The sequence below is a fragment of the Lynx canadensis genome, chromosome B1 (assembly GCF_007474595.2).
Source record: "Lynx canadensis isolate LIC74 chromosome B1, mLynCan4.pri.v2, whole genome shotgun sequence".
Lineage (NCBI taxonomy): Eukaryota > Metazoa > Chordata > Mammalia > Carnivora > Felidae > Lynx > Lynx canadensis.
Window position 1 is genome coordinate 70,247,567 of NC_044306.2, and position 72,089 is coordinate 70,319,655.

Sequence of the window (72,089 nt, forward strand, 5' to 3'; positions counted from 1 at the left end):
AAAAGTGCTAACTTTAATGCTCACAGCTTGGGGGCCAACGACTAGATTGAACTCCCTGGATATACACACACATAAAGAAACATAAATTACTGCATTGCGCTAACAAAGTTATACAAAGAATGTGCTTACCTTTCAAAGAATTTAGAATCATCGTTTGGCCTCCTAATAATTCCAGACAATAATTAAGATTAACATAGAACAAAATAAAGAACACAATCTCATTCTTCCCATGCCAGACCACTCAAAATTAGGACCCAAATCTGCAAAGCCAGGCCAGTTTTCTTTCTTTTTTCTTCAGTGTAATAATGTATATTTGACCTCTGTATGCAATTACCACTTCGAAATTCAGATTTTACATTAGTTCACATCACCTAAAACCATGTATCTAGTTCCTGCTCTATCCACAAGTTTTTATACCCAAATTAAAGACAATTGAAGGGGAATTAGGGAAATGCAGGACAAAAGAAAGTTGTTTGGCTTGAGGTAATATGAAAAGATGTGATCTAGATGTAAATGTCCCTATAAACGTGTAGAAATTTCCCTTTCTAACACAGAAATAAGAGTCAGAGGAAAAAGGCATTTTCTAGAAAATAATCTGGCTCAAAAATAACAACTGACCCAGAAGGCTGTTTTCTGAGAATGAAAAGCCTGTCTGTGAAGGAGTATGCGTTATTCAGTGAACCAGAACTATGCAAAGTCCTAGCAATAGCCACATTTCCAGAAATCGGGATTTGATATAGTTGCCTCCAAAAGCAGACACATTCTTCTTGTGTGACTTTGTATTTAGAAATACAAGATGACTTGTTATAAGAGATAATAACTAGTTAGAATGTGGGGGAAGACAGTCCTATCTTATTCTGCTACCTCAATTTCCAGCTTTATGAGGTCTAGATAGGAATACTTACTAATTGACCAATCCTGGAGTTCATATGGCTATATACCTAAGAAATATTTTAAAAATGCCAAGAAAGAAAATAACAATACAGAGAAAAACTATATAATAAATGGCTGAAATTTAGTGTTCACTTTCCCAATTACTTTGGTCAAAAAAATGGGTCACTAAAGCCTTAACGTGCACCTGGAAATGTGGCTTTCTGTGTCCACGCCCCAATATACTTGTGAGGCTCTTACTTCTCACATACAGGTTAGCCTCTTCTCCAGAGGCTAACTTTATTCCAGAACATCACTGAGAAATAAATGAAATCTAGAAAGGATGATTTATTCTATTCCCCTATGAGGAAATCTGAGTTCTACATAGGGTACGTAACCGATACAAAGTTACACAGCTAGTTAATGGTCAGACTCACACCAGAATACTGAATTTGTGTAAATATATTGCTTTTAATATACTTTTGGTTTTAAAATGTGTATATGTGGCTCTCAGCTCCTTTTTGTTATGATCTTATTTATTCGGTCTCTCAATTTTAGCAATTCTTATGTATTTATTCATGACAAACACTTGCTTGGGGCTCTCTGCATGGTTGGAAAGTAATGAGAAATCAGGTCGATAATTAATCAGATTTTCTCTTTACTCATTGGAAAACAAAAATTTAATTGCATGTAGTTATCTTATGAGCAGTAAGTTTTAGTTTGCTTAAGATTGTGCACATATATGTACAGCATTTGAAATTGAAACAGTAAGGTTTATAAAAGTCAAATTGTAGTTTGTAAAAGCACTTCAATTTTCTTTATGTATATTTTCATACATTTGCGTATTTATGCTAATTGGTTCCTGAAATATTTTATTTATGTAAGAAACCATGACCTGGATATATGCAATGGCACAATATTTATATTGAATTATGAAATGTCATTAAGAATATGGATTCTAGAGATTTTAACAGCTCTTAATGGCTGTGACATCATGAATGGGCTGACTTTACCTCTTAGTTTTCTCATTTTTCAAATGAGAAATAGTATCTCCATTGTCAGATTGCTATATATATTAAATATATATATATATATATATATATATGTAGGGCACTTAGAATAGTGACAGGAACAATAAACTCTACAAAGTTGTTGGCTATTATTATCACCATTAATAAGATTTTAGACTTTAAGACTGATATTCTAGGCCTATTATTCATTATGTATTTTATTTTTATATTTATTTTACATTTCTCTCTCACTATTAACATAGTATTTTGCTATACCAATTTCATATTATGTAATTTTATACCCCATTTAGAATATTACAGATTATACATAAAAACAAAATAAATCCTCTAACATCAAAAATACAGAAAATAGTGGTCCAGAGAACAGTGTAGCACCTGGCACATGCAAAAGTATCAACAGTCAACTGGCAGGATGGACTTTGGCCTAAACATATCAAGAGATATCACATAAACTCTACAATAATCTTATTTGAACTAATGGAAGTAGGCTCTGAAAAACAAAATCTTGGGGGTTTTTTTTGTTTCGTTTTTTGTTTGCTTTCTTTTCTTTTCTTTTCTTTTCTTTTCTTTTTTTTTTTTTTTTTGAAATCTTAGCTCTTACCTGGAAATTTGGGAATTTATACCAAGGGCAAACAAAATTTCTTATACTATTAAACTTACACAATACAAATATCCATATTGAAAGGAGCAATTTCCTTTAGGCTGAGAGATATAAAATAAAAACACGACTCACAAATTTTACTATTGTCTCTCTTTTTTTGTTATTATATATATATGTTAGTTAACTTTAATTATTGGCTTTACTGTGCACTTAAAAATCATGAAAACCGATGGGCTTAATTTCTATTCACCTTACAAATAGATTTAAGCATGAGCAAATAAGTGTTACCACTACAAGGATAACTTGGCACATTTTCCATTATGGAGAAGATTCAAACACAAGTAAACAAGTCAAGCAGATAAAAACTAAAAGGCTAAGGGGCGCCTGGGTGGCTCAGTCGGTTAAGCGACCGACTTTGGCTCAGTTCATGATCTCCCGTTCTGTGAGTTCCAGCCCCGCGTGGGGCTCTGTGCTGACAGCTCAGAGCCTGGAGCTTGCTTCAGATCCTGTGTCTCCCTCTCTCTCTGGCCCTCCCCTGTTCATGCTCTGTCTCTGTCTCAAAAATAAATAAACTTTAAAAAATTTTTTTTTAAAACTAAAAGGCTTGGAGCACCAACGTGGCTCAATAGGTTAAGCATCCAACTCTTGATTTCAGCTCAGGTCATGATCTGGTCATTCATGAGTTCAAGCCTCAGGTTGGCTTTGCACTGACAGCACTGAGACTGCTTGGGGTTCTCTCTCTTCCTCTCTCTCTGACCTTCCCCAGATCTCTCTCTCTCTCTCTCTCTCTCTGTCTCTCTCAAAATAAATAAATAAATAAATAAATAAATAAATAAACAAATAAATAAAAGATATAAATAATCTTAAAAGGAAACTAAGAGACTAAAAATTATATGTAAATTGGTAAATATAATTAATAAGTTTTATTACTACACATAGGTAGAAACATGCATAGCAATTATGTAACATATTTTTTCTTCAGCACTGACGAATAATTTCTTCAAAGTTATAGGAACCAAGATATGGAGTAATTTCTAAACAATTAGCATAACAAAGACCACAGACTAGGATCACAAAGCAATGAAGTTCCACATCAATAATAATAACAGCAAAATTAATAATCCAATATATTTAAAACTATAAAACACAATTACCTATGGGTCAAATAAGTAATAGGAAAATTAAAAAGTGATTTGGAATTACCCAAAATGGTGAATACACAGCAAATCAAATCTTTTATGATGCAGATAAATTAGCAATTAAAGGAAAACATAGGGCCTTAAATGTCAGAAGAAAATACATGCTGAAGTTAAATTCAGCCAAATGTTCAGCTGAAGGGACATCCAAGAAAAGTAGAACCGAGATAATGATTATAATAGCAGGAATTAATGAAATGGAAAGCAAAGAACAAGCAAAAATCAACCAGAATGAAAAATATGTTATTTTAAGTCTAGTAAAATTTTAAACTAACAAGAATAATCAAGCAAAGACACAGAATGCACGTATAAACAATAGTATGAATTAAAGTGGTATACGACTATATAAAAAAAAATACAAAAAATAATATGGGAATGCTATAAAATACTTTGTCTTAACATATTTAAAAATCTAGACAAATATAATTTTAAAATGACTACACACACATACACACACACATACACACACACACAAACTAGAAAACATAAACATCCCATAATCATGAAAAGATAAACAACTTAAAATCTTTACAAAAGGAAACACTGTCCTCAGTCATACTTTAAAGGAGGCAACTATTCCAATTTTATAGAAACCTTTGCAGAAACCAGAAAATTTCAATTTAGTAGGCTTATCTTGATCCTCAACAGAAAAAGATAATACAAAAAAGCTTAAGATAGAGGACAATTTTACTTAAGAACAAAGATAAAAACACCACCCAGAAAATTGCACACTGTATCCAGGTTTATTAAAATATACCCTAAATGAAATGAATTTATTAGAACACTGCAAGGTTGGTTCAATGGTAGAAAATGTGAGGTTCTTCTGTTTTGTTTGTTTATTTCAGTAGGTTTCACGCCCAGTGCAGAGCTTGACCTCTCAACCCTGAGATCAAGACCTGAGCAGAGATCAAGAGTCTGACACTTAACTAAGCCACCCAGGTGCCTCAACAATACAAAATGTCTTAAAATATTGTGCCAGACAGTATTATTTTTCCTGCATATTTATTGCCATCACTTGGAAAAGAATCATACTTTCCCATATCATATATGTCAGCCCGAGACATGTAGTTTGCTTTAGATGATGAACTGTAAATGCAGTGTTAGGCAAAAACTTCAAGAGGCAGCCTGGCCTTACCCATGATTATGTTTCTTTTACCAAACCAACAGTGTTCCACATGGAAGCTGTTCCATCAGTAGATTTGGGTTGAAGACAACATGAGATACAACTGCAGTAAATCTGAGATAAACACTTAGCATGAGCAAGAAATAAACCTTTGTTAAGTTACTGAGTTCTGTGGTTATTTCTTTTTGCAGTTTAACCTATCCTGACTATTTTAGTAATTTACCACACTAACAAGTTAAAAGTGAAAATTTCAGTGAATACCCAATTATCCTGTAAAAGCTTGCAATAAAATTCAATACTCATTAATGATAGGAAAAAAAATGACAATAAAATAAAATAAAAAGAAGCATCCCCATCCTAACTAAAGGGAACCTACCAAAAAACAATAGAAAAAAATAATGGTAAAATGTTAGAAATGTTCTATTTAACACTGGGAACAAGACAAGTATGCTTATTATATAAAATATGCTTATATACAAATATATTACTTATTTTATTAGTGTTCTAGCTGTCACAAAAGTCAAATAAACAAAAATAAGATATCTAAGTATTGGGAAAAAAAGTATAACAATATTTTCAGGGATATGGTTGCTTACATAGAAAATCCTAAATACTCTACAAATAAGGTGTCAATTAATACGAGAGCTTACAAGAAGACAAGTGATATAAAAATTGACTGCATGCTATAGGCCAGCGAAAAGAGAATGTATTTAAATGAAATGTACAATGTAATAGCATAATCTTGTGAAATCATCCAGGAATGATGCTTAAGAAATGGTGTAAGACATTTTTAAAGATAGTTACAGAACTCTACCGAAAGCCATTTTTAAAGACCTGTGCAAAACAGAAACACGCCATGTTCATGGCTATAATAAATAGGCCAGTTTTTTAAACATTGACTTATAAGTAAAATGCAATTCCTATTAAAATTCTATTATCTGTGTGGGACTTGCTAAGACTGATCTAAAATTTATATGGCAAAGCAAAGGGCTCAGAATATACAAAATATTCATGAAAAATGGCACTTTGGAGAGACTTGCCTACAAAATGTGAAGGTTTATTATAATGCTGCAGTAATTCAGAGAATATGTTATTGATATAAGGATAAAAAAGAGATAAACTGAACATTGCAGTGAGCACAGAAATATTTCTGCATATGTATGAATACTTCATTTGTTACAGAGGCCACACTGCAGTTCAGTGAGAAAAGAATACCATTTTCTCCAACTAGTGCTCTCTAGTCATTGATTAGACTTTCCCAAAATCAACAAAGTCGCTCCATATTTCACACAATAAACAAAAATTCAACTTCAGGTAAGTTGAACACTTACATGAGGAAGAAGAAAATAAAACATTCAGAAATTTTATCTAGTGATGTACTTAAGGCTCTAGAAAATGTCTGGCACACAATTGGTACTCAATAAATTATTTGAACAAATATGGGACCATATGAAATCAGAGTAAGGAAAGATTTCAGGAAACACTTGTGTCTGTAATAAACAGTAAAGGAAATGATTGATAATTTTTGATAATTTAAGGTAAAAATTTCTCTTCATCAGAAGCTACTAATAAAAAGTTAAAAACATAAGCTACGAACTGGAAGAAGATATTTACATTAAATACACATTAAAATATTAGTATTTAGAATATATAAAGAACACTGACAAATTAACAAGAAAATGACAACTCAATTTAAAAAATAAACAAAAGATGAATAAGCATGCTGGTGAAGAGACACTATAAATCACCATTTAACATATGAACAGAAGCAAAGACAGTTCTATCAGTATTTTATTTTGTTAGCTAGGGGTAGAAACATGGATGTTTAACATTAATCATTATATTTCATTTACCTTACATATAAACATCTACATGTATATAGATATAATCTTTTGATGTCTGAGATATAATGAAAAAAGATAGTAACATTAATAATACAAAGCAATGTCTGAGTAAGAACTCTTAAAAGTTTACTTTCAACTAGTAATAATAGCATTAAAGTAAATGATAGTTACAATTCACTGAGTGCTTTTATTTATCCTACATTGACCTGATAACTTCACATATCTTTTCCACTTTTTACATAATTCTTGCATGTATGTTAAATAGGCCATTTTCCCTATCTAACCAAATGGAGATTTTAAGAGGTAGATTCTGTTAAACCATGAGCATAATATACGGATTAAGAAATACACCTTGCTCCAGTGTTTTGGGCTCAATGTAAATACAAATAAAAACGAATGGTGATAGACATTACTTTGGTGAATCTCAAAGACTTTTCTCCACACATGCTATTCAGTATGCATCAAATATCCAGGGATCCATGGGCACATTCATAAAGTAATGCTTCCACATATGGATCCTCATTACTTCTCTCTTTATGACTGGTGGTTTGTTATTCATTCATTAATAACCAAGTGAAATCTGAATTCTGTGGAGTGGATGAACTAACCACAACCATTCTTTCATCTATTCAATATTGAAAGTCTACTAAAAGATCAGAATCTGTTGAAAAACACAGCAAGCTCTCCTGAACTTTACATTTAATTACACTGAGCAAGTATGCATCTTTTTAATGTTACCAAGATATTCTTCTCCAGCTGATATTTCTTTCTATAATAAATTTTGTCAGGACCAATTTCAGACATTGTACAAACATTCCAAGAAGGTAAAGTGCAAGGAAAAAATAATTAGGTCAAAAGATCTGCTTTACTACACCTCATTTGCTCAACCAAAACTCATGATACCACAGTGCTTTTTTTTTTTTTTTTTCTTTTCTTCCAAGTCCCTGGATATTTATTCAGGATTCTTTCCTGGGCCCCCTCACAGCAAACAGTTCTTCAGTCAATCCCTTCCCGAGTCCTTCTGTAGAACTTTTTGCCTGTTTCACATAGCCATATTTGTTGGGGCTTTTGTTTTTGTTTTTGTTTTATTTGTCTAGATTACAATTCAGCCTAGATTATTGACCAGTTTCTGTTCTCACTTAACTTTTACATTGCTGAATACTGTAAAGTATATAATGACGGACAGTTAACATACTTCCAGGGAGGGAGCCCATCATCCAGCAGGGTGAATTGCAGCCACATGTGCCTGTAATATGGCAGGTGTCAAGGTCTGCTGCTAGGCAGGTTGAATGCATACTTTCTGCCTACACACAGCACTTGAATCTCATCTGAGCTAGTAGCACCATTTCTGGAACCCTGAAAACTAGATATACCAAACAGTTTATCTGCACTGTCTGTGTTTTGTACAGCAGATGGCTGGCTGGTTGTTTTTACATATAATAAGTGGAAGTAGCACATATCTATAAATAAATAGTACATTAAGCACTCTTTTGCCAAGTACTGTACAGAGTTTTGCTTTTTTTTAATTCAAATATGGAAGTAGATCCTGTCACAGGTTTTCTGTTATGAATGCAAATTTAAGGCATGATTATATTCAGGGTAAGATAGGATGATTAGGACAAGGACTCATGTCTGCTGTTTCATCTTCAGCACTAAGCTGCCTTTGTGTCCTTTGTTAGAGGACTGAGAGATTTGTTCAGCTAAAAGGAACGAACCTCACAAGGTCATTTTGTTAATTTCACCACATAAAATGATCAGATCTATAGGAATAAATAATGGGTGCTGTTCTCACATGTTGATAAATGTCCATGATAATCTGTTACAGTGACTAAGTAGCCTCAGGTCGATGTCTATACTTCCCAGACTGCTTGAAGACTTTCCTATGAAATGCTGTGGTAGGAGGGAGCTCAAAAGATCAGAAATGCAGACAATAAATTATAACCCAAATGCTTCTTCCTTCAGATAAGATTTTTGATCTGTCAAGAAATTACAACAGAAGCTAAAATATTCATTGAACTGATTTAAGACTTCCAACAAACTGTTTTTCTCACCGATAATTATTTATATTCCACAAATTCTGAAAAGGTGATACATACTGAGAAAACCTCTTACACACAGAAGTTACCCACCCACATTTTCCACACGCTTATAAGTTAGCACTTATATTTAGAATTGCTTCCTAAGCAGGCCTCCTATGCTCAAGCTACAGGCAATATTCAAATACTCAAATAAATATTAGCATCAGTGTGTGTGTTCTATGCATTCTCAATGGGTTGGTTAGAAAAAAAATTAAATGTAAAATAGCTAGCTAGTGAGTAAAATGTAAAAATGAGTAAGCTGATGGCAATCGTGATTAAATTTGTAGAGAAGGCAAATATTTTTGAAGTAATATAAAAAAAAGTAAGGTTTATTGGAGGAATAGTAAAAAGGTTTATTTTAAGGACAGTTAACTGTTCCATCGTTAATTGTGTCAGTCTGTGATTTGGCTGACCAGGAAATCTGCCAGTTACTCTTTTTTTTTATGTTTAATTTATTTATTTAGAAAGAAAGAACGTGCAGGGGAGAGGGGCAGAGGAAGAGAGAGACAGAATACCAAGCAGGCTCCACACTGGGCACCAACCCCGATGCAGGGCTTGGACCCACGAATCATGAGATGGTGACCTGGGCAGAAATCAAGAGTCCAGTGCTCAACCAACTGAGCCACCCAGGTGCTCCTGCCAGTTGTTCTTAATAGAGTAAATACTAAATTAATATTTTTGGAGGGTAAAAAAAAGAAGAAAAAACACAACAGACACAAGAAATACTGTGATTACTCCTCAGTGTTTTTTGTTGTTGTTTTTTTTTTCATTCCCAAAGGCAATGGCTCATACTTGGTGAGAACTAGGGATGCATACATAATAAAACTTTCCATAACACAAGTGAAAAAATTGAAAACTAGAGCTTTCCACTCGATGAAGGAAACTAAGCATTTGGAGGTAGGAGAACTATGCTGGACAGTGTTTCTATTTAATTTGCACAGCTGTATCGGTGCCAAATCTATTCCATGTATTTCTTCATTTTCCCCACCCACAGGATATTTGCACATGCTGTTACTTCTGGCCCCAATACTCTGCTGTTGCAGATCACTGTATTCTCACTATCAATTGCATTTTAAGTCTGTGTTCAGTTATTTTTAAATTAATAACTACACTCTAATTACTGGCCCCCAACAAATTCTCAAATAGAATCTCTGCCCCAAGAAGCTTGGAAAGTGAGATGCTTGAAGTGAACTTCCAAGAAGATTGCTTTTTTACACCGTTGAAACAATCTTAGCACTTACTCAGATTTTTGGTTTGTCACTCTGTTAAAAGCACTTAATAAGATTCTTCATGTGCAAGGCACCCTTCTGGGCATAAAAGAAAAAAGAGCTAGTCTATTTTCCCAGCCCATGCCATTACACTATCTCTAGTGGAATCGTTTCTGGAGGCAGGAAACAGAATCAAAGCAGACAGTGTCTTGTACAATCTCTCCATGAGTGGGAAGGATGGCAGCAAAAGATATAGTGCCTTTTCTGCTTTGCAGCAAAGCTCCACTATTGGATTTTCGGATCAGTTTAGAAGCAACTAAGAGACCTATCCTGTTAATTCCTTGTGTTTTATAAATGGAAATTAAATAGAATTCACCCATGACAAATATGAAGGGAGAAAAAAAACCCACAATTTTACAATCAAAGTCTACAGTCTATTTTTCCAGGGGTAAAAAAAGTAATGCTAACAGAATTCTGGATAGTAAAAACTACATTTCTTCCTGTTCACTGTGAAAAAAATGAATTAAGTGGTGATAATAAATAAATTTGAAATCAAGATTTCAAAGAAATGAGAATATCAAAACTAATTTAAGTGTTAAAATTCCGTTTCTTAATTTGTAAATCACAGGTAATAGTTAAAATAATAATATTAATATCTTTATATCAATAAATGAAATAATGAAAGTGCTATGGTAGAAAAAATCACAAAATGAGATTTTTAAAAATGTGAATCATTATTAGCATGGTGATTAAGTGCAGACTTTGGAGCCTGATTCCTGGTTTGAATTCTGCCACCTCTGTGACCTTTGGGGGTTGCTTAAAATCTCTATGCCTCTGTAAGAGGGGGAGAATATTAAAAGGGCTAACTCATGAAACTTGTTTTGAAGAACATTCACACTCACTAGAGGGAAACTATTAAAATTATGGAAATGGTCTTTAGTATTAACCACAGAGTAGTAAAAGAGTTGTCTGAATAACATTGTCTGATTCTTTATTGTGTCTCATTTCCTTCCTATTTAAATCATTTAAACTTACCCTGTGGCTTCCCAGATAAAGCTGATACTTCTGAGTATGCTGCCCTGTGAAGAATGTCATGAGCCTACTGCCACTTGCAGCTCTCAGATGACCCAGTCACAGTCTATCTTGCTCCAAGTCGTTGCTCACTCATTTTTATTTCTGTCCTTGATGTCCTTTGTTCACCATTCCCACTCCTCTTCACCTAACTCCATCATGGTCCCAGGTAGCACCTTCTTAATGTTTTCTGAGCACTATACTGAGATCATGTCTTTGGTAGGCTGGGTCTTCCACTGGAACAAAAGAAGCTTGAGGGCAGGGATTATGTTTCATTTTTTACTCTTGTGCCCCCTGAACCTTGCCCAATAACGTCATTTTGTGAATGTTTCATAAGTGTTTGATAAATGAATAATCAGGATTATCAACTGATATAAATACGCCAGAAATTAATCTTGTCTTTTTTGAGAGACTCTCCGCCATGTCTAGACCAATGGTTTTTAAGCTTGGGAGCACATAGAACCTCAACAGAACTTTAAAAAACAAACCAACAAAGAAAACAATGCTCAGAACCTATTTTTTTTTTTTTAATAATCAGGTCCAGGTGGTTCTGTTGACACACCTTCACTGAGAACCCTGGTCTAGAAAAACGTATTTCCAGTATTTGGTTCATAAGAATATTTTTACACAAAATCTAAAATCCTCTAATTCTAATTCCCCACCCTTGGTGGTATACTTTTAAGAGTTTTTAACTAATGCATATTTAGGAGTCTGTGAAGTTTTAGATGCTATTAATTAATTTGCCAATAATTTTCTGTGGCTTTATTACCCTATAATCATAGAAGTTATTTTTTGTTTCCGCCAGGTAACCTAGATGAGTGGAGCACAACTGTGCCTTCGGGGTTTTATTTAGCTGCAGAATTAGGTTGTTAAGATGTCAGTCCTTAAATGTCCTAACTTCCATTTGGGTCATGGTAAAAAAAAAAAAAAAAAAGTCCTGGGTGAATAATAAATTTGAAAATTAATGTAAAATTTTCCTCTCTTCAGTATTCTGTATGCATCCAAAATTCCCAGTTAAGCCTCCAGTCACTGAAACTTTTTACTGGTATCTTCCAAGTTCAAACAAGTGCTCTTTTTTAGTCTTGCTTATTATTTAAATTTTGGTCTACGTTTAAACAGTCACCAAAAATGTTATAGTTGATTATATCCTCTCCATTAATTAAAGTGAGGACAGTACAGGTGAAGGTGGAGTTTCTTATGCATAATTTCATGGTTTATCAGGGTCAAAGTCAGAAAGGTCAGCTAGATCATTAATTATGTTTACGTTATAACAATATTTTATGTCATACAAATATTTAATTCAACATAGCAGTGTTTATTTTTAATCCCTGAGATATGAAAGATATTGAAGCCATACACCTTGATTTTAATCTATTTTAAATACTATACCTATTTCATTTAATTATTTTTTATTAAGGTATAATTGAAACACAACAATATATTAGTTTCAGGTGTACAACATAAAAATTCATAATTTGTACAAATTGCAAAGGATCACCATAGTAAGTCTATTTAATATCTATTACCACACATGGTTATAAAATGTCATTCTTGTGATGAGAACTTTTAAGATTTATTATCTTAGCGACGTTCAAATATGCAGTACAGTGTTATTAATTATACTGTATATATTTTAAGAGATAATTCTCCATGTCAATAGTGTGATATGAAAATATTGTTATGAGTATAAATCTTCTATCTTGAAGGTTTTAATTCACATGTGATTACTGTTTGTAAAAAGAAAAAAAGCTTGAATGTCTTAAGATATAAAACCAATGTAGTTGTTTTAGTAGCTAAATATTTCCTTTGCATTTGGAATCTGTCCCTTTATTGATCAGCATCCAACTTTCCTGTTTTCCATACTCAATTGCAAAGTTGAAGCTAAATTTACTTTTTTAGCATGTCTCAAAACTTGCGTGGATGATGTAAATATAAATGAATTGTAATAATCTAGTTTATATTGTCAAAATGAAATTTTCTGAAGGTAGACCAGAAAAACTTTGGGATCAAAGGTCTGAGAAAACTGGAAAAGTGAAAAGATATGTTAAGTGATTCCCACAGCTTTAGTGTTTCAGCGGTAAAGCAATACTTTCAACTTAAATAGCTTATGTGTATATGTATAAGTTACTGTCAAAGTGTCTCCTGGGTTTGAGTACTATTGCTATTGTACCCAATAATTGACATAATAATTGATATAATCATACAATAATTGACATCATGTGAAACTTATTTTAATTATGTTTTCTTTACTTTGTATAATATTAAAGAACTTTTCTCTATATAATGTTAACATCGAACAGTTGGTAAAGGCTGATCTAAACACATTTTGCTCATAGGCTCCAGAGTCTGTGCTAGGTACCAATTTGTGTTTCAGAACTGCATGACTGAGCTCAGAAAACTTGAACTCACCTAAAAGTATCATGTTGCTGTATTCTCATAATATAATGTACATTTAAACCACCTCAGTGTCTTGTTAAAATATAGATTCTGATCCAGGAAGCCTGAAGTGTAGATGTGATTCTTCAATTCTAATAAAGTCAAGTGATATCCGTATTGTAGTCCATAGACCACCCTTTGAGTAGCAAGGAGTTCTTCAATTTCTGGGTCTTTCAATTCCAATGTTCCATTACATAGATGAACAGGTGGGTTTTTTTTGGTTTGTTTGTTTTAAAGGTGGTAACTTTGTTGATAAGCAGACCACATTTAAGTTGAATTAAATTAAATTCTGTGCATAATTTTTATGATTTCCATCTTTTAAGAAGACTTCTTTAGAAAATCCTTAAAGTAATGAAGGATGAAGAAGATAATTACCATTTACATATATAGTAAAATATTGTTTTGCAAGCATAATTCGTTCCAGAAACATGCTTGTAATCCAAAGCACTTGTATATTCCCCACTGGAATTAATGCAAAGCAAATTTCCCCATAGGAAATAATGGAAACTCAGATGATTCGTTTCACAACACAAAATGTTCATTTTAAAAATGATTATAATACTGTAATATAATACAAAATAATAAAGAAAATACAAATTTAAAGAAAAATAAACAAGTTAACCTGTGCTTACCTTTGAAAACCTTCATGACTGGTGTGAGGGAGACAAAAGAGAGGAAGGTTATTGTGTAGGACGACTTTCACTATCACTAGCAGAATCACTGCTATCTATTGGCTCAATGGAATCTTTTTCTTTCCATGCAACTATTAAGGAAACCTATAAGGAACCCATCCAATGACACTTTTCTTTCCTTTTGATGATTTCATAGAAAGGTGAAATTGCATTGCTGATGACCCACAATCCTGCAATGAGACAGAGAGAGAGAAAATATAGTATATTACTTGGCCTTTAAGAAAAAGGAAATCGGGGCACCTGGGTGGCGCAGTCGGTTGAGCGTCCAACTTCAGCCAGGTCACGATCTCGCGGTCCGGGAGTTCGAGCCCCGCGTCAGGCTCTGGGCTGATGGCTCGGAGCCTGGAGCCTGTTTCAGATTCTGTGTCTCCCTCTCTTTCTCTGCCCCTCCCCCGTTCATGCTCTGTCTCTCTCTGTCCCAAAAATAAATAAAAAAACGTTGAAAAAAAAAAAAAAGGAAATCATGTCATTTGCAACAACATGGATGAAACTGGAAAGCATTATGCTAAGTGAAATAAACAAGACACAGAAAAACAAATACAGCATAATCTCACTTATATGTGGAATCTAATATATATAATAGCCAAACTCACGGAAGCAGACAGTAGAATGGTGGTTGCCGAGGTAGTGGGAAGATGCCAATGGGGAGATGTTGGTCAAAAGATACAAAGGTTCAGTATGCAAGATAAATAAGTTTTTATCATCTAATGTGCAGCATGATGAGTAAATTTAACAATAGTGTATTGTGTACTTGAAATTTGCTACGAGGGTTGATTCTGAGTTCTCAGCAAACACACAATATAAGAAAATTGTAACTATGCGAGGTGATGGATATGCTAATTAGCTTGTGATCATTTCACCATGTATATGTATATCAAAACATCAAGTTGTGCACCTTAAATATACACAATTCTTATTTCTTAATTATACCTCAATTTAACAAGTGGCTTATTTAGCACCCACGTGGTGCAAAAGTACACTCATTCTTTAAGTCAAATCAGAGTTTTACAGTTAGAAGAAAATTATACACATAGCCTTCTGATAGCATTTGGTGAAAAAATAGAAAATTATACTGTTATATAATTAATGCATTTGTTTTACAGACAAAATACCAAGAGAATTTTGCAGGATATATATTTTTCATAAATATATTTTACATAAAATTTGATATAAAATATACATAATATTTTTTCATTCATTCGATTGACAAACATTTAGATCGTCTCCATATCTTGGCTATTGTGAACAATGCTGCAGTGAACATGGGAGTGCAGACATCCTTTGAGATCCACACATTTACAGCTTACTAGTCTTCTGAGAACATACAATAGGAAAGGATAATCTTTAATAAATGGTGTTGAGAAAATTGGATATCTAAATACAGAATAACAAAATTGGACCCTTATCTCACACTGTAAACCAACTCCAAATTGGATGAAAAACTTAAATATAAGAGTTGAAACTGTAAAACTACTATAAGAAAACAGGGAAAGGTTCCTTGACATTGGTCTTGGCAATAATTTTTTTGGATATAACATCAAATACACACAACAAAAGTAGAAATATATATACAATAGGATTGCATCAAACTAAATATCTTCTTTAAAATTGTTTAACTTTTTTTTTGAGAGAGAGAGAGAGCACGTGCAGGGGAGGGGCAGAGATAGAAGGAGACACAGCATCTGAAGCAGGCTCCAGGCTCTGAGCTTTCAGCACACAGCCTGATGTGGGGCTTGAATCGATAAGTTGTGAGATCATGATCTGAGCTGAAGTCATACACTTAACCAAGTCACCCAGGTGCCCCCAAACTAAATATCTTCTTCACAGCAAAGGTAACTATCCATTCTTACAGAATAAGGGAAAATGCTTGCAAACCACATATCTGATAAGGGATTAAATATCCAAAATATACAAGGAACTTATACAACTTAACATGAGAAACACATGCAACCTACTTAAAAAATGGAGAGAGAACCTCAATAGACATTTCTCAAGAGAAGACAAACAGATGGCCAGCAGGTATATGAAAAGGTGTTCAACATTGTCAATCATCAGGGAAATGTGTATTAAGATTACAATGCGAGGGGCGCCTGGGTGGCCCAGTCGGTTGAGCGTCCGACTTCGGCTCAGGTCATGATCTCGTGGTCTGTGAGTTTGAGCCCCGTGACGGGCTCTGTGCTGACAGCTCAATAGCCTGGAGCCTGCTTCCAATTCTGTGTCTCCCTCTCTCTCTGACCCTCCCCCGTTCATGCTGTGTCTCTCTCTGTCTCAAAAATAAACATTAAAAAAAAAGATTACAATGCGATATTACCTCACACCTGGTAGAATGGCATGAATGTAAATTGGTATAGCCATTATGGAAAACAGTATAGTGGTTTCTCAGAAAATTAAAAATAGAGGGCGCCTGGGTGGCTCAGCTGGTTAAGTGTCCAACTCTTGATTTTCAGCTCAGGTCATGATCTCATGATTTGTGAGATAGAGCCCCTCTTAGGGCTTTGCACTGTTAGGGCGAGCCTGCTTGGGACTCTCTCTCTCTCTCCCTCTCTCTCTGCCCCTCCCCTACATGAGCACTCTTTATCTCTCTCTCTCACTCTCTCTCTCTCTGTCTCTCTCTCTATCTCTTTCAAAATAAATAAATACAATTAAAAAGAAAAACAAAAAAGTTTAAAAAAAAGAAATTAAACATAGAACTACCTTGTGATACAGCAATCTTACTTTAGGGGTACTTATCCAAAGGAAATACCAAGCTACTTTTAACATCTGTATTTATTTTCCTCATTCTGTTTTAATTAAGGATAATGCCATGAAATAGACTTTAAAAATAATTTACATAATAAATGTTTAAATGTTTATTATTTCATATATTTGTTCCCATGTGTTTTCCAAAAACTAATGTATTGATGGGTTTGCAATTCCCTCATTGCCTTAATTTTGTTGTTTTCCACTTGAGTGTGCTGAGTACTTTTACCCTCTTTCTTTTTGTCATATGTTTTCATCATAGTACTACTGTTTTAGGAAGATTTACCAAGTAATTACATGAACTTGAATTGATAGGGAAACAAGCAGTAAAACACTAACTCAAATATGTAAGAAAAATAATTTATCTCTAATTACATTTATCTTGGTTTGCCAGGAATTGTAGGTCAAGAAATAATATTTTTATATTAAAGTTATTTGATAGGATCAAAACTTAATAAGATTTAAATGATTTTATTGGTAACAAATGGGAAAATATTTTGAACATCATTTAAAGATTTACCAACACATATATAAGCAATGAAAGAATAATTATTTAGAATACAAATGTGAAGTATTTATAATAGAAATATAAATGCAGTGGAAACAGACTCTGGAGTAATGAGAAATATTTAGATTCGGAACAAAATTTAGAAATAGACTATCTTCAAATAATAAAATGGATATTTTTATATGACCCCTGGAACCTATATTTGGAAAAAAAAATAGTAAAAATATATAGCTCTGTAGCACGTGTGTGTGTGTGTGTGTGTGCGTGTATGTGTGTGCATGTGTGTGTCATAGGAGGTGGGAATGGGATGGAAATCTCTTGGTCACCCCGAGAAAGAAAGAAAGAAAGAAAGAAAGAAAGAAAGAAAGAAAGAAGAAAGGAAGGAAAGAAAGAAAGGAAGAACCTTTCACAGACTGTCCCCTGCATATCTAGGTTGAGTGGAGGTAAGACAAAGGCATCATCTGTAGCAATTCTTATTGCCTTTCTAGACTATTAAAGATATAAAAAAATGCTTATTATCCCCAAATCTCTTGGGGAAATGCACATATTTCCCTTGGCTTAAGCTGTTTGAAATAGATCAATGTTATCATATTGAAAAGAACCAAATCATTTTTTATTGTTTTGAGAAAGGATCAAAATTCTAATAGTAATAATTAACTTCTAATAATTACTTGACAATGTGTGTTCTTCTCTCTGCTTTAATAGATTTGGACTATGTTGCAAAATTACTGCACCCTGGCCTCAGTGTTTCCAACACCCTCTGTCATAACTCCTTTCTCATAAGCCAAAAAGAGTTATTGATGAAATAGAAGACTGAGGGTTGATGGGGAGTAGGAGGGAGGGGAAAGTGGGTGATGGGCATTGAGGAGGGCACCTGTTGGGATGAGCACTGGGTGTTGTATGGAATCCGATTTGACAATAAATTTCATATTAAAAAAAATAAAAAATAAAAGAGCAGAGAAGTAATGACACTCATTGAGTACTTATCATGTTCTAGTCTCTGTGAAAGAAGAAACTTTTTTTATAATTATTTCTTGAATTGTAGCTTCATATATTATGAATTCTGTGTTGAGGCAACTATTATCTGGTGCAAATTACTTAACATTTTTAACTCTTTTATGGTCTAAACTTCTTAACGTAGGAAATAGGCTTTATAACATCTACATACAGTTTTCTGATAATTAAATGACACAATATATTTAAAATATTTGTCAAAGATTCTAGCATATCAAAGGCATTTAATAAATGTTATCTATAAAATTACAACTCCATTATCAGTATTATAATTTCTATTATTATTATTATTATTATTATTATTATTTAATTCTCACAACAGTAAGTCTGGGTAGATATAATGCTAATTTTTGTTAGTAAGGTTTGAATTTTAAGTAAATTTTCCAGAATTCCAGCATAATGGAAAAGCCAGAATCCAAAGTGATATCCATCTTATTCCAATTCCCTGTTATGTGCCTGACATAAAATTTAATAAAAATAAAACTCCAAACTCTACAAGTTGTATGGCCTTGATTTAGAACTTTCTTTTTCAAAGAACTGCATATATAAAATACAATTTTACCTGTCTTTTTCTAGTTCTAAATATTTACACAGAGGTATGCATTTGATTAGAAAAACAAAGTACATCCAGTGATACATAAAAGTGGTGTCATCTCAGATTTCTTTATGGCAGAGATATTTTTTGTTGTGGTTTTGATGGACTTGTAGATATTCTAAAAACACACTGTGAGTCAATCTCAAATTTTTAGGGGTCAATATCTTAGAAGGTTTTGTTTTACTTAGCAAACAATTTTAAATAATTTTGCGTATTATACAGATTCATTTTGGAAAGTCTTAGTAATTTTTAAAAGTATTTATAGCCTCCTCGAAAATAGAAAGTACTTGAAATTATGTGAAAAAAAGGTTTCATGTGATTCACATTTTTAGTGACCTACAGGAGATATTGAATTGGTGAAAGTATTTTTATTTCATATATTCATTCATCTTCCTTTGGTTTGTTTTTTTTTTTAATGTTTTATTTATTTTTGACAGAGAGAGAGAGAGAGAGAGAGAGAGAGAACAGGAGCGGGGGAGGGGAAGAGAAACAGGGAGACAGAATCCAAAGCAGGCTCCAGGCTCTGAGCTGTCAGCACAGAGCCCGATGCAGGGGATCGAACTCACAGACCGCGAGATCGTGACCTGAGCCGAAGACCCACGGTCAACCGACTGAGCCACCCAGGCGCCCCATTCCTTTGGCTTTTTATAGCTTATAAATAGTACCAAACAAATAGGTGTGTTACTAACAGTAGAGTTTAATCTTTGCAATTTTGCCAATGAATATTAAGGCTTAAAGTAATACTAACATAGAAGTTGATGAGTGATAAGAGGAATGTGTACTAAGTTTATAGTTGTAAGTCATGCTTATACGGCTGACTCTATTACCCAGGGAGTTGGAGAAATTCATGGAACAATCTAGATAATTCTCAAATCACAAGCCTTCACTTTTCTTTTTCTGTGAATACTTGTCCAGGAGATGTTGAAAATATATTCAATGCTGCATCACGCTGCAGAGAATGTAGGATCTTTCAGCACATTTTGTTTTTCTATGCCTAAATTCAAGTTTTTGTTTTAGTTTTTTGTTTCCCCTTGTTTAACAAGAAAAACCCCCCTCTGAAACTGAAATGTGGTGGGGTTGGTCTGGGATCTGTATTTTGACTATAATCATGATGGTTTTTAAGTGCCAAGGAGGAAAACATAAAATCTAGCATGACTTTTCCACTATACAGTATTCCCATATTTTGAGCTAGGACTATAGCTCTGAAGAGTTAGGATAAATCTGTGCTGGAGTTTGCGTCAGATCAAACTGCACTGGGTCTGCTCTTGTCAATGGAGCTCCTGCTATAGATGTTAGTGGCCGCAGAAGCCAGCTAAGACCACTCTGTACTTTTCATATTAAAGACATTTTTTTTCCTGAAACTATTGTAACATTGTGTCAACTCTACTAAAGACCTTTAAAAGTTAGTTTCTAGGGCCATGATAGGAGAGAAAAAGAACATCTAGATTGAATTATTGCCTTCTCCTCTATTTACCTACCACTCCCACTGTTACAAATAGATATGGGGAACAGACAATAGAAGAAGTAAAATAGGTTTTTCTTAAGTAATAACTATGGACTAGAACTTGTGCTAAGTGCTTTATTTTACATTTATGGTATCATTTAATTTTTTTAAATGAAATTTATTTTGAAGGAGAGAGGCGGCAAGCTTTTCCCAAATTGCCCAGGATAGAATAATTACTTTGGAGAAAAGGAACTAAAAAACAGATATCTATTACCCTAAGCAGGGCAAAAAAATGTGACTTCACCCAAGAAGAAATCAGCAGCCTGGTTTACCAAGTTACATGAGCACCCTGGTCAGACAGATTTGCTTCATGTTGGTAGTTCTCAGCTTCAGAAGTGGCCCTGAGGGAGGAAACAGGTGTCAAAATAACTTCATTCTTCTCTTTGTTCCACTTTCCATCGCCCGTTCTGTCTCATCTGTCTTACATTTCTCCTGCCCTAAACTGCTGCTGTCTTAGATATTGCCCATGATAGGTAGATTGGGTAATTTATCTTTACCCAAAGAATTGTCTCTAGGGCTAAGCACCAGTTATGTACTACAGCATTAACTAAAAGAATGTCAGACTTTTTTTTACAGTCAATTCTTATAAGTTATTCAATTTTTTTAAATGTTTATTCATTTTTTGTGAGACAGAGCCTGAGGGGGTAAGGGTCAGACAGGGTCACGAACTGCGAGATCCTGACCTGAGCCAAAGTTGGATGCTCAACCGACTGAGCCACCCAGGCACCCCATTCTTATAAGTTATTCATACAGATATCTGGCCCTCTCAAAAATAAGAAGGCAAACCAAAACACTTGGTTGAAATCCTAATAAAACATTAACTACAGTGTCCAAATAGGTCAAATTAACAATTCACAAATTCCACACTTTGGATAATGATATAGAATAATCAGTTACTTGTTTTGAGCTAGTAAGGGTTTTTTAAATAAGAAAAAGTAAATGTAATAGTTTTAAAAGACTCAATTTTATAGGAAAATTTGGAAGGGACTTGAATCCTTGGGAAACACTGACAATGTTTATAACTGTCATAGAAGCTCACTCATTAGAATTATGAAAGTGACAACATGAACGTAATGAATTTTGACATCTGGTGCATTGCAGGGAAAAAATGTTACTAAGCAGAATGTCTGAACAAACACTCTTAACTACAACTTTGTATTCTGAAAGTGCCATATAAAATATTAGAAAAGTACTATATTTCTCCTCTGGACATTTACAGATTTAAATATCCAAGGGGTTTATTTTGCCAGTTAATTTCTTTTTTTTTTTTTTTAACATTTATTTATTTTTGAGACAGAGAGAGACACAGCATGAACAGGGGAGGGTCAGAGAGAGAGAGAGACACAGAATCTGAAACAGGCTCCAGGCTCTGAGCTGTCAGCACAGAGCCCGACGCTGGGCTCGAACTCACGGACTGTGAGATCATGACCCGAGCCGAAGTTGGACGCTTAACCAACCAAGCCACCCAGGCGCCCCACCAGTTAATTTCTTAAACATTGAAAAACATTTATTGAAGGGCAGCTGTTTAGTATTCACAACTATTAAAACAAGTGCCTGTCTTCAAGGAAATTATATTCTTGGCATTTAGTTCTCTCACTGCCAAAATGTAAGCTTTTGAGATGAGGTATATAAAGTTACTTCTTCCCAAATTTATACCCAAATGTACCCAAAATCCTAAGAATGTCTACTCTGAAAATACAGTATTCCATTGTCAGCAATGATAGATTAAAATTCAGTTATTTTAAGTCAAATCTGCAGTGTCAATGAGAAATGAAACATATTTGGGAAGCTGATGTTTAATGTTGCCTAGAAATTTGATCTTGATAATACAGATGATCTGAAGAAGATCTGTGGAGCTTTTTTTACAAATGATTTCGTGAAATAATTATCCATACAAAGATTCCCTCAAAGCTAGGGTGAAATATTTTCTTAACCTCTTTAATAATCTTGTGCTAATATTTAATTTTTCAAATCCTTTTGCCTGAGTAGAAAAAAATGTAAGTATAGTTGTATGCATACATTTATACACCTACCTATACTCTCCAAACACACACACACACACACACACACACACTACTATATAATAAGTATTTTATTAGCTTGATGAATACTATATTATCCATAGGGAGCATAAAAATATACACAACAATGAATCTGCAGTATCTCTTCACATAACTTGAAAATTTTAAAAAAATGAAATTCATAAATATATATATATCCCCAGCTCTCTCATATATATATATATATATATCATATATATATATATCATATATATATATATCCCCAGCTCTCTCATAATAAATAAATAAACTAAAAAAAAATATATAAAGCATGGCAAAGACCTATGCCTGCAAACCATGCCAGATAAACTGAAACACTTTTACTTTACCACTGTAAGGAACTGGACAAAGATTAAAAACCAATATTAGTAGTTTTTGGACAGTGACCATTAGGAAGCTTAAGAAAAGAACATACAGGGGCGCCTGGGTGGCTCAGTCGGTTGAGCATCCAACTTCGGCTCAGGTCAAGATCTCACAGCCTGTGAGTTCGAGCCCCACATCAGGCTCTGTGCTGACAGCTCAGAGCCTGCAGCCTGCTTCCAATTCTGTGTCTCCCTCTCTCTGCCCCTCCTCTGCTCATACTCTGCCTCTCTCTGTCTCTCAAAATTAAATAAATGTTAAAAAAAATTAAAAAAAAGAAAAGAACATATAAGATGAGCCTTGGATTTACACAAACTATCCCTGATGGCATTTTCCAACCATGGCAAATAGAGTGAGACCGATGGTCTCCCTTAGTAGAAAAAAGAACAAGCAGAGAGTGAGGGCACCAAGGTAACCGAGATTTGGGAACATGATGCCAGTGAGACAGGAGCTGTAAAGGAACCACAAAACACTAGGCAGAAAATTTCCTCAAGTCCTTGTCCAACTTCTACATTGTACTTACACACAGTGAGATTCTAAAATATTTAGCTTGAGAACATTTTTGAAGCACAGATGTCAAGAAAATTTTGGACTTTGGCATAGCCAGAATAAAGCTATATTCCAGATGAGACCCTGGAAAGGCTACTCCCTATGAGTTACATCTGTGCTATAGTAGAAAAGACCAATCTGCACAAGTAAGGAGAAAGCTAAATGAGACATGGTTTAAGGAGGCCTAAAAGCAAGATTCAGTAGAGCTACATATTTTATCAGCTAGTCCTCTACAAAAGAAGACATCTTAACCCAGGACTTCAAAAGTCTTTCACCTGCAGTATTAAGCATTACAGAAAAAAATGATTAGACATCCTAAGAAGTGACAAAAGACAACTTATAATTAAATGATAAATGAATCGACAGAGGCAGACCCAAAGATGATGCAGATATTTAGAGTTAGCAATCAAAGATTCCCAAAGAGCAAACAAATAGTTTAAAATGGATTAAAACATAAAATATCTCAAAAGAAAATTCAAGTCAATAAAAAGTATAAACATTCTAGGACTGCATAAGACAATATCTGAAAGTAAGAACTGAGTGTATTTCATAGCTCCCTGGACACAGTAAAATACAGAGTTAATGAAATCACAGACAAGTTAGTAGAAAAATATCCAAGCTGAAACAGAGAGAAAATACACATAACAGAATTCAAATGTGTCACATGTGGACATGTTTTTATTTTTTTTTATATTTTTAAATGTTTATTTATTTATTTTTTAACGTTCATTTATTTTTGAGACAGAGAGAGACAGAGCATGAACAGGGGAGAGTCAGAGAGAGAGGGAGGCACAGAATCTGAAACAGGCTCCAGGCTCTGAGCTGTCAGCACAGAGGCCGACACGGGGCTCAAACCCACAAACCGTGAGATCATGACCTGAGCTGAAGTAGGATGCTTAACCGATTGAGCCACCCAGGCGCATCAATGTTTATTTATTTTTGAAAGAGAGAGAGAGAATGAGTGGGGAAGGAGCAGAGAGAGAGGGAGACACAGAATCAAAAGCAGGCTCCATCTAGGCTCTGAGCTGTCAGCACAGAGCCTGGCACGGGGCTTGAACTTGAGAACTGTGAGATCATGACCTGAACAGAAGTCCAAGGATTAACCCCCTGAGCCACCCAGGCGCCCCATGTGGTCATGTTTTTAAAACTTATAGGACATGTGTGGTTGCAATACAAGAAGGAGGAGACAGAAGGAAATGGAAGAGAAAATGTACGTCTAAAGAAATAGTAGGTAAGACTACTCAAAATCTGGTGAAAGGTAGGGCACCTGGGTGGCTCAGTCGGTTAAACATCTGACTTTGGCTTAGGTCATGATCTTGCAGTTTGTGGGTTCGAGCCCTGTGTTGTGCTCTGTGCTGACAGCTCAGAGCCTGGAACCTGCTTTGAGTTCTGTGTCTCCCTCTCTCTGCCCCTCTCCCACTCCCGCTCGTGGTGTGTGTGTGTGTGTGTGTGTGTGTGTGTGTGTCTCAAAAATAAATAAACATTAAAAAAATTAAAACAAAATCTGATGAAAGACATCAAATCACAGATTGAAAAGTCTCAGGGAAAGCCAACCTAGTCCAGTAAGAACTTTTCTCTTTGAATAGGACCTCTCTATTTAAAAACAGTACAGGCATCTTGGAATTATTGCCATTCCATTGTAAAGTATGTGGTCTTATTCTTGATTTTGTTACTAAAAATAGAATTGTGCAACAATCCCTCAAATGATCTTAGAAGCCACAGTGTTTATATACTGCTAGCTATCCAGCCCATAAAGGTGTCAAATAACAGACCCAAGGTTAATTTGCCTTTGGCATAAAAGTGATGAACTCCTTCAGTAAAACTGATTGATTGATTGACTATTTTTTCCTGGTTTTCAGTATTCCAGTGGATATTTTAGTAAGTTGTCATTATATTTCTTACAGAAGAGGTATTGAAAAATTTTAGATATTCAAAACTATCTATGAATTAAAAACTATGCCCTTAGAGTGGCATAAAAAAAAAAAAAACATTGGAGTGGGATATAAAAAAACATTGGAGCATGGAATCCTACTAGAAAAAGTACCCCAAATGTAATTATAATCTTTACCACCTTTAGTTAACAAGTATATATATGTTTCCATGCCCTTCAAAAATTTACAATAGAGTAAAGGAGTTAAGATAACTAATAGAGAAAATTAAAATAAAATATGAAAAGCCATATGTGATTTGTATAGAGCTGTACTAATACAGTAGCCAATAGTCACATGTGTTTATTGAGTTCTTGAAAACAGTATTTTTAACATTTTCTTTCTGTCTGAAAATAGAGTATCACCTAAAGTTTTTACCTATACTGTCATTGGGTCCTATGATCATTTGGGCAAAATATTATCACTAATTGTTTATCCGTTTGTTACATAAAATATCCCACAATTATTGTGGATTTTTCTCTCTTTTCTTATAATTTTGGAAATTTTTGCTACATATATTGTGAAACCTTGATATTAATTGCATACACACTTAGTATTATTGGATCTTTCTGTTAAATAAAACTTTTTATCCACATGAAATGACCCTATTATAATTGCCAATGGTTTTATAGCAACCGCTACTAATGTTTTTGTCTTGAATTCCAGTTTGCTTAAGAATATAATGATATACTTCCTTTTGATTATGGTTAAATGGTACATTTTTTTTTTTATGAAATTTATTGACAAATTGGTTTCCATACAACACCCAGTGCTCATCCCAAAAGGTGCCCTCCTCAATACCCATCACCCACCCTCCCCTCCCCCCCACCCCCCATCAACCCTCAGTTTGTTCTCAGTTTTTAACAGTCTCTTATGCTTTGGCTCTCTCCCACTCTAACCTCTTTTTTTTTTTTTTCCTTCCCCTCCCCCATGGGTTCCTGTTAAGTTTCTCAGGATCCACATAAGAGTGAAACCATATGGTATCTGTCTTTCTCTGTATGGCTTATTTCACTTAGCATTACACTCTCCAGATCCATCCCCAAAGGCAAGGGAATTAAAAGCAAAAGTGAATTACTGGGACCTTATGAAGATAAAAAGCTTCTGCACAGCAAAGGAAACAACCAACAAAACTAAAAGGCAACCAACGGAATGGGAAAAGATATTTGCAAATGACATATCGGACAAAGGGCTAGTATCCAAAATCTATAAAGAGCTCACCAAACTCCACACCCGAAAAACAAATAACCCAGTGAAGAAATGGGCAGAAAACATGAATAGACACTTCTCTAAAGAAGACATCCAGATGGCCAACAGGCACATGAAAAGATGTTCAGCGTCGCTCCTTATCAGGGAAATACAAATCAAAACCACACTCAGGTATCACCTCACGCCAGTCAGAGTGGCCAAAATGAACAAATCAGGAGACTATAGATGCTGGAGAGGATGTGGAGAAACGGGAACCCTCTTGCACTGTTGGTGGGAATGCAAATTGGTGCAGCCGCTCTGGAAAGCAGTGTGGAGGTTCCTCAGAAAATTAAAAATAGACATACCCTATGACCCAGCAATAGCACTGCTAGGAATTTATCCAAGGGATACAGGAGTACTGATGCATAGGGGCACTTGTACCCCAATGTTCATAGCAGCACTCTCAACAATAGCCAAAGTATGGAAAGAGCCTAAATGTCCATCAACTGATGAATGGATAAAGAAATTGTGGTATATATACACAATGGAGTACTATGTGGCAATGAGAAAAAATGAAATATGGCCCTTTGTGGTACACTTTTTTTTTAAGAGAGTGAGCTAGCAGGAAAGGAAAGAGAGACAGAGAGAGAAAGAGAGAGACAGAATCCCAAGCAGACTCTCCACTGTTGCTGCATAGCCTGATGCAGGGATCAAATCCACAAACCATGAGATCATGACTTGAGTCAAAATCAAGAGTCAGAGGCTTAACTGACTGAGCCACCCAGACACCCATAAATAGTATTCTTTTGCCTAATCTTTTACTTTAAGCTTTTTTGTAAGCTCATGCTTTAGATGTGTCTCCTAACAGTCAGCAATTATTTTTTATGCAATCTGTGTTCTTCTTCAGATAATTTAGTTTATGAATACTTATTTATTTATCATGTTTATTTATTTTTGAGAGAGAGAGAGAAAGAAAGAGAGAACATGAGCAGGGGAGGGGCAGAGAGAGAGAAAGAGAGGAAGATACAGGATCTGAAGCAGGCTCCAGGCTCTGACCTGTCAGCACAGAGCCCGACATGGGACTTGAACTCACGAACCATGAGATCATGACCTGAGTTGAAGTCGGATGCTCAATTGACTGAGCCACCCAGGTGCCCCTAGTTTATGAATATTTAATGTATTAATTTTTTGAGACTCACATATGCCTCTCTGTGCTTTCCCTTTGCCTACATATTCTATTAGCTTACCTTCCCCCTTCATTGCCTTTTTGGGATTATTATTTTTCATTTGTCAAAGATTAACATTTTTGCTAATATTTCCTAATATATTAAGGGTTGTCCTAGAAATTACAAATGCCTACTTTACTCATCAAAATGTAATGCTAATTGGTACTTTTACTAATATAATGTCCTTGGAACACTTTAACGCCATTTAATCTTTTCTTTTTCATATATGGTGTATTTATAAGGTATATTTATAATATAACAATGATTTTTTTGAAGTTTATTTATGTATTTTGAAAGAGTCAGAGACAGTGCAAGAGGGAGAGGGGCAGAGAGAGAGAGGGAGACAGAGAATCCCAAGCAGGCTCTGCACTGTCAGCACAGAACCCAACACAGGGCTCGAACTCACAAAACCATGAGATCATGACCTCAGCTGAAATCAAGAGTTGGACGCTTAATTGACTGAGCCACCAGGCACCTCCTAAGGAGATATTTTATACAGTTAATATCCATTTATATTTATACACACTTTTTTCCTTAATTTTTTTATTGTTTCATTTTCTCACTTATTTCTGATCTTATGTCTTGAATGATTTTCTTCCTGGCTTATAAGAGCATCTTCTAGTATTTTCTTTAGTATGGTTCTCCTGGTTGTGAATTCCCTTAGTTTTTGCTATTCTAAATTTATTGCTATTATCCTTGAAAAATACTTTGCAGGGAATAGAACTCTGATAAAATATTTTCTCTTTGGCTATTAAAAATATGCCATTGAGATATCATATCATATTAAAATAATTTTACTTTTGGAGCTCCTGAGTGGCTCAGTCAGTTGAGTATCCAACTCTTGATTTCAGCTCAGTTCATGATCCCAAGGTCATGGGTTTGAACCCCTCAATGGGCTCTGTGCTGAGCGTGGAGACTACCTGGAGACTGCTTATGATTCTTTCTCTCTCCCCTCTGCCCCTCTCCCCTGCTCACACTCTCTCTCTATAAAATATAAATAAATAAATAAATAAATAAATAAATAAATAAATAAGCAAGCTTTCCAGGAGTTAATTTCTATATTTACTCTGGTTGCTTTTGAAATTTGTCTCTTTGTCTTTGGTTTCTGCGGAGTTATTATAATATATCTAAGTGTAGATTTATTTTTCTTTATTCTCTCAGAATTTGTTAGCTTGTTAATTCTATGGCTTGGTGTTCTTCAACAGTTTTGTGTAATTCTCTGATATTATATCTTCAAATCTCCTCTCTTCTCCTTCTGGAACTTAATTGAACACATATTAGACGTTCTTATTGTGTTCTCTATTAATCTTTCCTATCTTCTCTGTTTTATTAATGTGGTCTCCTTTCGTTACTTTGAATAGTTTCTTTTGATATATATTCCAATCACTTACTTTCTTTTTAGTCGTGTCTAATATGCTCTTAAACCATCATTATGACACATAATATTTATTTTTACAGTTTCCAGGTCTATTGAAAAGACTCAGGTCTTTTTTCATTTCTAAAAATACCTTATGTTTTCTATTTCCTTTCTGAGAGAAAACTAATATTTTTATACCCATGATTTTTAGTCTGTACATGGTGATTCTATTACTTGGAGGGAATATAGTCTGTTTCTGCTATTTATTATTAATTTTGATTCTTCATGACATCATTTATCATCACACAGCTAGATTATCGTTGATTGTATTCTAAACTTTGTATTAAAATGTCATTATTTTAGGGGCACCTGGGTGGCTCAGTTGGTTAAGCAACTCACTTCGGTTCAGGTCATGACCTCATGGTTCATGGGTTCAAGCCCCACATCGGGCTCTCCTCTGTCAGTGCAGAGCCTGCTTGAGATTCTCTGTCTCCCTCCTTGTGCTCTCTCTCTCAAAAATAAGTAAACATTATTTTTTTAAGTCATTATTTAAAAAAAAAACAATCAAGGCCTAGAATGATGTCATCTTTCTTTTGGAAAGATTTATATATTTTTTGTCTCTCAGATGCTTCAAGAGACTATAAATCTGGCATCACCTTAGAGATTTATTAGAGCATTCATATGATTCAAATCCAGGCTGCTCTCTGGCAAGGGATGGCATATTTCTAGTTTACCTTTTATTCTAAAATTAAGCTTTTTAGGTTTCCAATGTACATCAGGGGACTTTACCAGGGCCTTGCTCTGGGTAGAATCTGGACCTTAATTTGCTTTTCTTTTAACTAAGGGAGGCTATGAAAAGTGTTGTTCAGCCTCTTAATCATCTTTTCTGGATTAGCAAACAGACCCTGAGCAAAAATTGTACTTATAGCCAATTGATTTGTCCTCCCTATGTCTCAGTTTTCCCTTGTGTGAAATGAGGTAAACACCAGGACAAGGCTCCTAAGATTGTGGTAAGGATTAAATGAGTCAAGAATCTGCAACAGGTGTCTGGTGCATGGCAAGAGCTTAAATTATTGTCTATCAATATTATTTATAATATCAGGTTCTCTGAAGTAATTGTGGTAGTCCCAGTTTATTACTGTTACCTGGACAGCTACCAATATAAATCTGACAGATTTTTCCACTTTATTCCACAAATATTTATTGAATAATTTTATGGGTTAAAGTACCTGTCAAGACAGTCACGGGAAGCACTTATCTCTACAGATTTTACAGAATAGCAATAGGCATTAATATACAAAGTAATGAGGGCCAGTTGTAGAATTAATAGCAAAGGCAATCAAACATTTCTTGAGTAAGCAACTTCTGAGAAGCTTGTTTTCTTGTGGCCATCCAAATGCATGCAAACTTTATATTTAAAACTCTCAGTTGTTTCAGGAAGAAAGTTACTGTTTATAAAGAAAGAATGAAATTTTGGTGCTGAGGCCTAAATCGATTTCAGTTGACTGTCACAAACAAGCTAAAATAACTAACATTAGAATACTGGAGGTGTTGTTGTTGTTGTTGTTGCTGTTGTTTTGTTATTCTGTTGTGTTTGTACTCCTTTGCTAAGCATCAGAAATTCTTTAGTGAATATAAAGTTAAGATAGGAGAGTAAATGCTAACTCAATTATTGTTCACATAACTAGTCATATTTTAAAGCCTTATATTAATACATTATTACATTAAAATAAAGAGTAGTTCTGAAAGGACAGAAAATCATCATGATTAAAGGTAATTTGGATGAAATGTCAACTGATTAAAACCAGATTCTGATATATGCTGATATTAGGCATAATTTTTCATGCTGGGATGTTTTATTCTTTCACACTATTATCCACTGGATATTTTGTTCCTACTCTACATGCTGTATTACCAGCATGATGAATATTCCACTTGTCTCTATGTAGATTGTCTCTTCAATACCTGTAGCGAGGAAATCAGCATTCTTTGTTAGCAAGACTCTGAATATCCACTTCAGTCTTACAGTGAAATGAACTAACGTGAATGTTTATGTCACCTAAGTGATAATCAGGGAAAATTTATTCATGTATTCTCTTAAACTGTACATTTATTAAGGTTCCTGAAATTGTTTGTCATTTTCAAGTAGTTAATTTGTGAGATGTAGGACAGTCAAGGTCCTTTACAATTCAGTCCCTCCCTGTCTTGGAAACTGAGTACATACATTCCCCTTCTACCTACCAAGAAACCTGCAACCCTAGTAAATAAGATCCACCAGTTTTTGATCGCACTAGCAAGGAGATGACAATGGTGAAGTGATGTGAGCTGGTCCACCCAGAGTGCCAGCAATAAGGAGGAAAATGGTCTATAGATAATTTAAAAAACATAATAAAATCAACCAAAATCAGTCTACTTTTCATCATCACCATGCATTGGCAGTTCTAAAAAATGACAATAATAGTATCCAGCCCAAAATGTTTTGTAAAGGTAAGCTCTAAATAATTGCAGTTAATGCTGTGTTGTCCCATAATACCTGGCAACATTCTTCACACATTGTTTATGAGCAATAGTCTATATTAAATAGATACATATGAGTTCAAGTGGATGAAAAAAATGTCTCCACATCTAACATGTATTCATTATACTAAAAAACATACAAAATAAAAGTGATTCTACTGAATGGAGAAAAAGAGTCTAAAGATAGAACATACTACAATTTGGATAACTCAAGTTATTATTTTTAAAAATCTGATTGTGAGTAAGGTGTATTTTTTTAAATTATTTTCTTATCTATACCTTTCTGGAAATACACAAAAATATTAAAATCACTGTTCCATTAGATACCACTAGAAACTTTTACTTAGGCTGATAATAACCAATTAAGTAAAGTTCTTTGGAGATCCTCATGAATGTTTCTTACTGTTCCATCTTCTAGCCTAAATCTTCATAAAGAAATATATTTTGAATACATTTTGTTAATCAATTCATTCTATAGAATAATTTCTTAATTAGGTATTCTCAAGCTGTTTATTGAAAAAACAGAGAATGGGTTGCAAGTGGCATAACCATAAGTAAGCAGTCCTGAATGCTTTTATATTTTAAATCAGTCCTACCCATTACCTTCCACAAATAGCAATAATTTTTAAGTTTCTTAGCCTTGAATTAATAAAAATTTATAAAACTTATTTAATAATACTGGGTAATCAGAATAATTTAAGGACTAAGATTAGGTTCTAAGACTACAAGGAATAAAAATCATGTTAACCTCCAGTATTTTTAAATTTTGAAATAACTGGCTTCTTAGCAGGAAAAATTATATTGATGTAGAAATGAAGATAAATTTTCCAATGTGCCTCTAACATCACTAAGAAGAGTTAACCTTTGTGAGCAATGCTTTTATGTCAGGGAGTGTTTTAATTGCTTTATTTGCATTATCTTCTTTAATCCTTATTAACAACCCCATGAAGTGGGGACATTGCTATTCTCATTTTATGAAGCAAATGAAAATGATCAAAAGCCCAACACATCACAGTTCTAAGTAGTTGATACAAATTCAGTCACTTTGACTCCAGAGCTAAATATGTTCTGAAATAATTATGCTCTAAATGACCTTCAAATTTAACTGCTGAGATTTCCCACGGTGATGTGATATATCAGCGCATAGAAATTTAGTTTGTTAGTATTTGTCACGGGAAATCATTTTTCAGGGGAAAAAATAATGGTTCCAAACACTGTATGGAAGTCATTGACTAGGTTCCAATGCTTCTTTTTTTTTTTTTTTTAATTTTTTTTTTCAACGTTTATTTATTTTGGGGACAGAGAGAGACAGAGCATGAACGGGGGAGGGGCAGAGAGAGAGGGAGACACAGAATCGGAAACAGGCTCCAGGCTCTGAGCCATCAGCCCAGAGCCTGACACGGGGCTCGAACTGACGGACCGCGAGATCATGACCTGGCTGAAGTCGGACGCTTAACCGACTGCGCCACCCAGGCGCCCCGGTTTCAATGCTTCTATGACACATTAAAATTAGAATTAGCCACTGGGTGGCTCAGTGGGTTAAGTGTGTGATTCTTGATTTTGGCTCAGGCCATGATCTCACGGTGTGTGAATTTGAGCCCTGTGTCGGGCTCTGCACTGACAGAGTGGAGCCTGCTTGGGATTTTGGCCCCCTCTCTTTCTCTCTGCCTCTCTCCTGCTCCCTCTCTCTCTTTCTCAAAAATAAATAAACATTAAAAAAAAAAAAAGAAAGAAAAGAAAGAGAAGGTCTACCTTAAGTGTGAAAACACAAAAATAAATTCCAATAGAGCATAGAGGACAAAGAAGGCAAAAGGTAAATGTGATTTAAAGCATCAGTCTTTGAAGAGTATGATTTCACAGACAGAAAAGGGAAAGAAATAAGGCACTCAGGAGCAAATTAGTAATGAAGCAAAGTAAAATAAAGTAAAATTAAATTAAATTACATTACATTAAATTAAATTACATTAAATTAAATTTAAGGGTCAACAAGACAAAAGAGAATAAAAAAAAATCAGATAGAACACCCATCCTGACCAACAGCAATATCAACCTAAAGAAGTTTACTTTGCCACACTAACATAGGAGTCTTCATTGAACAAGAAATCTTGGAAACCACCCCAAATTCAAAAAACATGAACAGAAAGTAATAAATCTCTACAAATGTGTAACAAACTTATAAAAAATGAGACTTGACACCCCTCCATTAAGAAATCCTGCTTTCTCGGGGAACCTGGATGACTCAGTCGGTTAAGCGTATGACTTCAGCTGAGGTCATGATCTCACAGTTGTGAGTTCCAGCCCCGCATCAGGCTCTGTGCTGATGGCTCAGAGCCTGGAGCCTGCTTTGGATTCTGTGTCTCCCTCCTTCTGTGCCCCTCCTTCACTTGCACTCTGTCTCTCTGTCTCTCAAACATTAAAAAAATTTTTTTTAAAGAAAATAAAAAGAAATCCTGCCTCCTTGCTCCCAAGAACACAACCATGAAGTAGAATAAATGAAAACAAAACCAAAAAGACTACAGGACCCTTCAAACTGAATTAAATACAATCAAGTAAACATTTAAAGATTAAAACAAGCAAAGATATTGAAAGGGAAGATATTTAGGGGCGCCTGGGTGGCTCAGTCGGTTGAGCTCAGGCTGACCTTTGGCTCAGGTCATGATCTCGCGGTTTGTGAGTTTGGGCTCACGTTGGGCTCTGTGCTGACAGCTCGGAGCCCGCAGCCTGCTTCCAATTCTGTGTCTCCCTCTCTCTCTGCCCCTCCCCTGCTCATACTCTGCCTCTCTCTGTCTCTCAAAAATAAATAAATGTTAAAAAAAATTTAAGTAAAAAAAATAAAACAAGCAACATTTTCAATATGGTGAATTTTATAGGTGTCTGTAAAACTTTACACCTGGTAATCAAAGATACTGTTTTTAAGCAATCATATGTCAAATTCATCATATACACAAAATATCATTGAGTTCCATAAAGTAGGTTTATTAAATAATAATCTCTCATCATAAAACAATAAAACTAGAAATTATTAACAAAACTGGAAATCATTAAACAAGTCAAAAACACAGAGGAAATTAAAAGTCTAATAGTAACCAACCAGGGTAAAAAGGAAAATAAAACGGATTTCCTGGATTTGTGATTTATAACAAGTCACTGAGGGAAGGATGACTCAAGTATGAAACACTTTTTATTTTTTTAAAGATGAAAGCACTAAAATAAACTTAATATGCTTTTATTTTGTTAACAAATTTTTAAATCAAAATGTTATTTTTCGATAAATTTAATATAATTGTGAGCTCAAACAAGAAAATGGGTAAGTAAATTAAAAGAAGTGAAAAGGGAGGAAATACTAAAGATAAAAGCCATAACTAAAATACTAGAAAAGAGAAAAATAATGTTCCTCATTAATACATTAATATCCTGGTTCCAGTTTTGTTTCGTTTTGTTTTGTTAACCAACTAAACAAATTGCTATGTAATTTGATCAGGTTAAAAAAACAGAAAGTATAAGCACAAAAATGAGAGGTGTCAAAGGCGAAATAACCGTTGAAAGGGAAGATATTTTAAAAACTCATGAAACTATGTTGTAACACACTGTGCAAAGTAAATCATTTAAAACTTCCCACTTGGCAAACACCACAATAACGATTGCTTCAGGCAAGAATCAACAGACACTTAACCTTGTGGGTTAAGTAGGATGGAAACTAAGGTATTTATTCAGTCTCAAGTATTTCCCCAGTACATCCTTACCAATTGCAAAGAGGATAGGGTAACTTCATAGTGGAGAAAACTGCACCAGGCGCCTTTTACAAAATGATTCAAATTAACACCCCAAATCAAATCAACATCATGTTGCTAAGATGAACTGAGAAAGATAAGGCATCACTTATTATATTCTTTTCAAAAGCACATAACCTCAGGGGGCCTGGGTGGTTCAGTGGGGTTAAGTGTCTGACTGTTGATTTTGGCTCAGGTCATGATCTCAGGTTTTGTGAGTTTGAGCCCCACCCCCGTCGGGCCCTGAGCTGACAGGGAAGAAACTGCTTGGGATTCTCTCTCCCTCTCTGTCCCTTCCCTGCTCATGCTTCTCTCTCTCTCTCTCTCTCTCTCTCCTCTCTCTCTCAAGATAGATAAAGAAACTTAAAAAAAAATTATAAAAAAATGTGCATAACCTGAATTTAGTCATGATGAAACACCAAATAAGACCAAATTGATACAAAATAACTGCTCAGAATTTACAACACTAACGTGTTGTGAAAGACAAAAAGAAATTATGCTAAATTAAAAGGAGACATAAAATAATGCAGTGTCATATGGGATTAGATTCTGGTCTAATAAAAGAACATTAGAAACACAATTCATGAACTTTAAGTAAAGTCTGTAGAACTAGTTTATAGAGTTATATCACTGTTAATTTACTGGTTTGATACCTGAAGTGTGATTATGGAAGATATTAACGTTTGAGGAAGCTGGGTGGCAGGTATATGGAGATCCTTTGTAATATTTTTTAGCAAATTTATTGGGTCTGATTGTATTTCAAATCAAAAAGCTAAAAGCTAGAGGCGCCTGGGTGGCTCAGTGAGTTAAGTGTCTGACTTTAGCTCAGGTCATGATCTCATGGTCAGTGAGTTCAAGCCCTGCATCGGGCTCTGTGCAAACAGCTCAGAGCCTGGAACCTGCTTCAGATTATGTCTCCCTCTCTCTCTGCCCCTTCCCCTCAGGCACTCTGTCTCTCAAAAATGAATAAATGTTAAAAAAAAATGTTTTAAAAGCTAAATAATAACATAATGAAAAATGAACTTAAGCAAAAAAGACACACAAAACTTATTAAACTTCTAAAATTGAGAATTATAAAAGCAATACATTAATTTTGGATATGAGCAAGCTTTTTTTTCACGATAAACTAAAAAATTAACTTCACTATGAGGTAAACATAAATATTGATTTGACCAAGAACTTATTTTTATTTCAAGGTTATAAGTCAGGGGAAAACAATTTTAAGAATGTGAATGTGTTACTATATAGATAAGCAGAGTGCAATAACTTGACATAAGCATCAAGTTCTGTCAGGTGGTAGAAAAGTAATTAGCTTAAGAAAAAAGTGAAGATAACTAATAAAATATATTTTAAGGAACTTCAAATAGAGACTGAGTTTTTTTGTCAGCTAATTAACCAATGGGAGTTTCGATCATCTGTTTTTATCTACTTATTTTATGTTATTATTTATTTATTTATTTAAAAAAATTAATATTTATTTTTGAGAGAGAAAGAAGAGAGAGAGAGAGAGAGAGAGAGAAAGTGTCGGGGTATGGGCAGAGAGACAGAGAATGAAACACAGACTCTGAAGCAGGCTCCAGGCTCTGGGCCATCAGCACAGAGCCTGACATGGGGTTCAAAGCCACAAACTGCTAGGTCATGACCTGAGCCCCTGTTGGATGCTTAATTGACTGAGTCACATAGGCACCCCATTCGTTGTTATTTAAAAGACACATTTGCATACGATTAAATTTTATCCACACCAATAATAACTTTGCTTTTTAAAAGACAAAAACTTCAATTATTACCAAACTATAATTCTGTAACTTCAGGGTGGGTATTTTTTTGTGCTAATTTATGAGGAAAGAATGGATAATTTGAGGGCATGACAAAAACTTTAATTACTCCCTTGCACAGAAAAGAAACATTATAAATATGAGAAGGAATATGGTCTTTGGGGCATCTGTATCCTAGGAAGCTTTATATAAAGTAGACACTGTAAATTTAAGAAAACTGTATAGTTCTAAAATACACAAAAAAATGAACTACCAATTTAAGTAGAAAAGTATTTTTAATGTATATTTTAAAAAGTGTTAATAAAGGGTTATATCTAGCTGACAAATTACTGTATGCCAGCTTAAAGCTTCTTAATTACACAGAAAAATAACAGCCTTTGTCTCATTTGTACTGACAGCCACCTGCAGGTAATTGAATTTGGTTTCCACTGTTTCTCTTAAGATTTAGAGGACTTTAAAACTGTGCATTATGGTGCGATATTAAAGTTGATGCAATGCAATTGCATCATAAAATTCAGTCAGAGGATTTAAAAGTAAATCACTTGAGATAAAATAAAGATGACTTTTAAACAAATCTTGTTTAAGAACCATGAACTTACAGTAAAATCCAAGGTGCACAAGGCAAAATACGAGCACATAAAGTTTGTCTGTGAAGCCAAACTCTTAAAATTGGCAGAATGTGAAGCAATATTTATTGTGGAATTAAGAGACGTCCCCTACATGTGGCAGACTTCCTATGTATAACAACGTGGTGACAAGCCACAAAATATATTAAACATCAGTAATGCTAAACACACAGCCAGAACATCTACTTGTGTGTTAAAAAGACAACAGCAATTTATTATCCTCATGAGATAATTATCATCAGAATGTGGCTGGACAGCACCTGCCAAGGGTGCCTCAGAACGCATCGTGTTTTAACTTGAATATGGAGAATCATATTCTTAATCGTCTTGAAATATATCGAACAATTTCAACCCAAAACATTAGGAATATGACCATTTCAATCAACTATCTACTAGAAAAAATGGAATAATATCATGCTCATAATCCAGTGGAAGCCATAATAAAATTATATTTTATATGTCTTCACAAAGATGTGATTAAAAAGGGATGTATTTTTAAAAATTCCTTTCTATATGAAGATAATTTTAAAATTAGAAAGTAACAATGTTTATACGCCTATAATACTGGGAAAAAATAGCAGTTACAGGGGCCATTTTTTAACGTTAATTTTCTCCATGGTAAAGCTGAAAACAAAAATTACCCAGAACTCTTTGGCATGTCGTAACTGTAGGAAGAGGAACATATCTATATTTCCTGGGTTAACTGTCCCAGAATAATTATTAAAAGTGCCCTCTTGTATTCTCAAAAAGCCCCAGTTTAGACAATAAGTTGAGACAATAAGTTAGACACCTGTATGTTTAAGGCAAATGCAATATTTTTTACCTCCTGTTATGTAAGGAAATGAGCCCACTTATTAGAGAAATAAAAAGATTAGCTCCTTGACTTCATTGAGAACCTTGCTACTTACATGATGGTCAGCAAACCAGTAGCACTGGCAACATCTGGAAGCTTGTTAGCAACACAAAAAAAATGAGGCCATCTCAGACTTGCTGATCCTGCATTTTTAACAAGATTCAAAGTGATTTATATGCACATTTTAATTTAGAGGCATTGTTTACAAGCCCCCTAGATAGAAAGGTGCCTGAATCCAAGCTTGCTTCCCCTCTGGATTCATACAGGCTATTGACAACACCAAGTTAATGGCTCCTTCTAGGTCATGACTGGACAGTGTTGATACCCATCATTTCTAACCCAAAGATAACTGATGGGGAAGAATTTATTTTCAAGATGAGGTCAACATAGAACATACAACTGCAGGTAAGAGCCACATTGCCTCTGCCAGTTCCCGTGATCAGCGGCGTCATCACCCTCAGAACAGTTGTATGAGAAACCAGAATGGGGAGGAGGGTTGGGGTGCGCCTTACCGGCTTCTCCCCCCAGAAGACCCACGGCAAGAGCGGAAGTTCTCTGACTCATACTGGACGAGAGACTTTCTTATTTAGGGAAACATATTTTATGAAACAGATTATACTTTTGGATGGATCGGATTTTCAAACATGTTTTATTCTTACTCATGATACATTTTTTTTTTAATTTTTTTTCCAACGTTTATTTATTTTTGGGACAGAGAGAGACAGAGCATGAACGGGGGAGGGGCAGAGAGAGAGGGAGACACAGAATCGGAAACAGGCTCCAGGCTCTGAGCCATCAGCCCAGAGCCCGACGCGGGGCTCGAACTCACGGACCGCGAGATCGTGACCTGGCTGAAGTCGGACGCTTAACCGACTGCGCCACCCAGGCGCCCCTCATGATACATTTTGAGCTGTAACTGAAGTGTGCTATTGGAATGTATTTCCACCTTGTAGGGTATGTCAGGGGTAGGGTTGTGGGAGTCACGTTCAGTAGATGGGGCATAAAAAATTGTTATCTGAAAAAGATGATTCGCATAAAAAGCCTTAAACTGGATTCATGCTTTTTTTTTTTCTTCAATTCTCTAAAACAGGTAATCGTAATCAAAGAGTTAAGAAATGTTTCTAAAAATAATAAACTTTGCAACCTATTGTTGTTGCAAGCTACTTTTCAGCTCTTTCCTTTTTTTCAGTCTTCAAATATGGAGAAGCTACCCACCAAGGATTCTTTAAAATGCCTCTCATGGGGCATCTGGGTAGCTCAGTCTGTGGAGCGTCCAACTCTTGATTGAGGCTCAGGTCATATCCTGGGATTGTGGGATCAAGCCCCATGTGGGGCTATGCACTGAGTGTGGAGCCTGACTGTATTTCTCTCTCTTTCCCTCTGCCTCCTGTCTCTCTCTTTAAAGCAAAATTAAAAAAAAAAAATTAAAATACCTCTCATGATCACCAGATGCAAAGAAATCATTCAGAAGAGTGACAAGCCTAAAAGCATTTTATAGCCTGAGGGCAAAAAAAATTCCCCAATCAAATGGACATGGAAAAGCAAATAGTAGAGAATATAAACCAAACACCTGCAGAAACATTTGGAAAAAGCAGAGCTTTTCTTTTCTTTTCTCTTCTCTTCTCTTTTCTCATTTCTCCTTCCTTTTCCTTTCTTCCTTCCTTTCTTTCCTTCTTTTCGTTCTTTCTTTCTTTCGTTCAAGAATTTTTCACAATATCTTTAGAAAATGTATGAGCAAAGAGCTAATGTAAGGTTGAGGTCTTGAATAGATGATCTTGTATTTTTTTGTTTTTTGTTTTCTTCCCCCCAATGGATAAGCATTATCACAGTTCCTTAATAAAGAGGACTAAACACTATTATATCTATTGTATATATGTGTACAATTGTATACTTCTGGTAGTCTTTTTGAATCTAGTTGCGTTAATCATCAAATCCTGGGTTACAGTTGCTAAGTGTCCCTATATTTAAACATTTAATCATTCTTATTTCAGTACCATCAAGTTTTCAGGTATCCAAAAGTGGGAAGAAAAGCCTATAAGTAGTTTGCCTTAGAGAATTTAGATGAATAGAGCTTATTTTCTTCTAAGGCCTCCATACATTACATGAAATTATTAGAAGTATTTCATAATGCAAATTCAAAAATTCTGCCAACATCAGATCATTATCATAGTAGGTTATTTCCTGAGTAAAACACTATTATTTGGTCTTTTTTTTTGTCAGTTTTCAAAGAGAAGGTGAAGATGATAAAATACATGAAAGGAAAAGAAGGCATGAATGATGTGAGAATATTGGGAATGAGAAGGGAATGTATGATGTCTAAAATAATATCAATTTCAAATACCACAATAACAACACATCCAAATAATGGGTTAAGGGACTGATTTGTTTTCAGCTACAGATATCATCCTAAAATTCAGATGTGAGTGTTTTCCTTCCCATCTACTTTGATTTTTTTAAAGGAACTGATGATTTCTCTGGTAAAATTCTGTCCCTTAGGAAGCAGCCATGTGTTGAACAGTGTAGCGTCCCTCTGGTAGAAAAAGAGGAATTGTATTTCTATTTAAAAAAAGAAGAAGCAGAACAACTTAAATTCTAGGTCAACTTGTACTCTAATGTAGGTTACTAAAAACGTTGCTCACTGTGTGAGACATGAATAACAACCCTAGAAGTGAGTGGCAGGATCTCAGAGTTTAGAATTCCCTTCCTTTGTTGTACTCCCTTTGTATTTCTCCAGACTCCCTGTCCCACTTCCCTTTCCTCTTTCATGCGCAACCAGCCTTTCCCCAAAATCACTGGCCTTATTTCTTACCCCCTCCCCCGCCATCCCCTAACTATTCTTACACCTCCTATTTGGTGCCAGCCTCACACTGCCCTCTGTCCCTCGGTTCCTTCTACTTCACTTTTAGTCAAAAATAAGTTTCTACTATCTCAGTGGGGAAATGTAAACATATAAACTGCAAACAATCAATAGGTTCTACCCTACTCAAAGTGTAACCCATTCCTTGATTTCTAAAATGTGGACCTAATTCTGTGGAGGGCTGCCTGGAAATGTGTTTTAAGAAGACAAATTCACAGCCACCAGAGATAAAGATTTCCACATAAACTAATGAAAGTGCACTAAGCCTCTCATCTTAAGGAGATGTCATGATTTTCTGAGGTTATCAAATAGCATTTAATAAGTTAGCTTTTTCTAAACACGACATTATATCCCTGCACAGCTAAAATGTTAGTAACCTTTAAAATGAACTTAACACTCTGTGCCCTTTTCTTCATAAAATTTTTAAAAATACCTTTTTAATTTTCTTTTACTATATTCAAATGCCTATTAGTACACATCAAACTTGCTGTTTAGTGATTCAAAGGATCTCCCTATTTTTTTTTAATTTTTTTTCAACGTTTATTTATTTTTTTGGGGACAGAGAGAGACAGAGCATGAACGGGGGGAGGGGCAGAGAGAGAGGGAGACACAGAATCGGAAACAGGCTCCAGGCTCTGAGCCATCAGCCCAGAGCCTGACGCGGGGCTCGAACTCACAGACCGCGAGATCGTGACCTGGCTGAAGTCGGATGCTTAACCGACTGCGCCACCCAGGCGCCCCTGGATCTCCCCAGTTTTAAAATCCCTTATTTCAAGTTAACAATCTTACTTGACAATACAGGAAGCGGAACAAGTGAGTAGAGGACATTTTGGAGTAGCTGCCTACCCCAGATACCTCAACTCCATCCTTGACAGGTATCAACGGGCAACTCTCAGAATAAGGCCACCCTTCCCTTGAGAGTGATCAAGAGAAAGTTCAAAGCACTGAGACTAAGATGATATTTCCTTCACTTTCTCATTTATCAGCAGGACCAAAAGAGAGCCCTAGACACCCATCCATCCTACTCCCCAACCACACAAGTCATAGCAATCTCCATCTGCCTTGAGTCAACAGAGGACCAAATTCATTATGCTCTTCATGTCTCTTTTTATGTTAGTCACTCAAAGAACACTTACCACGCAGGTCACTGCTGACCTTATGTGTACAAAGTTCCTTAAGACTCTGAACATTGTGTCTGTGGTTCCTTTGTACTAAACTCCCAACTGCTGAGATTATCCACTATGCTGTGGAGAATTCATGTCCCAGCATCAGTAAAATCTCTTATTTTCCAAATCTGTCCTGAGTGTTCCTTTCCCAGCTCTCTTCCTGACTGCTGTTATTTCCTCCTACAGCCACCGTATTATAGCCACTTCCAGACTTATTTCTTTCTTTCACCATAAAGCACTGCCTCAGCTTTGAATTTCATGTTATCCATCAGAGTTTATCATCCTAAATACCATTTTTTCTTTTGGTTGCAGTCATCTACTGATCCTCATTTTCTTCACAATTTTTAGCTTCTGGCTCTCTGTCACTCCTTCAAGATTCTTTGATATTTCAATGCCCTGTAGATGATTTTCCTCAAAGCCTGGTTTTTAGTCAATGTACGATCTTCTGTTCCAAAGATCATGTCTCTCACATTACTCCACTATTCCTTCTCATGTCATGGTCATTACCAATAACCGCGATACATCATAATCACAATTTCACAAACCTGACTCAACACAGCGCTTTCAGTCCAGTATATCAGTTCCAGTAAAGCACTTAACCAAAGCATCCAACCCACATATCTTTCACAACCATCGACCCAATTTGCCTTTTCTTTCCTTCAAGTAAGCAGGAATCTATTCTTAAACAAGAATCCAAGCTTAAATCCATGACCAATAATTCAAATCAGTCTTGGGCGTTCACCCTCAAATATCCTGACCTTCTCTTTATTTGTTAATATTATCTTAGCAAAAATCCCAAATCCAAGTCCAAATTTCCACCTTGTTCCTGCTCTATCTGAATGTGTCTAAGGAGAAGCACCATCATGCTTACTCTTCTCATTTTGAAATCATGATCATGATGTGGCAACTTTCTCGTAATGATGGATAATAATTACACTACCTTTCCCTAACCCATTTACTTTCATACTCTGATGTCCAGCTCACATCTTTTCCTGTTCCCTCAAACCTCTAAAACCTCCTCTCCATTCTCATTTCCAAATAAGTGATCTTGTTTTCTATTTCACTGAGATAATTGAAGCAGTCAGAAGAGAACTTCTATAGATTTCCAAGTCTATATCTGCCTGTTTGTCTATACTCTGGCTTCACACCTTATTTCACCCAACTATACACAATTGTAATATTGTGATTTATACGACACATATATTTGGAGGGGGGTGGGAGAAACATGTATTTGATCATCATCCCTGTTTCTGGCATAGAGCTCCTAAACACTTGAAATTTCCAAGTGATGAGAACAATAAATGTGTGTTTTGTTGTGTGAATGAGGTAACTTTTGTAAACACCTCAGGACGGGAGTTGGTTGCCAGGAAAACCAGCCCTGTGATTAGAGGGTTGGGACTTTCAGTCCTGCCCTCCCCAACCCCAGGGAAGGTAGAGGGGATGATGGTAGGATCAACTACCTATGGCCAGTGAGTTAATCAATCACACCTATATAATAAAAGCCTTCATAAATACTGAAAAATTTAAGTATATAATGAAGCCTCCATAAAAAGCCAAAAGTTAAGTCATGGGGATATGACATACAGCAAAAGAGAAAGAGAGAGAGAGAGGACAAAGGGGGGAGTAAAGATAAAGAGAGTGAGAGAGAGAGAGAGCAGGAGAGAGACAGAAAGAGAGAGAGAGAGAGAGAGAGAGAGAGAGAGAGAGCAGGAGAGAGACAGAAAGAGAGAGAGAGAGAGAGAGAGAGAGAATTAGTTTAGAGAGCTCTCAGTTGGTGAACTTGTGGGGAGGCAGGGAGAGTGGTGTGCCTGGAAAAGCATAGGGTTTCCACATACCTTGCTCTATACAATCTCTCCCATCTGGCTGCTCTTGAGTTATGTATTTTCATAATAAACTAGTGATCCAGTAAGTAAAATGTTTGAGTTCTGTGAGTTGTTCTGGCAAAATAATGGAACCAGAGAGGAGGTCATGGGAACTGACCAGTTAGTCAAAAGCACAAGTAACAGATAAAGTAGGGGTGGGAGGTGGGGGGGCGGCAGTCTTGTGGAAATGAACCCTTTACCTATGAAATCCGATGCTATCTCTAGGCAGATTGTGTCGGAATGGAGTTGAATTGAGTTAAATTGTAGGACACTTAGCCAGTGTACAGAAAATTGCTTGTTGTTGTGGGGGAACCCTCTTTTCCACATGTTGGAAGTTGGGTCCCAACACACAATCAATAATCTACTCCTCCATTCCATCTTATAATCATCTTACAAATTGGGGTGACTGGGTGGCTCAGTCGGTTAAGTGTCCGACTTCAGCTCAGGTCATGATCTCACAGTTCGAGTTTTGAGTCCCACATCAGCTCAGAGCCTGGAGCCTGCTTCAGATTCTGTTTCCTTCTCTCTCTGCCCATTCTCTGCTTATGCTCTGTCTCTTTCTCTCTCTCAAAAAATAAATAAACATTAAGAAAATTTTTAAAAAATTATCTTACAACATCAATGCTACAGCAAATTTCTCCTATCATTCCTACGTCATAAGTTATCCTCATCATCCTGGACTATCTCCTCCACAAACTTGCTATTATTTCTCCCATATTTAGATTTTTTTTTCCTTGAACCAACTTCTCCTGCCTCCTCTCCCCTTTAAAACAAATTAAGTAAAACACAACCTTGAAAATGAATGTACCTACACTTACTCTCCCTAATTCCTCCTTTTGATTCTCTCTCAAACCTATTTCCACCAGATTTTTGTTCCTTTCCCTCAACCAAAAGTGTTTTTGTCTGTTCTACCTCCCACTGTCAGTGTTCGAGTGACAAATTGTATCCTCTTGATCATCAGTTTAGGGCACAGTTAATCACTTCCTTTTTTCTGCTATATATATTTTTTTACATTGCTTGTAAGACACAAAATGCTGTTCCTTTCTTTACCACCTCACCAGAAATGTCTTTCCATTGATCTTTGCTAGTTTCTTCATTCTCCCATTTTTCTTAATGTCGAAATATCCAGGGCTTCAAGATCTCATCAAAGCACATGGCTTTAACTACCAGATAGCACCAAGCCCTCTCAGACTTGTATTTATAATTGCCTATGTGGTTCTCTGGTGGATGTTTGAAATTCACGTCAAACTCAACATGCAGCCTCTGGAACTTCTCATTGCCTTCCCATTAAATTTGCTTCACCTGTTCTCCAGCCTAGCTCCAGTCTCCAATATAATTTGCCTGAGTTAATACAACTATTTTTTTTTTGGTGCATTTATGCTTATCTTAACAATGCATTTTATTTTTTTAATGTTTTAATATAATTTATTGTCAAATTGGCTAACATACAGTGTGTTCTTCCTTTTGGGGGTTGATTCCCGTGGTTCATTGCTTACGTACAACACCCAGTGCTCATCTCAACAAGTGCCCTCCTCAATGCCCAGCACCCAAATTCCCCTCTCCCCCCCACCCCAACAACCTCAGTTTGTTCTCTGTATTTGAGAGTCTTTTATGGCTTGCCTCCTTCCCTCTCTATTTGTCACTATTTTTCCCCCTTCCTTTCCCCCATGCTCTTCTGTTAAGTTTCTCAAGTTTCACAGATGAGTGAAAACATATGATATCTGTCTTTCTCTGCCTGACTTATTTCACTTAGCATAATACTCTCCAGTTCCATCCACATTGTTGCAAATGGCATGATTTCATTCTTTCTCATTGCCACGTAGTATTCCATTGTATATATAAACCACATCTTCTTTATCCATTCATCAGGTGATGGACATTTAGGCTCTTTCCATAATTTGGTTATTGTTAAAAGCAATGCTGTAAACATTGGGGGTACATGTGCCCCTATGAATCAGAACTACTGTATCCCTTGGATAAATTCCCAGTAGTGCTATTGCTAGGTTGTAGAGTAGTTCTATTTTTAATTTTCTGAGGGATCTCTACACTGTTTTCCAGAGTGGCTGCACCAGTTTGCATTCCCACCAACAGTGCAGGAGGGTTCCTGTTTCTCCACATCTTCTCCAGCATCTGTAGTTTCCTAAATTGTTAATTTTAGCCACTCTGACCAGTGTGAGGTGAATACAACTATTTCTTTCTTTTTTTTTCAACAGGTGCCCTCCTCAATGCCCATCACCCACTTTCCCCTCCCTCCCACCCCCCATCAACCCTCAGTTTATTCTCAGTTTTTAAGAGTCTCTTATGGTTTGCCTCCTTCCCTCTCTTTTACTCCCCCCCCCAACATCCCCTCCCTCAAGGACTTTTGTTAGGTTTCTCAGGATCCACATATGAGTGAAAACGCATGATATCTGTGTTTCTCTGCCTGACTTATTTCACTTAGCGTAACACTCTCCAGTTCCATCCATGTTTCTACAAAGGGCATATTTCATTCTTTCTCATTCCCAAGTAGTATTCCATTGTATGTATAAACCACATCTTCTTTATCCATTGGTCAATTGATGGATAGGCTCTTTCCATAATTTGGCTATTCTTGAAAGTGCTGCTATAAACATTAGGGTACAAGTGCCCCTATGCATCAGCACTCCTGTATCCTTTGGGTAGATTCCTAGCAGTGCTATTCCTGGGTCATAAGGTAGATCTATTTTTAATTTTTTGAGGAACCTCCACACAGTTTTCCAGAGCGGCTGCACGGGTCTGCATTCCCACCAACAGTGCAGGAGGGTTCCCATTTCTCCACATCCTTGCCAGCATCTATAGTCTCCTGATTTGTTCATTTTAGCCATTCTGACCAGTGTGAGGTATTATCTCAGTGTGGCTTTGATTTGTATTTCCCTGATGAGGAGTGATGTTGAGCATCTTTTCATGTGCCTGTTGGCCATCTGGATGTCTTCTTTAGAAAAGTGTCTATTCATGTCTTCTGCCCATTTCTTCACTGGGATATGCACTCTCACCAGTGTTGTTTAACATAGTGTTGGAAGTTCTAGCACCAGCAAAGAGACAACAAAATTAAATCAAAGGCATCAAAATTGGCAAAGATGAAGTCAAGCTTTCACTTTTCGCAGATGACATATTATACATGGAAAACCCAATAGACTCCACCAAAAGTCTGCTAGAACTGATACATGAATTCAGCAAAGTCGCAGGATACAAAATCAATGTACAGAAATCAGTTGCATTCTTATACACTAATAATGAAGCAACAGAAAGACAAATAAAGAAACTGATCCCGTTCACAATTGCACCAAGAATCATAAAATACCTAGAAATAAACCTAACCAGAGATGTAAAAGATCTGTATGCTGAAAACTATGGAAAGCTTATGAAGGAAATTGAAGAAGATACAAAGAAATGGAAAAATATTCCATGCTCATGGATTGGAAGAATACTGTTAAAATGTCAATCCTACCCACAGCAATCTACACATTCAATGCAATCCCAATCAAAATTACACCACCATTCTTCTCCAAGCTAGAACAAATAATCCTAAAATTTGTATGGAACCACAAAAGACCCCAAATAGCCAAAGTAATATTGAAGAAGAAAACCAAAGCGGGAGGCATCACAATCCCAGACTTTAGCCTCTACTACAAAGCTGTAATCATCAAGACAGCATGGTATTGGCACAAAAACAGACACATAGACCAATGGAATAGAATAGAAACCCCAGAACTAGACCCACAGACGTATGGCCAACTAATCTTTGACAAAGAAGGAAAGAATATCCAATGGGAAAAAGACAGTCTCTTTAACAAATGGTGCTGGGAGAACTGGACAGCAACATGCAGAAGGTTGAAACTAGACCACTTTCTCACACCATTCACAAAAACAAACTCAAAATGGATGAAGGACTTGAATGTGAGACAGGAAACCATCAGAACCCTAGAGAAGAAAGCAGGAAAAAACCTCTCTGACTTCACCCGCAGCGATTTCTTACTCGATACATCTCCAAAGGCATGGAAATCAAAAGCTATTCCTATTGGGATAGGACTATTGGGACCTATGAAGATAAACTATTGGGACCTCATCAAGATAAAAAGCTTCTGCACTGCAAAGGAAACAAAAAAAAACTAAAAGACAACCAATGGGATGGGAAAAGATATTTGCAAATGACATATTGGACAAAGGGCTAGTATCCAAAATCTATAAAGAACTCACCAAACTCCACACCCAAAAAACAAATAATCCAGTGAATACAACTATTTCTTTTTTTTTAATTTTTTTTAATGTTTATTTATTTTTGAGAGAGAGACAGAGTGTGAGTGGGGGAGGAGCAGAGAGAGAGGGAGACACAGAATCCGAAGCAGGCTCCAGGCTCTGAGCTATCAACACAGAGCCTGATGTGGGGCTCGAACCCATGAACCCAAGACCATGACCTAAGCTGAAGTCGGACGCTTACTGACTGAGCCACCCAGGCGCCCCTGAATACAACTATTTCTTAAATCATCTCTTTGTTTTCATCCCCATCTCCTAGAGTCAACTCACAGCACTGCAGCCAGAGGCTTTTAAAGTGAAAATCAGGTCATATCACTCCTCAACTCAAAGCTCTGCAATAACTTCCTATGAGTGAGTGACAAAGCACTTAGGAAAACTTAACAGTAACCTTCACCCTTTGCCCCTTAAATTACTTAATCTGTTAATCATCCTTATGTTGTTTAATATTCTTGTGTGCATTGGCCTTGCTGCTGTTTGTAGAACAGAGCAGACCTCCCATGTGAGTCTGTGCAGTAGCCGTTCTCTTTACTTGAATGTTCTTCCCACAGGTACCTGCATGGCCACTTCCCCGATGGTCCTAAAGAGTTTGTTCAAGTATCATATTCTCACTGAGGCCTCACCTAACAATCCCAGCCAGTACTCCTGATTCCCTTTGTTATGCATTTTATATTTCATTTCCCAAAGTATGTATGACCTTTTAACATACTACTTATTTATTACATTTATGTTATTGGTTACCTTCTATCTTTTCTTACCTAGAACATAAGGGATTTTTTTTTTCTGAGCACTGATGTATCCTAAGTACTTACAATAACAACAAAAATCTTAGGACTTGGTAATTGCTCAAACGTCACTTCTTCTATGAAGGGACAGATTTAAGACAGATGTTTAGGCTATACAAAATATGACAAAACTATTTCTTAGAAATCAAGCTAAAAAGTTTCTACTGAAAAATCAAACTTGAAAAATTTTCTAGGTATTTTAGAATGATTTATGGTAATGGTCAAGAACGGTTTCTGGTACCTCATTTTTAAAGCAAAATGAAAGAATGTATATAAATATTCGGCTCCAGGATTGAGGTCTAAATAGAAACATTCCAAAGCTTAACATATTTCCTGCATTGCATATAGGCGACTAAGAAATGTGTCAAAGTTAACAGTGCCAAAGTTAACCCGAATTTAAAATATATGAATAAATTTGAGCACTTATTAAATTCCAACGTAATAAATTTGAACACTTATTAAAATGTATAGAAATGCATAAAATTACAGTATTTGCCATTCAGAAATTTTGCAAGTCAAAGGAAAGCCCCTTCCTTCTGTCAATTATTTCTCAAAAAGTAAAACCATTGCCAGGAGTCTAAGAAGATAGGGTGGGTGGGAATGCCTAACATCTCCCGTCCGAACTGGGAAAATTTAGGAAATGGTAAGGGAAGGGATGAGACACTCTAGCTCAAACTGCACCCTTCCCAATTCAATTCAAGTTTATTGTTAGCAAAAGAATCAGAGCTCTGTGAAGAAGCACAGCATAAATTTTAATAGATAGCTTTGACCTTTCCTCATCAATAAATCTATGTGATGGTACTGTTCTTAAATTTTTGTTTATATATTATTTTTGATGTTTAGATGACCTTTATAGAACTGTAAACTTGTTTCTAACTACTGGATATAACTTTAACTAAACGAGTTTATATTAAAACAATCTTAAAAGATAGAAGCTAGTGTTGTTTTAATTCCTGCTTGATATATGTAACTTATGTCCTCTGACTGAATTATTTTACTCAATAGCAATTACTTCTTAACATAATATTATTTTGATATAATATATTAAATTAAATATAAACATATATAAAATAAACAAAAGCTAGCTAAATTAATTTATACTTTGAACAAAATTTTTCTTTAATAACCATGGTAAAGATAAATATACTTCCATTCAGTAAATTTATTGAGCACCTAAGCTTTGCAGGGCATTATTTTGAGTACAGTTTGAAATATGAAAGCCTGGTAGTATGCTTCACTGAGCTCAGCTTTATAGAGGAAGTAAAATATACAAATATTTATTAAAATAGAACGATTATCTCGGATATGAGCTAAAAGGAGGTATTGATTATCTCTTACCAGTGTCACCAGAAGAAAGATGCTCTCCCAGTTAAAGAATTCAGATGATAAGATTTATATACATTATGTCCCTATGGTCTTCCAGAAACATGTTACACATGCATTTTGTTATTTCATATAAAAGCATTTTATAAGAAAATGTAGATGTTAGACCTATTTTGTTAATAAGATCTTTTAAAAAAATCAGTTCTTAGTCCTAATTTTCTTAGCCAATAAATGGGATATGTGGAACTCCAAAACAGTTCTCTCATTTCAAACACCGTGTTCTTTCACCTCTTACAGTTTATGGAGAAGTTATTATTTGAATTGACTTTGAAAAAAGAGTGAAAATTAAATATGGAGCATGGGAAGAAGAGAGGGAATTTCCAGTTCAAGAAGGGCATGAGCAGAGCTGAAGTCAGGAAGTTTCAGGGTGGTGTATGTAATAATGGGTGTTTTTCTCTAGTTGGGTATAAGATACATGAAGAGAAGTAGAATGATAGAGCTATGAATGATAGATCTTTGTGTGCAGATCACATGTATCTTTGAACTCTTGAATGAAGACTATACTTTATTCCAGAGCTAATTGGAAGTTCTTGTAAGTTTTTAATTACATAAAAAGAAATATGTGGAACTGTACCTAGGGAGTCCAATGTTAAAAATGGAGGTAAGTAGATTCTGAAAGAGATAATTAGAACATGAACCAGAGTAAAAGGGACATAGTGGTGGGAACAAATGTGAAAGAAATTTCAAAAGAAGATATAGTCTCACATGGGGAATAAGGCATATTATTGGACTTTTGTCAGTATTTAAAAATGGAAATTGAGAATTAATGAACAAAATGTTTGATAAATTGTTTAAGTTTAGATTTGTAGGTGTAAAAAAATCTTTAAAAAGTTTAAAAAATTAAGAAAACTATAAAATATAAGAATTCATCGAAAGATGAATGATTATGTCAGAAATAAAAACAAATATAAGGAGTATTGAAAAGAGGGTATTAAATGGCTGAGCTCCTTGAATGAAAAGAAATATAACGATTTTTTGAAAACATACATTCTGTTTATAAGAGAGATTTGTTGGATAAAATAATACTAAATAAATATTTGGAAAAAGTACTGAGGGAATTTCCGAAAATGATGAAACACTTAAACACAAAAGAAGATAAAAATATTAAAGTTATAAGTCATAAAATCCTTTCAAAATATAAATGTATGGGGCACCTGGGTGGCTTAGTCACTTAAGCTTCAGAATCTTGACCTCAGTTCAGGTCATGATCTCATGTTTGTGAAATAGAGCCCCACATCCGGCTTTGCACTGACAGCACAGAGCTTGCTTGGGATTCTCTCTCTCCTTCCCTCTCTCTCTCTGCCCCTCCCCCAGTCATGCTTTCTCTCACTCTCAAAATAAATAAATAAACATTTCAAATATATAAATATAAAAGTTGTGAGAATTTCCAATAAAAATTTCCAAAGATGCACATTAACAGGTAATGTTCACTTATATGCTCAAGTTTTAAATATCATGTTAACTACAAACACAAAACAATCACAAAATACTTCCTGAAAAAACTGATTTTTAACCAGCCAACTATTAACTTATCTAAGAATAAATAGGACAGCTGAAAAAATCAATATTAGTTTAACTAAAATATTTGAACAGTATAAAAGATCAAAATAACTGTAAATCAGAAAATCACTATTAATTTTCCTATCAAGTCATTTATATCAGCATATTGTTATAAACAAAATTCTTAACTTGGGATCAACAAATCTCACTCTTACTTACCTCAGTCCTGGCTTTAATTAGTTGATTAAAATAATCATGCCGACTTTTTTGCAGTTTCTTTCTGTATGTGTAAAACTTGGAGAAATTGAAGAGGGTTAAGTATCAATATAACATGTTCAATAAAAAAGGCTAAAACTATCTTAAAATTTTTCCAACTAATTATCAAGCTTAAAGAGGGTACTTACAGATGTGAAACTTCGAAACCATCATGTGTATTTCTCAAATAAAAATACATATCCTAATATCTCCAAAGGAAAATTCATCCATAATGGGCAACTCATTCTTATTGATGCACATATCTAGGTATTTTTTTCCTCTGCTTAATATTATGTTCTTATGGTTCATCCATGTTGATGAATGTAACTATAGACCATTCACATTCCCTGCAGTATGTTATTCAATTAATGAATATACCATAATGTATCCATTATTAAATTGATATTCTTGGTAGACATTTGAATTGCTTCCAGTTTTGACATTATATATATTGCTGCATTCACCATGAATGCCTATATCTGCTAAACATTTGCCAGAATCTCTTCGATTATGTACCTAGCAACTGAATCATAAGATACAAACCTCTTTCAACTTTTTTTAATTTATTTTTTAAATTTTTTTATTTTTTTATTTTTTTATTTTTTTTATTTATTTATTTTTTCTAGAGAAAGAGAGAGCATGAGTAGAGGGGAGGGGAAGAGGGAGAGAGAATCTTAAGCAGGCTTCATGCCCAGCTCAGAGCCAGGCACAGGGCTCAATCTTACAACCACGAGATCATGACTTGAGCCAAAATCAAGAGTTAGATGTTTAACCAACTGAGCCACCCAGGCCCCCAAGAAAGAACTCTATTTTAGATACTGTCAACTATTTTTTTTTTAAACAACGTTTCTACAAATATACAAATCAAAAAGAAAAGAATAGGCGTGTCTTTGCTCCACATTTTTTTTATTTGCCAGATTTTTAAATTTCTGCCAGTACAGTGGTTAAGAGATATCTCATTGTGGTATTACTTTCCAACTTCCTGATTTCTAACGAGGTTAAAATCTTGCAAGTAGTTTGCCCATTTTTCTACTTTTTTTTTCCGTTGTTATTTATAAGGTGTGCACGCACATTTATTTAGGATATCTTCAGTGGTTTTTCTATAATATTTTAGAATTTTATCCATCAAAGTATTGTATATATTTTGTTAGATTAAATCCTCAATATTTAAAAAATTTTTGGTTGCTTATATAAATAGTGTCTGTTTAAAAACTTATGTTCTCTATTTTTATTCCCCTGGGGGATGAAATGTAACTAAATTAAACTTGTATGTTGATTGTGTCCAAAACCTTTGCTAAGCTTTCTAATGAGTCTTAATTATGTACTTATATATTTGTCTATATTTCTTTTGAAATTACTATATCACATGCAAATAATGATAATTTGATTCATTTTCAAATATTTTAATGTTTAGTAAGTTCATTCCTGCAATTAAACCTAACTTGGCCATACCGTATTTTATTTTTTAAGAAATTGCAGTGTTTGTTAACTACTGTTAGAATTTTTGCACTTGTGTTTATGATTGAACTTTAGTTTGGGTGCTTTTATCTCAGTATTTTTGACTTATTTTGATATCAGTGTTATAGCAGCCTCATACAATAACCGGAGATTGTTCGCTATTCTCTCTGAAAAATTGTGTATGATATCACAACTGATTTATTCTTCAAGTGGTTTTAGAATCCACTGGTATGCCATTGTGGGTGTTTTCCATTTGTAGGAAGATTTTTAAACTACTGAATCAACTATTCTAATCATTATCTACTTCAGGTTTTAAATTTCTTCTTCAGTTAATTTGGTAATGGAATTGTTCATTTCATCTAAATTTCAAAACGCACGGACATCAGGTTAATTATACCTTCTTGTCACATTTGTCTCTGCAGCATCTGGCATTATGTTTGTTTTTCATTTCTGATGGAATTTATTTATACTATTACTATTTTCCCTTGATGAGCCCTGCTAGATGTTGACCCAGTTTATTTTCTGCTTGAGGACAAACTTTGGCTAATAGGATTCTGATGATTATACCTTTGTTTCCTAATTTTTTTAAATTTTCTGTACTTTTATTTTTTCCTTTTATTTTCCTAGTTTTTAATTCATCAATCGTCAGTTTTTTCCCTTTCATAATAAACTTACACATTTCCTTTTAGCATTGCCTTAGCTGCATCTCAAAAGTATTGATAAGGAGTATTTCTGCTGTCTGTCAGCTCTAACTATGTCCTCATTTCCATTATGATTTTAAATTCAGTAAGAAATTATTTCCTAGTATATTTTGTTTTTTTTTTTTAATCAGGTGAGATTTTCTTTTACTATCTTTTATTATTTAATCAGTTTTATTATATTATTGTCAGTATACATTGTCTGAAGGATATCAGTCTGGAAATTTGGTAACATATACCTATGTTACTATGGATACGTTACAACGTCCATCTAGAAGAAGCTTTCAGATTGCTTGAAAAGAATGAGTATTCTTAAACTGTTGCAGGCAATAGTTTATACATGTCTTATCAATCAATTCTATATGTCATAAATTCTATTTATACATTTATCACTTCCTTTCTTCTGCTTACATGATATATAATTTCTTCATCGTTTCTTAGCTTCTTACGGGTTAAGTTCAATCATTGATTCAAGACCTTTCTTTTTCTTTTCTAACACAGCTCTTTTTCTAATACACTTTAGTGCTCTAAAGTTCCCTCTGATAGGCATTTTAGTTACATAGCACAGATTTTGATTTGTTGTGTTTTCATTTTTATTACATTCAAAATACTATCTACATCTTCTTTTAAAGTTTTCTTTGACCTATAGGTTATTTAGAAGTATGTTTTCTAGTTTCTAAATGTTTGCATTTTTTTTAGTTATCTTCCTGTTATTGATTTTTATATCAATTATTTTGGTCAGAAAAAATTCTTTGTATGATTTGAATCTTTTAAACTTGTATTATGGTAAAGATATGATCTCTCTTTTTAAATATTTTATGTTCACTTTTAAAAGATGTGTATTCTGCTGTTTTGGAGTAAATTATTTCATAACTGTCAATTAGGTCAAGTTTGTTTGTTGATATTGGTCTTATGTGTCATTACTAATTTTCTAAATAGTTGTTGTTTAAACTATTAGGAGCAGAGTGTCTATTGAGGTTTTGTCTAATTTCTAGTTCCATACGTTTGCTTCATTTATTTGGACAAAGTCATAAATTTCGTACACCATTAGAATCATGTCCTCTTGATTAATTGATCCCTGTACTAGTTGCTTATTGCTGTATAACAAATGATTCTAGAAGTTGGGAGCGTAAAAAAAACAAAAGTTGATTATTTCATAGGTATGTGAGTCAGCGATTGGGGCACCTCTTAGTTGGGTGCTTCTGTCTCAAGATCTTTCATGCATTTTGAACCAATATAATTATAGCAGTGGCTTCATGCAAAGTCTTGACTATGGAGGGGGATCCACTTTCAAGTTTCCTCACATGGTTATTGGTAGCCCTCACTAAATGAGTTTTTCCATGATAATAACTCATGACATAGCTTCTGAGTTTCCCCTGGATGAGCAAGCAAGACTCTGAGACATAAGCAACTGTCCTTTAATTTTCTAAGCACAGAAGCCACATCATATCACTCGGCCACGTTCTGTTTTATAGAAATAAGTCAGTAAATCCACCCTCACTTAGCGGTAGATGCACAAAGGCAATGAATACCAGATGTTGGAGATGATTGAAGACTGTCTTTGTGGCTGCCAAATTTGGTCTTTAATTTGAAAACAGCATAAGTAAATGCCTTCAAGGAAGAAAATAGGAATTGTCAGCTTATCTCAGAAGGTCTCTTTCCTTTCTACAATTTTAATTCATCTAGTCGTTGTGGCTTCCCCAACTCTTAATGTGTTTACTGTTTTTGTAATGTATCTATGTTTTCCAGTTTTTGCACTGAGAGACATATCTGCCAATACCTGGTATCTCCTAGCCGGAAGAGAAATGTTTTATTTTAATTAACACACTTTTCATTTCTACAGGTTCAATTTGGTTTCTTTTCAAAATCTTTTGTTCACTTTAAGGTCTTTTTTCCCCTTAATTATATTTTCAATTTCCTCATATTTCAGAAAATATATTCTGAAAACTCTATTGATCATATCTTCTAAAAGTGTATATCATGCTTTATACTACATGCAAAGAAATTCAGCTCAGAGATTACATAGTAACTGAAAGCAGGAATCCACAAAGGCATATGAACCCTGAGTTGGCTTTTTCTTAAAAACAGAATCACAATTTACCTTTTAAGAAGTTACACTATAATGTATCAATTGTAAGGAAATAGAAATTATCTTTAAGGAAAGTATATGAAAGTGGATTGAACAATGGGAATTTTTTTGTTTTCCAATCTTAAGACAAAGTATTCAGAGACACAGTATTTTCACATGCCGTCTATTCTTTTTTTTTTTTTTAATGTTTACTTATTTTTGAGTGGGGGAGGGGCAGAGAGAGAGAGAGAGGAGACATAGAATCTGAGCAGGCTCCAGACTCTGAGCTGTCAGCACAGAGTCCGACATGGGATTCGAACCTATTAACAGTGAGATTATGATCTGAGCCAAAGTCAGACGCTTAACAGGCTGAGCCACCCAGGTGCCCCTCGCATGCCATCTATTCTTGAAAAGAACAATTTCATCACTCATGAAAAACATATTTTAGTTTTGCAATAGAGACCACCTATCTACATTGTAGCCTATGTCTACATATTCTATTGTTTAGTCAGTTCCTCTGTTGTATTTAATGCCATAATTATCAATATCTACATTTTTTACATAGTCCATGCATGTTATGCCATGTTCCAATACCTTTGCTTGTTGTTTCTGCAGTCTACTAATTTTCCCATGGATGATTCTTACTGTGTATGTGATTGCTTAACATCTACCCAGCCTCTCTCCAGTATGTCTCCTTGAATTGTAGAAGCTAGAAAGTTAAATGGCATTTTCCTACCTCCCTTGTCTTTTTCATGTAACTTTACTAATCATATAAGTCTTGAGTTCAGAACTATATTAACTAGGAAGCAGAATATAAAGCATTGATTTTATTATAATACAAACACAATATCAACTTTCTGATTCAGGTAGTTTCCTGATTGCATCAGGACAATATGTTTCTATAGTGAATACCTATAATAAAAATTTCTCAGATAAGTAGATAGCCTCTTGATGATGGTAGGTATACTAACTTGCTTAACAACCCTATTCTGTCGTATAGTTTCAGGAAATTTTCCTGGAAGCTCAGACTGCAGTCTATTTCACCAATACTCCCAATGACTAAATGTTATTTAACGATTCATTACAAATCTCTTTTTCTCTTTAAACAATCTAAAGAGAATTACATCCTTCAAATAATAACCTTGATTGGCATATCCATGCTTCAAAATTTGGCTCAGGTAATATCTCATCTTCTTCAATATTTTAACAACTTTTTTGATTACTTTTCATGTAAGTCCTCCACAGAAAGCCATGCTGTTCTGACACAGTGAATTAATTTTTATCATTTCTCTTAATACAATGTATTGTATCTTTGCAAATGCTTCCCCCATTTGACTCTACGCTCCTTTAATTATACTCCATTTCACATCTCTATCAGAAAAACAGTTCAAAATAAACACATAATAGGGGTGCCTGGGTGGCTCAGTCTGTTAAGCAGTTGGTTTCGACTAAGGTCAGAATCTCACGGTTTCGTGGGTTCATGATCTCTATGTTTCATGGGTTCAAGTCCCATGTAGTGCTCCGTGCTGACAGTGTGGAGCCTGCTTGGGATTCTCTCTGACTCTCTCTCTCTCTGTCCCTCCCAACTTGTGCTGTCTCTATCCCTCTCAAAATAAATAAATAAACTTTAAAATAAAAAATAGAATAGAATAGAATAGAATAGAATAAAATAAAATAAAATAAAATAAAATAAAATAAAATAAAACACATATTGAATCTCTCTGTGGTACAAGGTCCTGGTCCACTCCATTGTCTTCACTCTGCCTCTTTTTTCATCCCTTATATTTTATTAATTTACTGTCAAATACTAACTCTACCCATTCTCTCACCTCATTCCTCAAAACAATTTTCTTCTTTAAGTATATATTCAAACTTAAAGGGCAAAATAAGCATTTCATACAGTAAATTTTTGGCTTATGTGTACAATAAATTCTTTCCTTATTATTTAAAAGTCATTGTGTCAATAGAAATTTCATTAATTAGAATTATCATATTGAACATGAGGTATATTAATGAATTATCAGATTTAATTATCTTACATATCATATGACATAAGTTGTATTATTCATATTTTCCAGATGAAGACATTGAGGTTTTTGGATGCTAAATAATTTTAAGTCAATATCCAGTCAGAGTTGAAGGAGAGAATTCAAAACTAAGTCTAACTACAAAATCAGCACTATCAGCAGGCAGATGTCTGGAATTCTCCAGGTGGATTTCAGAGATGACCGCAAAGGGAGAGGAGCTGAAAGGGTGGTCAGTCATTCCTCCCTATCCTCTACTTCAAACAGCTATGTTTTTTGTCTAGATATATATTGGGTTTGACAAAGACTCTCTCCTTGACCAAACTTTAGTTAGGTTCCTCTGAACCCTCTTCCCAATTAGGCCTTGACTTTTGGACTTCTGGGTTTGTCTTTGCATCACCCAATTTTAGCAAAAATCTCAAGTCAGTTCAGTGAGAGTTCTCCCACCCTCAGTAACTGGTCACCCTTTGACATCTAATGAAATTCCCCATCTCCCATGCTTGGTATCTGATCACCCTGATCTACTTTCAGCAAGAATCCTGTCAAGTCAGGTTAGCCAGAATACCCTATATCCACCAAAATTTCCTCTTAGTAATTTTCAATCCATTGACCCCCACCCTGCTCCCTGGTTATAAATCTCCACTTGTCCATGATACATTTAGAATTGAGCCCAGTTCTATACTGAGGTCTTTTTTCCCCTACTGCAAAACTTCCTATATAAACACCTGGTTTTACCAGTTTAGCTATTGTTAGGGTCTGGTTTTCTTTAACAGACTCCACTTAAGAAGTCATAGAAGGAAAGCATCATAATAGCTAAAACCTTCAATCTATTGTTTATTACACATGCAATATTTCTTAATATAGGGGATACCTAAAAAAATAATTGTCTTATATATTAGCTGCCTATTACGTTTGTATCATTTGATTATTGACTCTAGGGTCAATAATCTTGGATTTTGTATAACATAATAATAAATAATTGAAATTCAGAAAACAATGTGCTTTCCAAGTGGAAAATGCTTACAAGATAATCCTATAGGGAATAAAGGCAGGCAGCTAGGTGTGAGAAGCATTCCATTTGCAAATCAGGCTTAGCCATTGGGGTTGTTAACATAAGAGATATCAGAATTTTGAACATCTGCTTATTAAATGGTAGCCTTTATTGCTGATTCCCTTGGAAAATACCTTTTGCAAGTGACTGCTACTTTTATGGCTTTGCTATTATGTGGTAAACATATTACTAAGAATTATATAAGCCATTAACAACTGTAACATAATATTACTGAATTACTATTGAGCATTTTACTTTAATTTGAAGATAATTTGTTTTCTATTTTGTATTACATTTTTCTTTAAAATCATTACCTACAAACAATTACGAACTACCTAAATTGAAGAATCATAACTTATGCATAGGCTTTTTATTTAAGATTATAGTCAATTTGAGGTAGTTCTATATTAGCCCAGAAAGCTAACATAAGACTCATTGTATGTTGATGAATTCTTTGTATTATGTACATCCTTAGTCAGTGATGAATAGTCTATGATGGAAAATTTGAGGCAAGAGCATAAACTTTAAGTTTTGTCCAATTTTGTTCAGGGACCTACTGACTTACATATGCTATGTGAGTGTCATAAACTGGTAAGTTGGTCAAACTCCACAACTTGCTGAAGAGATTTCAAAATGGCGGACTACCACTCAAGATAACAAAACAGCACATGAACCACTGAAAAATTACTTGATTGTATGCTGCTATCAACCAACCCATACCAGGTAAGCAAATATTCTTCAATTATTTTTCACATTGGAGATTGTCAATGGCTCTAAAATATTTCTGTCATCTCTGTTTACACTAACAGCTTAAGTCAATTTATCATCATCTGAACTGACATAAAGACAAGTTAAAAAAATCAGATTCCTTTAGATAGGATGATATTCATCGAGATCTTAGTTTGCAAAATACTAACTCAAGACTAATATAGTAAATCTTCTTATTTAAGTTGGGATTGGAGAATAAACCAGGGATTCAACGTGTCTTAATATGATTGGTAGTAATGCAACAGTGATGCCAGAATTTTTGATCCCTGACACTGTGAGACTAGCAAAGATATAGTAGATTAAAATAGTCTATGGGCACCTGGGTGGCTCAGTCGAATAAGCATCTGACTTCGACTCACGTCATAATCTCATGGTTCATGAGCCTGCTTCAGATTCTGTCTCTCTCTCTGTCCCTCCCCTGATCACACTTTGCCTCTCTCTCTCTCTCTCTCTCAAAAATAAATAAACATTAAAAAAAATTTTTAATAATCTATTTTCTGGCCTACCATAAGACTTTCAATTCCATTGCAAATTGAATGAAATTCCATCGGGACTACATTGCTTTTTACATGTACTATTTTAGCCATTCCACATATTATCATATAACATATTATCATATAATTATCATTATACAATTATACATATAGGATTAAATGTTATCTCATTTAATAAACTGGGTGGTGTCTATTCATATCTCTATGTTGTAGATTAATAAAATGTACCTCATGACTTGAGATATTTATCTCATAGATCTCACACACCAAAGACAAGGAAACTCCAATGGGCTTCATGAAATACAGAATTAAATCTACTGTTTTGTCTCACAGAAGTTCCTAGATACCTCACTGTTTCTCTATTCCTCTTGAATTTTCATGGTAAATGGAAACATAGTATAATTATTAGATTGGAAGTTATAGACACAGACCATATGGGTTTCAAACCTTGCCCTTCTACATACTAGGAGTGTAAGTTTAGCAAGTGATGTAGCTATTCCATGCCTTAATTTTTTTTTTAATTTTTTTAAATGTTTACTTATTTTTGAGAGAGACAGAGACAGAGTATGAGTAGGGGAGGGGCAGAGAGAAAGAGGGAGACACAGAATCCGAAGCAGGCTCCAGGCTCCGAGCTGTCAGCACAGAGCCCAAAGCGGGGCTTGAACTCATGAACCGTGAGATCATGACCTGAGCCAAAGTCTGACACTTAACCAACTGAGCCACCCAGACGCCCCTTTGCCTTAACTTCTTTATATGTGAAGAAGATATCAAGTAATGCAATTTGGGAGGATTCACTAAGTTCATAGATTTCACACGGGTAAAGCACTTACATCAATATAAATTAAAATTGGAGGTAATAGAAAACGTGATTGTTTTATTTTGCTCAATAATTAGAGGCAGACAATGACACTATCAAAGTACGATTCTCCTTTTAACTTTTTTTCTCCACCATTCTTCATATGTGATTTCGGTTATTATCGTAAAATGAACACTGCCCATTGATAAGTATGTCTTCACATCTTGCTTTATACACTGGAAGAAGAGAGGCAGTCAAGCAACAAAAGGAAATCTATAAGGGACTAAAGTTTACAGGTCACCAGTAAGAAAAAATTTAAATGTGTAGCCTAGCTGCAGAGAGGCTAGGTAATAGATATTTTAGAGTTATAGCCTCTATGAGAGAGAAAGACAAATGAGTAAATGGTGTCAGACCAAGTGTTAAGTCAATCAACAAAATATACTATAGGTGTATGGTAAGAATGCAAAAAATGCTAGCAGTCATGTCTTCTTCCTACACATCTCCTTGCATGATTACTAAGATTACTCATCAGTACTTAGCCTAGGGTCTATTTGAATTTTTTTATGCAGTTAATTAGTTCAGTTTTTCTTAATCCCAATCTAAAGTTTAAGAGAGCAAGATGACGATTCTATGATGGTCAGACTTCTATTTCAAAAGTGGATATCTTCAGCCAAGTTTGTAGAATGTGGTTCAAAAGCTTGTTGCTAAGCTAGCTGTCATATGCTGGGATTGGTGTTGTTGGTAGTGGTGGGGTGGTGGAGTAATATATGGTGCGTGTTATGTTTCCTACAGTACCTATAAAATTGATAGTAATTTCTAAGATACCAGAGAACAAATGGAATCTAGCTTACTCTGCCTGGTAGGTATAGTACAAAAGGGATCAGAGAAAAGGGCCATTAGAGAGGTGACTGGCTGGCTCAGTCAGCCAAGTATGCAACCCATCGTGAGTTCAAGCCCCAACTTGGGTATAGAGTTTACCCTAAGAAAGGGGAGAAGTGCTTGGATGCCTGGATGGCTCAGTTGGTTGAGCGTCCACCTCTTGTAGGTCTTGATCCCCGGGCCATGGGATCAAGCCCCATGACAAACCCCATGTTGGGCTCCACGCTGAACATGGAGCCTGCTTAAGATTGTCTCTCCCTGTCTCTGCTCCTCTCTCCTGCTCATGCACCCTCTGTCTCTAAAAAAGAAAAAAGCAATTAGAAAGGGGGAGCTATCAGAGTGTCTGTTGATGCTATTATTTCTGGAACATGACCATAAAACATTTTCTCAGACTCTAACAGATTATATATTATTACATGTGGCAAAGAATATCACTACAAGTTTATTGTTTGTGCAAAAAAGTAGTTCCTTAAAATGTAACTTATAGATTTAACTTGTGCAAAATATTTTATGTTGGTTAGATGGCTGACTAAAAATCTATGCATTCTCAACAATAAATAATTCATATATCTAAAAAGGCATTATTTGTAATTAGTGGTATTGGAAGAATCTGACATATTTTAAAATCTAGTCTAATAGGTAGAAGGAAATTTTCACTTTAGTTCATTAGCTTTGTAATTTTGAAACACTCGCATTATTTTCATAATTGATATATATCATATTCTTAAATGGTTAATAAAGCACCATGTTTGCTAATATTTATTGAGTATTTCTAATATGTCGGTTGTTCCTTCCAATGATAAGACTAGAAAAACATCTGGCCTATTAAAAATATTCAGTAAATATTAGTAAATTTGTGTTTTAATAACTATTTAAGAAAATAATATATATTGGATAAGAGAGTGATATGATATATGATATTATCATACACATTTATTTGCATATGTGTATATTTTATAGATAATGTATATATTTAATCCTCCTAACAGCTCTATAGATACATAAAATTTTTCTACCCCCTTTAAAGCTATAATTCATCCAAAGTAACACATCTAGAAAAAGATGGATGTAATTTTAAAAACAGAGGTCTAACTTTATAGCTACACTTTAGAAAGCTATGCTTTATGGGCTCCTATAATGAAGGGATGTTTTTCTTTTAAATGTAAATGGCTGCATATAGAATGAGCTCTAAATCTTGTCCATTTCCAACATTTCATTGCAAGCCTTTTGAGAAAGCAATTATGTTGAATCCATGCTTCATGATTTTTAACCAAGTATTTGCTCCATAGCTCCTCTTGTTAATTGTTTTTCTTTAATTTGTAATAGTTATGTAAAAGAAGATGCAATTTAGATAACATGGATAAAAGTGGAAATATTTATCTTTGAAAGAATGCATAATGAAAGAAACTTTTAGAAGTTTCCATTGAATGAAATGAATGAAATGTCTCCATTTCTACCATAGACAAAAATTATGATGAAAACATTGTTTTTGGATATTTCAAGGTAATAATGATTAACAGCAGGTTTTGTGTATAGATGCATGTGAGTGTTGGCAGGGGAAGAGGTAGATGAGAGGTTTGTGGTTTATGAAATAGCAACCTATTTATTAAAGCTAAAAGGGAAGAATAAAAAGAATAAATAACATTTTAAGTATTTATTTATTTTGAGAAAGAAAGCGTGAGCGAGTGGGGCAGGGTCAGAGAAAGAGAGGGAAACAGAGAATCCCAAGCAGGATCCAGTCTGTCAGCACAGTGCCAGACTTGTGGCTTGAACCCACGAACCGTGAGTTCATGACCTGAGCTGAAATCAAGAGTCAGACAGTTAACTGACTAAACCACCTAGGTGACCCAAAATTAATTGTTTTAATGGGAAGCCAAAAGGACAGTCATTAATGATGTGAACTAATGGCTAGGCTGGAGGAACAAGCAGAGTTCATAGTAAGTGTGGCTGAATCTAGTTATTAACAGCCAATATCCATTACCATATTCATTCTTTCAAACAGAAACTCAATTTTATTTGGGGCTTCATTATACTCAGAAATATAGCATGTGGATACTGAACAAAATTGAAGTTCTGTTAGTTAAGAGAAAGGATAGGGTGCTTATGGAATGGCTAACAATTTCTGTCACTGGAAGTTTACACTAGAATAAAACTAAAGGATGTAAAACATAATAGCCTGTGTATCTGTAAGGTACTAAAGAAGTATCAAAAGAACTTTGAATTGGTTTCTATGATAATATTGTTTCTGATAGGATGAGTATGTCAGGCAACTGGGGGTTTTGTGTCAGAGCAAAAAAAGAGACAGGTGTAAGACAGCTGAGGTTATGTAATAACCTTGTAAGATTGAATTTGAATGGGAAATACAGGTACAGGGCGTAGTTGAACTCATGATGGTTTATTCTTGAAAAAATACAGATGTTTTAACTCTGTTCACTGAAAAAGTCTAGAAATAAAGACCATTCAATAGTAGTAAGTATCCTCAGTGCTCAAATCGTGGTATCTTAATATCATTTCCCACAAAAAGAAACCAGAGATACTACAAGAAGTGCCTGATTCTAGGTCTGGGTCTGGGACAGGAAATACACAAGATGAACCTGGGGACGATTTGTCATACAAGACATCAGGCAAGCTACAAAAGACCACGGAGGATGTTTCAAAAAAGACTTAGTAGCTAACTGAAGAGCCTCCCATTGGCCAAAGAAGGCACAGATTTATAATTTAAAAGTCAAATAGGAGGAACACAGGATTTTTGGGGCAGTGAAAATACTGTCTGTGATAGTATAGTGGTAAAAATGTGCCATTATACATTTGTCTAAATGCCTACAATGTATAATGCCAGGAGTGAACTCTACTGTAAACTACAGACTCTAGATGATAATGTCTTGAATCATCATATTTTCATCAATCGTGACAAATGTACTACTATTGTGGGGATGTTGATGATGGGAGTGGCTATGCATGTGTAGTGACAAAGGATACATGAGAACTGTCTGTAACTTTCTCTTAATTTTGCTATGAATCTAAAACTACTCATTAGAAAAAAAAAAAAACTTTAAAACAGTAATACTGCAATGGAATAAAAGTTTAGATCTGTGAGCTGCTAACATAGTAAGCCTAGGCTAAAAGAAACCAAAACCCATTGGTCATTTTCAGGGAAGTCAGACATTGGAAAGTATGATCCCTGGATCTAAGCTGTTTCAAAGTCAAATTTTGTAAATAAAATTTTATTGAAACATAGCACACCCATTTGTTTACATATTGTCTGTGGTTGTATTCTCATAACAGCAGGATTGAGTAGCTGCGACAGAGAATATACAGATTATGAAGCCTAAAATATTTACTGTCTGGCCCTTTGCAAGGTAAATTTGCTGATCCTTTTTCTAAGTAGTCCAGTCATTATTTTGAAAACTAACAAATAAGAGGAAAGAATTGTGTATTGTTTCTACCTTTCCTTTATAAATAGTAAATCAAACTTACCAAATGTTGATGAGGGGATATATTCTTTATATATGTATTCTAGCCTATAAATAAGAATGGATAAAATCAGAATGTCACAGTTTTTTTTACTCCTAATGAAATAATGAGTCAAATGATGTAGTGATCATCAGGGGCTAACACTATTGAAAACGAGGCAAGCAGATATTTGCACTTTCTAATAGAATTTAAAGTAGCATCTATATTGTAGTCTTGCAAAAGATGAATCCTAAATCTGTTCAAAACTCTGTAATGCCCAATTTACAAGAAAAGCCTGTTAGAAAAGGAACATTTGAAGCCACACCAAGTGGACTCAGTCAGCGATATCAAGAGAATGGAAAACTCTGTAGAAAAATAACCTAGTTTCCAAAACAACTAGGATGTAACATGCGATGGGAACATGAAATGATGGACAACTTAAAAACAGAGAGAACTCTGTGTTTTGGAGACGTATGATAAAATATGTGCGGATAAAATAAAATGATGTCTGGAATTTGCTTCAAAATGACACTGGGAGGGGATAAAGAGGAAAGAGGTATTGATAAAGCAATATTGATCTTGTTGAGGTGGGCTAATTGCATTGACATGATGGTTTTTTTAATACTGTTTTCTCAGTTTGAAATTTTCTACCATTAAAAGTTTTAAAAAGGAGGAGAATAGAAAGAAATGTGTATGGTGTCTCAGTAGAACATAGAATCTTACTCTAGACCAAGGGTTGAATCAATAATAAAAGGCAAACTGGCCAACATGCCTGTTAGAGGGTAAAAAAAAAAAAAGAACTTATTTACAAATGTACCATAGCCAAGTTACATTCAGCATCGGTTCCAAATATCTGTCATTTACCCTACCCATCTGTTCAGTTTTTACATCCAATATTCTTCAAGTTACAATAAGGCAGAACTTCTATTCTAAAAAGTGGTTGATACGTGATTATAAAGTGACTCAGTGTGGATGACTTAGAGGAGTTTATAGAAATGAGAGCCTGGATTAGTTACTAATTGCATTAACTGATACTAACACAAGGCAAAGATACCATTGCCTTAAATCGTACAAAAATTTATTTTTTCCCTCATGAAATTCAGAGGTGGGAAGCCTAAAAATATGGCTATGGGGCGCCTGGGTGGCTCAGTTGGTTAAGCATCTAACTTAGGCTCAGGTCATGGTTTCACAGTTTGTGGGTTCAAATCCCTCATTGGGCTCTGTGCTGACCGCTCAGAGCCTAGAGTCAGCTTCGGATTCTGTGTCTCCCTCTCTTTGCCCCTCCCCTGCTTACACTCTGTGTCTCCCTCCATCTCAAAAATAAAATATTTAAAAAATAAAAAAATAATAAAAATGGTATTGCAGATCCCTCATGATTACTGATGTCCCAAACTCCTCCGTCTTTCTGATCCAATCATCAAGTCCACACACAGAGCAGGAAGAAGGAAGACTATTTATGGGCAGAAATGTTTCCCAGCTTATCAGAACAATGTTTACGAAATTCTTTTGAGATCCCAGGCAATCGTTTCTATTTCCATTGCTTTGGCCACCCTGATCTGCAAACAGTTGAAAAAAAGGGGAGGCAAGCAGTTAATTAGTTCTGAAGATTCCACTTGGACAAATACAGAAGTTGCCTCACTGAAAAAAGAAGAGAATGGATATTGAATAGGCATCTAGAACCTGAGCCACAGAACTCCAGACCACACTCTGATGTGAGATATCCCCATTTCTTTTGGTGACTGCCCGCAAATACTACCTAACATGAATATTTAGAATACAGACCTTGCTACTTGTATTCAACATTTTCAAGATCAATGTTGATAGAAGCTATAGGAGACAGAGTCAATGGTTTTGGAAGTGTAAAGCTACAGAATCCTCTGAAACATTTTAAGGATACTAGGATATGAGAAAACAATCATTTTTATTCTAAAGAATATTAATTTGGCTTGGCAACTGAGTCTCTCCTAGATGGCCTCATTGTGATGTCTTTTCAGGAAAAATTACCCAAGACTTGGAATAGTGTTAAAGTAAAAAAAGTTAGTAGATAACCTGTCAGTAGACTATTGTGTCTAATGGACCCTCGGGGAATTAGCTGGTCCTCCAATACTACACGCTTTTGAATGTCTTTGCATGACCATGCTATTTAATGATTCTGAAGAGAGAGATTTCAAGTTGTAGAAAGCCGATTACAATGTAAATGTTACCTGTCCACAGCGAGGCAAATCATCCCTACTTTTGGCATCGCAGATGAAGTTTGTCTGGTAGATAATATAAACTCCCATACCTCAAATTCTCATTGGAACTGGTTTTGACATCTGACCGATTTCCTCATTAGTTAATGAGTTCAACAAAACCTTTGACAGGTTGTCGTTTTATCTTTGAATAACAGTTACAATTTTACCTTTTTGAAAATCAGTCATGAACAGTTTTGGGGATCCCACTGACATGTTCAAATGGACTCACATAATACATCCAAGTCAAGAGTGTTGCAGGAGAAGAGCAACCAATGAACTGTGTAAACGTATCTTGCTTCCCAGAGTGAACCCGAGTGGCAAAAGAACTTTAACTGTATGGTTCTGTGTCTCTCTAGAATTCCACCCTCTGTAATTTTACAGACAAATTACAAAATATTTTTCAAGTTACTATTTTCCATGCTTGAACAATTTGAATATTTTACAGTGAAGATATTTCTGTTTTTCCTTCCCCAGGAAGCACATTTGAATACTGTAAAAGAGTACAAAGTTGACATTTAAAACTGGTTTCATTTACATAACATTTGGGGGGACTAGAAACAAACCTCAAAGGAGAAATTTGAATCTTTTTTGTATATCACAGTATCCAAAAAGGTAACCAAATATATCATTAGCTTATCTCTCCATTTCCTCTTAAGGCATGTTATTTTTTGTTAGCAATTGGAGGAATTATTTTTTGTACCAGGTGTGGAAAAAGTGCTGAGGACAACATTTTGCTGAGTTTATTTTCAATTACACATTCTGGCTGCATCATGTGTGTGGAAATAGTGTTGGGGATGGCCTAAAGAGTTTAATGTTTCTAATTGTGTCTCTGTGTTTTAGACTAATACAGGTCTGAGGTGAACCAGTGATTTCAAACAAATAAATAAAATTTTTAAGAAAATAAACTCTGCAATGAAATCTTTAACAGTAGCCAGCTTCTGAATATTTCATTTACACTTACTCAAACATCTTAAAACCACATTATCATAAGTAATTCATATACCTTTTCTAAAATATGAAGGAGTTATAAAGCAACTTTTCACATTTGAAGAAAAGTAAAGAAAATGCATTGTTAAAAGTAGCATGCTTTATTTTGCCAAACACTCTTTTACAAATATTAAATTAAGTAAGATTACATATAACTCAGGGCACTGCAATAATTTTCTGGTTTTGTCTTCCCAAAGAAAAAAACTTCTGTGCCATAGTTGAAAATTGTAACACGCTTTCCCCCCCCCCTCATATTTAAGTTATTCACTTTATATTCCAAGTGTATTTACGTAATGTGAGAACAGAGTTAGGGTGTGCAGGATATATTGTGTATACCTCTCCACATCTATTTTCCACTGTTCTCCACTGTCTTCTCTGCCTTAGAGACTGATCTGTGAATAAAAAAGGGGGCTCCCTTGACCTCTCTGACCTCTCTTGACCCTCTTGCAGGTGGGTTGAGCAATGAGGTAGCCCAGCAGGAGACTGAAGTCAAGGAATGATTTGGGGCATTTATTCCTCTAGCTCCTATCATCCACAGGCAAGCTGTGCTCATCAGATGGTGTTGCCTCATTTCAGCTGGGCCTTCCTGTGGGATTTCTGTCTCTTGAATATGGTGACAATTCTTTGCTCTTGTCATGTGCACCTATAGTGGTAATAGACTTGCTTTTCCTAGAGCCATAAGTATGTAATATCCTCTGTGGTTTACTTACGCCCTACTTACACCTTTGTATGTGTTTTTTTTAAATTAAATGATTCCCAAAGTATTTATATTCGACTGTGATATCTATTTCCTACCAAACTTGACAAATAAACAAACCAAAAGGAATCTTTAGCAATGGCAAATATCTACAGGTAAGGTTTATTTAATCCAATTCTAGTCAGTGAATTTTTAGTGACAGTTTGTGAAACACCTAAGTTCTTGGAAATGAAGGAAAGTGTAGAGGTAGAAGGTAGAAAAGCAAAATAATATCCAGTTCATATTTACCAGAGATTGAAGCAAAGTAAGTAAACAAAGAAACAAATAAATAAAATAATATACATATTCAGAAGTATTCACATTTCATTCCTATTATGGCATGACTCTCTAACCATGCTTTTATTTTAGTTTGCTCAAAGGAGAAACAAAAGATAAGAGATTTTAAAACAAGAATACATGTAAATAAATAAGATTTTTCAAAAGACTTTGTTCCTACTGATAGGTAAATGGGTGGGATTATAAGTAAGCAAAACACTAAAAATATGTATAAATAAGTTTAGAAAAATATATTTTTTATAGATTCTGAGAATTAAAAATTTTGACATTCACTCTTGATTTTAAAATCTGCAATTTTAAAGGATGATAGAAACCTTTTCAATGTGATTAAAAACTATTATAACTAAGACTAATATTGTACTGAATAATAAACATTAAACATTTGAAACATTTTTTCTACAGTCAGAAATAAGAAATTAACACCAATTTCTCATATTACTTGATATTGTACTAATGTATGTACTAAGGTATTAATGCTATTATTACTATACCTAATAATATGAGATAATACGATAACCTATCCAATTAGACAAGGAAAAGAAATAATAACATGAAAATTAAAAATGAGGAGATAACACTATTTGCCAATCACGTGACTATAAATTGGGAAAGACAAGAAAACCAACTGAACATATTTAAAATATACAGTCATTCAGGATACAGTAGAGTAGAATATTAACACAGAAATCAATAAGATTCAAACATAAAACTTATAGAAAATACAGTGGAAAAATACTCAAAACAAAGATAAAACTCCTAGGAATATATAATGAGAAGCATGCAGAGCCATATTAAACTATCCTGAAGATACATAAAAAATGAAACAAATATGGGGCGCCTGGGTGGCTCAGTTAAGCACCCAACTTCAGCTCATGTCATGATTTCATGGCTTGTGAGTCCGAGCCCCGTGTCAGACTCTGTGCTGACAGCTCAAAGCTTGGAGCCTGCTTCGAATTCTGTGTCTCCCTCTCTCACTGCCCCTCCCCTGTTCACGCTCTGTCTCTCTTTCTCTCAAAAATAAATAAACATTAAAAAAATTTTTTTTTAACTGAAACAAATGGAAATAGTAGAAAAAAAGTCAACAATCTTCCATAAGGTTGACCATCCATAATTAGAGTGATCCCAATTAATATACTATTTATTAACTGTATACATTAATACCAAATTCACATGATTTTTTTAAATTAAATTCTGGAAAACAAAAGCAAGAAAAGGGTCTTTTCCTAACATACTAAACACAGCAGATAAACTTAAGCTGTGAAAACTTTGTAGAGACAAATCAATGCAATAGAATAAAAGATTCAGGCAATGATTCTAATACAAGATTTTAAATAAACCTGAAGTGGACAGACG